The 71,796-nt window shown below is 51.8% G+C and overlaps 1 protein-coding gene across 1 annotated transcript; it reads right to left on the bottom strand.

Annotated features, from left to right (window-relative positions):
• Positions 1-6,205: 6,205 nt before the first annotated feature.
• cdh2 (cadherin 2, type 1, N-cadherin (neuronal)) lies at positions 6,206-35,896 on the bottom strand. The gene is made up of 15 exons (XM_084693012.1): positions 35,725-35,896; positions 33,409-33,547; positions 17,710-17,942; positions 16,045-16,221; positions 15,265-15,420; positions 14,434-14,751; positions 14,088-14,225; positions 13,684-13,869; positions 13,259-13,512; positions 12,372-12,514; positions 11,378-11,611; positions 10,890-11,123; positions 10,405-10,544; positions 7,674-7,835; positions 6,206-6,412 (listed from the first exon to the last, which is right to left on the bottom strand). The coding sequence occupies exons 1-15, from the start codon at positions 35,770-35,772 to the stop codon at positions 6,206-6,208; spliced, it is 2,769 nt and encodes a 922-aa protein (XP_084549138.1). The 5' UTR covers positions 35,773-35,896.
• Between the last annotated feature and the right edge of the window lie 35,900 nt (positions 35,897-71,796).

Below are 71,796 nucleotides of genomic sequence, written 5' to 3' on the forward strand. Positions count from 1 at the left end.
AAAAAAAACACGTCCTTAGTTCTTTAAAGACTGCTGAGAGCATTTGCCCGGTTGTGTGCCTTGCTCTCATATATATGCTAATGAGGTGCGTTGGCGTGGTGACAGGGCTCCGCGGCCGAGCGTTGCGTGTTGAGAGATAACAGCCCTAATGCTGGCAGCGCTATCGCGCATGTTCCCCAATGAGAGGGCGTCATGGGCCTCTATGGCGTTACCAAAACATTGAACAAGTTGGTGATTCGCTGATCCTTTTTGGGAGAAGACTTCCTCGTTTAATTCCCGGCGTTCCTTGTTAGCTGAAATGCTGTCTGAGGACAGAGGGATACTCGAAAGAGAGAAGGAAGATGGCGTGGGCCTGGAAGAGGGAGAGGAGCAAAGACAAGCAGGGAGAGGAAACATGGTCGGAATACCAAATTGGTGGACCGGCTTAGTGACTTGAGAGATAGAAGACAGGTTCCAGTACGTGGTGACAACCCTCTGTAGGTTCCACGTTATTCACAGACTCACTCAACCGTAAGCCTGCATATAGAGCTACCGTGAGTGAAAGCAGTGTGTGTGTGTGTGTGAGTGAGAGAGAGAGAGCGCTGCGAAACTGTACATGCACAGATATGCAGCATGCACTGGGAATTTTCCAGAAGTGTATTTGTTTGTGTGTGTGTGTGTCTACGTGTGTATATATAAAAGTGTGTTTGTGGAAGTGTGTGCTCGCTCTGCGGGGCGTCTTGTTACATCACCCTCCCTGGCTGAGCCAGATGCATCAAAAAGGGCCTGACTCCAGGGGGGCGTCTGGGAGTGTTCTCCGGAATCTCTAATCCTATTTGGGCAAGACAGCGGGCTTGAAAACATCAGCTGACCAACCCCGCTGCGGAGGAACAGCCCAGAGAGCTGTGTGGAGGTATGCGGACGGTGTGCGTGATGTGACGCGTGACGAAGAACACCGCCCCCCCCCTCCCCCACCCGACGTCCTCCCCCCCCCCGAAAGAGGAAAGTGGAGATAATATGCAGTGATTGGACCACTGAGTGACTACGTACCTGCAATTAGTGTCAGAGCGTTAGCCACCCTCGACACCGCAACCACCCTCCGCCACCCGGGCCCCCCCTCCGCTCTCAAGTCCACAGGAGCAGCGGCAGACCTGTCACTGGGCTTCATTAGGGTTGAGAATACCTTCACCCCCAACCCCCTCCCCCCCCTTTCCCAGTACCGTCTGCATGCCAGGGTTCAGGGCTGTGGAGACAGGCTGGGCCCGGCGGGGCTAGCCGACTCTGTCAGAAGGGGCGAGAGGTGAGAGGCGGGGGAGGGAGGGAGAGAGGGAGGCAGGGTGTTGGAGGTAGAGTTGTTTTTTTTCCCCCTCGTAATTGCAGTGACAGCTTAATGACCTCCTCTTGCACAGTTCAAGGAACAAGGCACCGCGCTGGGGTGAAATGTGTGTGCGTGACAGTGTGTATGCGCGCGCGCACACGAAAGCGTTTGCGGTGGATGCGAAATCCAAGGATCATAGTATGCAAAACATCAGCGGTTTAAGAGGGGTTTCGTTTTTTCACGCCAAACACCTATTTTTCCAGTTTTCTGTGCAAGCGTGTATGTGTGTTTCTTGGGCTTATCTCATACAACGTCTGTTTCAGTCAACACTTTATCCATAAATCTATCTGCTTTTGAAACACAGCCCTTTTCAAACCTTTCACAACACCAAGAACAATTCGGAATCATAGGAGGCATTTTCAAAAGATCCGGTAGTGTAACAGTGTGCGTGTGTGTGTGTGTCTGTGTGGGGGGGTGCATGCTTGTGTGAGTCAGGGGCTTGTATTGTGCGTGCGCCTCCCGGGTCTCCAGTATGAAGGCTTTATGTGTGTCAGCCTGTTATTGTGAGTGTGTGATTGTGTGATTGTGGGACGTTCTGCCTGGTTAGTTGTTTGTGTGCGTTGGCCGTGTCCAATCCAGTGACCTCACCGTGCTGGAATCTTGGGGGAGGGAGGGGCACCTCTTTCTTCCACTTCCACATGCTACAGTAGCCCCGCCCCCACCCTGACTCCCTGTCCCCCCCTGCTGCCCCCCTGTCCCCCCCCACTCCCCTCAGCCCACTGCCTGTGAATGGAACGATCATGTGAGGGCCCGTAAAGGGCCACAGAAGTGGACCAGGGCTTTGATAAGGACAGGAAGTAGGCTAAGATAAATGAGACGAGTCGAGATGATGTCATCATAGTGAGACCGTGCCGCGAGGAGCACGGTGGGCGCTGAGGGATGGGCTGCGGCGGCGCTAGCGAGGGAGAAAGGAAGAGGACCTGGGGACCGACCATCCGTGCACACACACACACACGCGCGCGCGGGGTCAACGTCACAGCCGGTCGTCAAAGTTTCTGGGAAGGCTAACTTTGAGAGTGGGAAGAAAAGCGAGGAAGTCTTGGCAACTCTTTAAATAGCGTCAATGCTATACCCCTTCATTAGCAGGCTAAGTCACAGGGAAACTCTTTTTTTCTTAATTAGCCACACAGATGGACTTGGTGTAATGCTAATGAGATGTTAAGCCCCACCGTTGCAAATTTCCTCACTAGTTGGCGCACGGCGGTGATTAGCAATGCTAGGAGCAGGTTCCGTGTTAGCGCCGGGCTTGGAGAAAGTCAAGCTCTCAGCACACATCTCTGAGGTCAGCAGATTTCACCGTTTGATCCTGTTTCCACGCAACTGGCTCAGGGAAGACAGTGGCTTTTTATCTCCTGACACACATGCAAACACACGTGCACATGGAACCGCAAAGACGGAAAGGGAAACGAGCACTTACACTCGCGTCACACACAAGAAAACACAACGAACAAGCATTTAAACACACAGCTCCGGAACGAATGGGATGGATGGGCATTTGGAGGCCATTTTGAATATAACTCTCCTTCAGAAACTCTTATGGCTTAAACAATTGGGGAGGGGCGGGGCACAGCAGTGCCCCGTCATGTGTCTCAATGTAAAAGCATGAGCCACAGCCAGCCACAGTTCCTATAGTGTATTCTACACAGATATCTCCCTTCCTCATATACATGTCTCTGTAGTGGCAAGTATCAGATCTACACGGGTGTTATTCCTCCTCCCAGGGTCCCTGTCTCCAGGCCGTCAACAGGCTCCGAGAGATTAGCATGCTAATTAGCCCCTCCCTAAGCACACACGGGGCTGTCATTTCCGAAACACCCCCCCCCCACCCCCCCATTGCCATTTGTGAGGCTTCGAGAGATTAGCATGCTAATTAGCCCCTCCCTAAGCACACACGGGGCTGTCATTTCCGAAACACCCCCCCCCCCCACCCCCCCCCCCCCCGCCGCCGCCCCCACCCAGTCCCGGTGAAGGAGGGCCCAAATAAACCAGCCGTCCCGTGTCCGTTTATCTATTTGCGGTGTTCAGACGCAGCTGAGGCACATCAAAGCCCTCTCCCTCTGCCTTTTCATCTGACACAGAAGAAGTGTGTCTCCCCCCCCCCCCCCCCCCCCCCCCCGAGTCTGAATAAAGCATGCAGCCGCTCTTCCGGGAACCAAACACACCATGGGAGCAGGGCAGCTCTGTGGCAAGGGGTCAAATAGTCATTTGGAGGTCGTGTGCACACGCACACATGCGCAGACACACACAGAGAAAAGGCATCAGGTGGCGGTTCTGAAGCAAGGCCAGATGGTCAGGTACATTGCTACTCTGCTGGGAAGAGGAGAAAGGCATGTTGGGTGACATGAGCTATAATCGCACGCCCACACGCCGCGTACACCTTTCCTTAACGCTCATCTCTCTCTCTCTCTCTCTCTCTCTCTCTCTCTCTCTCTCTCTCTCTCTCTCTCTCTGTTTGGATTCAATGAAAACCTCCTTTTTCTTTGCCTTCCATCCCCCCCCCCCTCCCTCCTCCCTCTCTCCTCCCCTCTTTTTTCCCAGGCTGGGGAGTAAAGATATAGCTGACATGCCCTTGGGTGTGCGAATGCTTGCCAGACTGCAGGGCGAGATGGGAGAGACTGTGTGCTTCATGAAGGATTTAAGATAAAGCAGGGGGAAAGAAAGAAGATTTAAACCTTCCACAGAGTGGAACAGCTCAACCCCCATCGAGGGAACCACAGGACAAACACCCTCGGAATAAGAAACGAGAGAGAGAGAGATGGAGAAAGAGTGTGGGGGGGCGGAGAGAGAAGAGAGAGCAATGAAAACGGGAGGGAGAGTGAGAGAGAGACGGAGAAAAACAGTAGACTGAGAGCAGTCTTGGCAGTCAAGATGCTGATTATTTTCCAGGATGGTAGCTCGCTACAGAAACACATTTATTTGCTCGCTCTGCAAAAAGCAAGGTTCTATTAATTAGATCTAGATCAATAACACGCATGAGTGAAAATATAAATGGAGCCAACCTCAATTCTCCCTGAACAATATCTTTTTTTAGTCCCATCAAGAACTTGGTTACTCTTTTTGATTGAATAGGGGCACGGGTGTATATTAAGTTCAGCCATTAGCAAAACATTCAGAGATGTGTGTTTGTGTGTGTGTGTCAGGGTGGGTCTGGTCATGTGAAATGAGAATGAAAAAGGGAGCAGGGAATAAGGTGCTGAGAGAGGAAAAGAGTGAGGAAAGAGTCTAAAAATAGGATTTGTGCATACCTAGCTCGAATATGACATTGATCAACGGATACTGGACTTGGAAAACTCTAGGTTTACGAATTCACGCACCCTTTCACACACTCTGTCTCCCCCCCACGTGCACTCACTGTTCACACACACAAGAGAATGGGATACAGGCCAGCACCACGACCAGTCAGTGGGCATTTTCCATGCCTAATAAACGCAAATTGAAAAGGCCATTCATACTTTACAGCACACGGGGTTCAATCCTTTTTAAACTCATCAAACATGGGCCAGTCCCATTGTTTAGGTGAGCTTAGGGATAGGGAGGGAGAGGGTTTTGAAGTGAATTTGTTTATACTCAGGGAGCGGACGCAATTGTTCTGCTTAGAGTTTGGAAAATACCTTTTTTGTTCATCATGAAATGATTGAGAAAACATGCAAAAAATGTTTAATCTGTAATCCAAATTATACATATACAAGGTCTGGATATTAGCATTTCTCAGAGACCACACCCAAAAGAACAACAACAGAAAAAAATACAATCTGTACAAATTGATGTTTACAGTGAGTAGCCAATCAGAGAGTACCAGAGGACACTAAGGCAGATACATGGACAGAATAAACCTTGTCTTGCTTGTATTATTTTGTTCTTTTTTCTTTTCTTTTCGCGTAATCCACTTTAGAGGAGTAACAAAACATATCTCTGCTACAAAATAAGAACTGATGACTCTCCCTTTATATGCAACCGGCTGCTGCATAAGTTGCAGTGCGAAAAAAAAAAGCGAGGACGAAAGAGATTGAGTTGTCGAGGAACTATCTAGAACATCTTCTGTACGTATCTGCTCTTGCTGGTCTGTGCCGGCGGAGGCTCCGCCCACTGTTTCTCCAAGGAAATGACATCACACTCCAGTGATGAGGTGGGAACCTGAACTCACACACGTGGCGAAGCAACTCGTCCGCTTTACAGTCCGAAACCACTGCAAAAGTCAGGAGTTTTAAAGCCGGGAACAGTAAAAACAAAAACAAAAAAAACAATGTACAAAAAGGCACATTTTACCCCAGTGCTTCTGTACTGTGAGATTCAAGTGTAAAAGAGCGTCTTTAGCATCGCTACTATCCGAGCTAGCGCTCGAGTTGTTATCGTCACCAACCGCTTTACCCCATGATGAAGCCATCACCTTCAAAGAGCCAAACCGGTTTAGGCTGTTGTCTTCACTTAGCATGCAGGCTAACGCTCTCTGCTAGAGGGCCCCTAGCCTTAGAATGATTGCTACTGGGCAGCTAGCCTCAGTCAGTAGGAATGCTAGAGGGCCCGCTAGGCCCAGTTAGCCTGTACGCTAGTGGGATGCTAGGCTCGGTTGGCCCGCAGCAGCAGCCCCAGCTAGCGGTCACCGCGCTCAGGCTCTCAACGTGCTCGTAGTCCCTCGGGTTCCAGTCCTCCAGAGTACGCCTCTTTGCAAGCTATCCCACGCTTTCGAAAAAAGTGCCACTCATTCCCTCTCGCGTCGCCTCCCGCGTCCCCCTGTACATCCCTGGCCGTCCCCCACCGCCCCTCGCCCTCCCCCCCCCCCCCTCGCCCCGTGCCGTCTGCGCTTGTGTGTGCGGAGGTGGGGAGGGGGGGTGGGGTAAGGGGGAGGGGCTAGTCTTCCCCTCCCCCGTAGAGGTCGGCCAGCTTGCGGAAGCGGGGGCCCCAGTCGCTGAGGTAGTCGTAATCTTGATCGCCCCCGCTGGAGGAGGAGTGCAGGGAGCTGAGGGAGCCGGCCGTGGAGCCGCTGCCCTCGTAGTCGAACACCAGCAGGGAGTCGTAGGGGGGCGCCGTTGGGTCGTTATCAGCCGCCTTCAGCCCCTGGGGGGAGGGAGGGAGGGTGGGGTGGGGTGGACAAGAGAGAGACCAAGTGAGCGAGGAGGATGAACGTTGTTCCGTATGTAGGTGGGGGCCAAGAGGAAGGGAGAGAGAGAAACGAGGGAAGGGAGGGAGCGAGGACGGGCGAGCGACATCGAGACATGAGGGTGGCGTGAGGGAGAGGGGAGAAAAGGAGAGGGATTAGAGCCGGGGAGGAGAGCTGAGGATTTAGGTCAGCCTGGACAGATGCTGGGTCTGTCTCTCTGAAGAGATTCAGCAGATTACCGAGCGGAGCCCAGATATTTATAACCAGCACACGCTCACACACAATCGCACGCCCCAAACACACATGCAAACGGCTGCACGCTGAACTCTTAACAGCTTTGGGAACAAGAACTTCCCTCCCAAAATGTCCTTATTGACTGACATATTGATTCAGTGCTCAAATGAATACTCAAAATCTGATAGGCTCTGGGAATGATTCGGTGGGGCGTGTCTGTCTCTTTAGACTCGAGACTGCCGAACGTCAACCTCCCCACTGTCTCAGTCACTTGATAGACTTAGGGAAGAGGCAGAGGCATCGGCTTGTCATGTCCGCTAGATTAAGCTGTCTCGATCGGCTCGCCGTGTCTGACAGCTCCCCCTCATTATTCAAGGCTCTGCTTGGCAGATATCTCCAGCCAGCCCGTCCCAGGCCCGCACAGGCACACCCACGTGCACAATCATACAAGCCAAAACACACAAACACATTCCAAAACGCTCCCCCACGCACACACACACACACATGCACTCTCCCACAAACAACACACACACAAACGACCCCTACCCCCCCCCCCCTCACACACACACACACGCCCACACAATAGACAACCACAAAAGAACAAAGCAAAGAAAGTACAACTCCCTCAAATAAATGACGCAAGGCCTCTCTAGAAATGTTCAAACCGGCACAAACCGCATACATATGTAACTGAACCAATACCCGCTGAGCCTCGAATGAGTCCAGATTCCAGCCGCCCCTTGTTGAGGCAGCCACTAGTCCTCAAAGCCAGTCTTTGGGATTAATAAAACTCAATGGATTTACCTCCAATTAGCTAGTCGGGCCTGCCCATGTCTGCACCAGACTAATCCTCCCTGTTAGCCAAGCTAATTAAGAATTACAGGGCTAGCCCTCTCCCTGTGTCTGTCTGTGTTTCTCTCTCACACACACACACACACACACACACACACACACACACACACACACACACACTGGGTGGCATACCTCGTGGATGAAGTCACCGATGTCTCCGGGGTGGGGTGCGGCGGAGCGGATGGGGTACTGGTGGTCGTGGTGCAGGGGTCTCTCATCCAGACGCCGGATGCCCACCTTCACACACTCGGGCTCCAGTGAGTCAGGCTGCTGGAGCTGACTCAGGTCGTAGTCCTGGACACACACACACACACACACACACACACACATGCAAAGAGGTTCAGTCACCATACATATACAATATGTAACCACTTGAAGCTTATGGTCTATCCAAACCAAAGAGGTTCAGTCGCCATACATATACAATATGTAACCACTTGAAGCTTATGGTCTATCCAAACCAAAGAGGTTCAGTCGCCAAGTGGTTACACAATGTGTAACCACTTGAAGCTTAACGTCGTGTTGTACACAACGTACACGTTTCTCCAAACCAAAGAGGCAGAGCGGAGCGCGGGCTCAGGTAGACACAAGGCTAACCTGGTGTTGCCTGTTGTTGCGAATCGTCACAAACGCAATTCATCGCAAAAGAAAAAAAAAGCCATCTCCATGGAGATGGACAAAAGCGGGGCCATTTTTCGCGGCGATACAGGCGAGGCGAGCCAGCGACCTTGGGCTTTTGTTCGGTGTAAAAGCTAACCAATGGAACACTTTCAGGGCAGCGTCACCAGAGCCACAATGACAGAGAGACAGAGAGACAGAGAGACAGAGAGACAGAGAGACAGAGAGACAGAGAGACAGAGGCAGAAGCAGGGAGACAAACAGACGAAGAGAGCAAAAGAGAAAGACGGGGAGAGAAAAGAAAGGAGAAGCGGGGGAGGATAAATAGAAGGGGGCTTTTGTCACTGGGGCATATTGTTAGTGAGAGACAGAAGCCAGTGGCATCTTTGCTGTGGCTGAGTCAAAGCTAAATAGGATCCTGCCATTGTCACGGAGAGAGAAGAATGGGCCTGTTCTTTGTCACCGACTCAGCCCTTGACATCATCGCGGATCATACACACACACACACACACACACAAAAAGCAAAGGAAAATTCCATTGTGTTCACTAAAAGCCTGCGTGTGTGTTTGGATAGAGAACCGGTGTGTGCATTTCCTGGAACCATGTCTGTTTTTTTTCTGTATCGGGGTGTGTGTACTTCAGTAGGGAGAGATGGAATGAGGTAAGGGCCACGATGGCACACAGACACACCAACCCTGATCCAATCAGGGCTTGTCTTGGGGCGCTAGCGCCGTTTAGCACAGCGACTGCCACCGTGGCTGCTTACTCGCTAGCTCTGACACCTGCCCTGCCCCCCCCCCCTCCCCTCCTCTCTTACCGTCGCCCAGGCCGGAAGCACCAGACAGCCAGACATCACTAATCTACCGTCGCTGCAGGGAGTCTCTTGGGGTGGTGGTGGTGGGGGGGGGTGATCGAGGGAGAACCTACTGTCACGAGCGACCATGTTTCCCGGCACTGCAATTCCCAGACGCCCCTGCCATTTCCAACAGCGGGGAGTAAGTGTGCGTGCGGGGGGGGGGGCTTCAAACATCATCCCCGCTACAGACCACCTCCTTCACCCTGAACCTCCCGTCCACGAGCCAATCGCGATGGCGATAAATGTTTTTTTTTTTTTATCACCTCATTTGGAGCCCACCCCCCCCCCCAGCCCATACAGTTGTCCTCACAGCTCTGCTGCTCCCTCGCCACAGTCAGCCACCTTAACCCCCCCCCCCCCCCCCGAGTCAGACTCACAACGAGCCACCTTGTAACCTCAACCTCCTGGGTCTTGACCACAGATCCCGCCTGTCTGTAGCTAGCGGCTAACATGCTCTCTTTAGCTCGGCATGTGTGAGTTCAGCCCCAGTGTGGGGTGGTGGGGGGCTAGGGTTAGCAGGGTCTTGCCTTTCCCTTCCTGCTTTGCTCCAAACAAATGAGTTTATTGCCATTGGCGAGGGAACGGCCGCTAAACATTGTTAACTCGGCAGATCCTGGGGGCCGTGCGTATTTATCTTCACTAAGGAAGCATTATTGCCCTGTCATGGTGCGTCTGCGCATTCGCGTGCCTGGGAGATTCATATCTGTGCGTACTTAAGAGTGTATTCTAAGTGTGCGTGTGTGGGGAGAAGGAGAGGGGGGCGGGAGGGATCTGCTGAGGGCGACCGAGGGAGGGGAGGCTGTGCATCTGCTCTGCCCTCAGAAGCTGAGCTCATCCTCTCTCCTCCATCATCCTCTGACCCCCAGCTGTCGCCACAAGACACACGCATGCACGCGCACACACGCACACACACGCACACACACACACACAACCTCAGTCCCATAAGTCAAGATCTGCAGGTGATCAATACATTTTACACACTACACGCACACACGCACGCACCTACACACACACACAGACATGCACGCACGTACACACCTGCACACACACAGACACACACACAGACACACACACAGACACACACAGGCTGTGTGGCCCAAGCTCCACAGGATGTGGTTGGATAGAAGGACACAGGAAATTGTTCTCCAAGATTTAACAGTGAGCAATTAATCCTGTTGGGGCTCAGTTTTTGTTTTGGTCTTAATCGTTGCTCGAGGACAAACGATTAACATCGCCAAGGAAGAGCGCGTGTGTGTTTTCAAGTGTGTTTGTTTGTACGAGTAAACGTGTGTGCTTGTTTGCTTGCATAGTGCGAGCGAGCACGAGGGCGTGTGCGTGTGTGTGTGTTAGTGTGTGTGCTGGTGTGTGTGTGTGCGTTGGTGTGTGTACCTGGTCCTCCTCTCCGCCTCCCTCCTCGTCGTATTTCAGGATGTTGTCTCGGACGTCGTCCTCAGGGTCGATCAGAAGCTGCTTGGCTTGCCTCTCCTTGTCCCGCCTCTTCATCCACATCACAAAGAACAGGACCATCACTGCACACACACACACACACGCACGCAGTGAGAGGGAGCGAGCAACATGGGGCTGGAATACCTAATATCTAAGCTCAGTAAACAAACGCAAAGCTCAACAACAAACCACACAAAGCTTCGCAAGTGCGGGTTTTTCCAACCCACTTAAGGGAGCGTTCAGAGTTGGAAAGCTCGAGGGGAATTTCAATATGTTCATCCCCGTAATGGGAGTGGGATTTCCGAAATGGGGTTGTGACTTGACTCAGGAGGAGGACTGAGAGTGTGCGAGAGGCTATGGAGTGGGCTGGATGCTTCTGGATAAGTCTGTGTGTGTGTGTGTGTGTGTGTGTGTGGAGCCAAGCCCACCGAGGAGGATGATGATGCAGAGGAGGATGGCGATGATGGCCCCGGTGCCGAGCCCGGCGGCGATGATGCGCTCCATGTCCACGCAGTCGCCGTGGTGATCGCACGGGCACACCTTGACCCTCAGATAGGAGGTGTTGGACATGGGCAGGTTGCCCGAGTCGGTGATGATGATGGGCACCTCGTAGATGCCGCTCTTCAGGAAGCCGATTCGCAGGCGCACCTGGGCGTACTCCCCTAATGCCCCGCCGGAGAGAAGGAACGACAGTTAGAGGGAGGGGAGACAGAGAGAGGGAGGGGAGAGAGAAAGAGAGAGACTGAGACAGAGAGAGAGATAGACAGAGAGAGACAGAAAAAGGGAGAGAGAGAGACAGAGAGAGACAAAAAGACAGAGAGACATAGAGAGGGAGAGAGAGAGAGAGAGACAGAGAGAGACAGAGAAACACAAAGAGACAGAGAGAGACAGAGAGACAGAGGAGGCGGAGGCTCACCGTTGATGCGCGTGAGGGTCCAGTTCTTGCGGATGTCCGGGGGCCGGCTGGCCAGCTCGAAGGCGAAGGGCCCGGCGTTGGGGGTCAGGTCCGGGTCGCTGGCCGTGATGTTGATGGCGTTGGGCTCGGGCTTCTCGCACATCTCCACCTCGGGGGGGAAGACTCGCGGGGCGTTGTCGTTGATGTCCAGCAGGTACATCTGCAGAGTCCCAGTGCCGCTGGCAGAGGGCAGGCCTGGACACACACACACACACGCCGTCCGTGACAGTCAGAGTCAACTCAATCCGACCCTGTACGCGCACACTGTTCGCTTGTTCACTGAATCCTTCAAGATCCACGTTTGACCTCCGAACACAAAATGTACCCTCTGAATAAGAGATCGACACGAGAAGAGGGAGTCATGGAGAGAGAGAAACAGAGATTAGTGTGTTAGGGAGGCTGTGTGAGTCCCACAGCTGATCTCTGTGTGTGTGTGTGTGTGTGTGTGTGTGTGTGTGCATGTTTGGCGGAAGCTGAGTGAATACTAAGAGCTCAGTCAGAACTGAATGAAGACACAGCAGGGTCTCTGTGTATGCGGAGGGGTGTGTGCGCTGTGTGTGTGTGTGTTTGTGTGTGTGGAGGAGGATAGCGGCGCTGCCACAGCCGTCTGCGATTCCCTGGAACATTTTTGTCGGATTTGGGGAACAAAAGGTCGTCTTTTTCGTGGCAATTCACTGCAATCCATACATCTTAATGAAATGTAATGGATCTTAATATGAGAGACCGGAGACAGCCTGTCTGTTCATGGGGAATCTTCCGGCCCGCCATCCACACACACACACACACTTCACACACAACACCCCCTGTGAGATGCATCTGTTCGGTCAGCAAGAACACAACCAATTACACACACACACACACACACACACACACACTAACAGATGGAACAGAAACACCCGAGAGTGTTTTCCGTCCTTCTGGAGAAGGTTCTAGAAAAGCCTGCTCTGGGAACTACCGTTGTCTGTAGCCATGAAGGTGACGTTGTAGAGATTGTGCTTCACGTACTGTGACTCTCTGTCCAGCACGGCGATGGTGGAGATGCGCCCGTTCACAGGATCGATTTCCAGCCAATTGGCAGGGTCGTGCAGCTTGGAGTACCTGCCCGTCGACCAATTGGGGAGGACATAGTGAGCTCGTGCAGTGCGAGGAAGTGTGATTAGTGGGTGATTTTCTCACACACAATGTCTGATATACGCACACAGTCTGGTGCGCACATACACTCCCTGTCAGGAAATACAAACGCACACAAATATAGTATCTGGTACACACACACACAGTGTTGTTGTACATCATTTTCTGGCTGGTACACACACACACACACACACACACACACAGTGATGTCATACATAATGTTCTGGCTGGTACACACACACACACACACACAGTGATGTCATACATCATGTTCTGGCTCCTACACACACACACACACACACACAGTGATGTCATACATCATGTTCTGGCTCCTACACACACACACACACACACACACACACACTGCTGTTATACATCATGTTCTGGCTGGTACACACACACACACACACACACACACACACACACACACACACTGCTGTTATACATCATGTTCTGTCTGGTACACACACACACACACACCCACACACACACACACACACACACACACACAGTACTGTTATACATCATGTTCTGGCTGATACACACACACACACACACACACACAGTACTGTCATACATCATGTTCTGGCTCCTACACACACACACACACACACACACACACACCCACACACACACACACAGTACTGTCATACATCATGTTCTGGCTGATACACACACACACACACACACACACCCACAGCGTCGTCTTACCGCACGTTCTGTCTCATGTAGCGGTCGGGGTCCTGGGCAGTAAAGGTGGAGAGCAGAGATCCGGAGGGTAGGCCCTCGTCCAGCTTGATGACCTTGGGGTTTGGGGAGAACTCCGGGGGCTCGTTGACGTCGACCACGCGCACCGACACGGTGGCGGTGGACTGGCGGGGCAGGTGGATGCCGCGCGCCAGGGGGATCTCGTTCTCCGCCATCACCGTCAACACGAAGGAGCGGGTCAGCTCGTAGTCTATGGGCTGGAAACACACACACGCACACACACTGACGTTTATATAATACTGAGTGATGGGTATCCATTTACGGAGCAGGCCAACGTCCAACAAGCTATAGCGTCTGTGTGTGTCTGTGTGTGTCTGTGTGTGTCTGTGTGCCTCTGTGTGTGTCTGTGTGTGTCTGTGTGTGTGTACCTTGACCACCGTGACCAGGCCCTCGTTGGTGGTGGGGTCGGTGGGGATGGAGAACCTTCCGCTGGGGTCTCCGGAGGTGATGCGGTACACCGTGTTCCAGGCTGCCGTGTGGGGCTGGTCCTTGTCGGTCACCGTCAGGTTGGTCACGATCACGTTCACGTGGTTCTCCTTGACGTCCCCGTAGAACTGGCACAGGAGGGGGGGGAAATGTAGTCGTAGAGGTGAGGACATGCATCACTGCCTCAACGTGCCTCGTCTCTGCGGACTTCTCCTGCGCGAGTCAGTGCGTGTGTGTGTGCGTTCAATGTCAGAGCGAGTCTCCGTAGGATACTCACGTGGGCTTGCGTGTGCATTTTGTTTGGTGTGGGTGTGTGTGTGTGTGTGTGAGTGAGAGTGAGGCTCACTGTGTCGGTGGTGAACTCTGCAGGGTTGTCGTTGACGTCCGTGATCCGGATGACAGCGGTGGCCGTGTTGGAGAGGCCGTAGGTGGGGTTGCCCTCCATGTCTGTGGCCTGGATGATCAGAGTGTACCGCGGAACTTTCTAGAAGGCAATGAAAAAGCGCGAGAGAGACAACCGGTCCATATTACACTGAAAATAACTCCCTCTCTGATACTGTATGCATGAGAAGCCTTCTGAAACCTTGTCAGAGTCACTTCTATCTACAGGGAGACATACACACACACACAAACACCTCTCTCTCTCTCTCTCTCTCTCTCTCTCTCTCTTTCTCTCACACACACACACACACCTCTCGGTCCAGGCCCGCGGCCACAGTGATGATGTCGCCGGTCTTGTTGTTGATGGTGAACATGTTGGAGGAGGGGCTCTCGGGATTCTGGGACAGAATCCTGTAGCGCAGCATCCCATTGGCCGTCTTGGGGTCGTCCTTGTCGACCGACGTCACGGTCATGACAAAGGAGCCGGGCTTGGAGCCCTCAGGCACCGAGCCGTTGTAGGTGGAGTGGGTGAACTCGGGCCGGTTGTCGTTCATGTCGATGACGTTGATGACGATGTCGATGGGGTTCTCCACCTGGTTACCGTTCAGGTCCACGGCGTGCGCTCGGAGCTGCGGGGGCAACACACACACACACACACACACACACACACACAGTCATATGGCTGTTTACACTATGTGTCAGAGGGCTATTGTCCTTTCAGAGGGCAGCTAAGGACACTTAGGTGTCCCCTCGGCCATCAAAGCAACAAGAACAACAATAACAAACGTGTCGCTCCATCCGTCGTGCCTCGACTCCGTGCTGCTGCCTCACAGTTAGCTACCTCTCTGTTAAGCTGTCTCCGACTGGCGGCCTAACCCTTCATGAATATACATCGACCAGCCGCGGAGAGGATGACAACTAAATCCGCCCGCGTAAATATTCAAAGCCTGGCCCCGCCCCCTCATGCAAATAACCCCCCCCCCCCCGCAGGCAGCCTCCCGAGGCTGAGGGAGCGTGTTTACCGGAGATCAAAGGCGCGGGCCGTACGCGTTCCGGTTTGGATGTCGCGCGGCGGTTCGCCGGTGTTTTGTGTGCGTGCGATGGGGTGGTGGTGGGGTGGGGGGGGGGGGTGGGCTCCTTACGTGGAAGTTGGAGATGTGCTCGCGGTCGAGCGGCTTGGTGACGGACAGCTGGCCGGAGATGGGGTTGATGATGAAGATGCCGGTGGGCGGCTGGTCGGCGCCGGGCCCAGTGACGCTGTACCGGAGCAGGCGCTCCTTGTCCCGGTCCGACCGGATCTGAACCCGGGAGGGGGGAGGAAGACGGGAAGGAAGGAGGTCAACGACGTGAAGGAGATAAGGAGAGGGAGCGAGAAAGAGACACGGAACGAGAGAGCGACGGACGGGGAAAGAGGACGACGAGAGAGAGAGCGGACGAAAGAGAGGGAGGGTGCGGGACAGAGAAGGGGAATGGCACGGACAAATCTTTCCAGTTTGAACACGGCTTACTGAACACTTCAGAGGGCTTTACAGTAGCTACGCTCAACACCGCGCCCACGGAAGCATAGCATCGGCGTAGCAGATGTATCAGTGACTGCGTAAAGCAGTAGTATAAATCACTGTAACCCTCTCATTAACCCCCTGCCTTTGCCGTATGCATTCAGATTAGTACATGCACCGACAGATGGTGCAGGGATAAAATATTAAATACTTCAATGCAATGCAAACACGCATACAAACTGTATACACACAGACACACACACACACACACAAGCAAGCAAGCACAGAGAGCCATTGTCCCGGTGCAGAAATACTGTGTCCTGTGTTAACCTACTGACCAAATACCATTAATGTGTTTGTCTTCCTGCTCTGGGTCTAGTCTGTGTGTGAGTGTGTGTGTGTGTGTGTGTGTGCGTGTCTCACCCTGACTAGCTCCTCAGGGAACTGTCCTCGAGAGTTTTCAGGGACGTTTATGGGAGGGATGACCCAGTCTCTCTTCATGCGCCTCAGAGATCCGTCGCCCCTGACGACCACACTGCGCCATGGAAACGCTATCTCCCGCACCTGCGAACTCGGTGCAGCTGCGACGCTGGAGTTCACCTGCGGTGTGACAAAAGCACAATCACGGGTTAGACGCACACACACACACACACACACACATACGTACCTGTGAAGGTTTATCCCAGACAGGGGTTCTAGAAACACAAGCTTAAGAGACTCGCATGCACTGCCAGAGCAAATGCCTACGCGTGCAGGTAATCACACACGCTCTCCCTCTCTCTTCCAAACACACACACACACACACACACACCCACACACAGACAGGCCTAGAGGTCTGAGGTTTATTTCCCAGAAGTCTCGAGAGGAGTATCTATGGTGACTCAGCATATTTACGACCCCGTTCCAACAGCAGGATTAATGCTCTCATTACAGCAGTCCTGATGAAGGGCCCAGACTGTGTGTGTGTGTATGTGTGTAAGAGAGAGAGAGATATACTGTATACATATATTTATATATATATACCACTTTTATATTTATATACAATACATATATATTTATATATATATATATTGTGTATCTCTTGTCCTTTCAAATTGAAACGATTTCTACCTAATCTTCTTTGTTCACCTCCATCTATTTCTTTCAATCCCTCCTCAACTCCCTCTTTACTATGCGCATCTGTCCTATCTCTGTTTGTCGGTAAATCATCTCCCTTTATGACAGATATGTACCAGTCACCAGGATTTCATTATTTCCCAGCTTCATCTCCCCCTCCCTCCCGTTTTGAAAGCGACTGAGCGCTCTGTGTGGAGAAAATCCTGATAGCTGGCTCACACATGCACCGCAAACCCGCCTGGCTTCTGTTTGCAGCTCTCTCTGTTCACGAGGGGTTTTCAACAGTTTTTCTGTACACGCACACACACACACCTCCCTCCCCGCATTCACACAACTGGCCCAGACTTGCCGGTTTTCCGATCCCGGTTTTCCGATCCCGGTAGTGGGGGAAGGGAAGGGGTGTCGGACCTGTCTCTGTTCCGTCTAGGACTCTACGTTGGGGGCTGGGGGCTGGGGGCTGGGGGCTGGGAGGGGTTGGGGGTGTGGGCGCTGGGCGCTGGGGGGGCGTCTGCTAAACGCTCTGAGACCCAGATGCTGCCGCCTCCCCGGCTGGGCGGCGGGGCGTGACCGACCGGCTGCTCTGCCGGCTGTGGTTCCCCGTCAGCCCCCACTGAGGGTCGTTTCCAGAGCTGTCGGTCTTCAAAGATATCCTTCTAAAATGTCTTATCCATTTCATACCAAGCCAATGGGAATTTCCAAACACATATGATATATAGTGTTTGGAAATACTATATAGTGTTTGTATATACTTGAAATACATTCACATTTAGTCATTTAGCAGACGCTCTTATCCAGAGCGACTTACACTAAGTACAGGGACATTTCCCCCGAGGCAAGTAGGGTGATCTGGCATGGACGGGAATCGATCCGGCAACCTTCCGTTTACTAGCCCGATTCCCTAACCGCTCAGCCACCTGACTCCCTACAAAGTACACAGGAGGTGTACATATGTTTGTGTGTGAAGCGCTGTACCTGTGTGTGTTCCGTCCCGCCACCACCTGGCCGGAGGAGGAAGTGGACGCGCATCCTCCACTCCTTTTTGGCCTGGCGGTCGCGAGCGTAGACCAGGAGGTGGGCCCTCTTCCTGTCTGCCAGCCGGAGGGGACGACGCGTGTACACCACGCCATCGGCGCCCACCCTGAAGTCTGCTGCGTCGCCCACCTCGAACAGCACCTGGCCGCCGCGGCCACAGTCCACAAAACTCACTGCGGGGGGAGAGAGAGAGCGGGAGGGAGAGAGAGGGAGGGAGAGAGGGGGAGGGAGAGAGGGGGAGGGAGGGAGAGAGAGAGAGGGGGAGGGAGGGAGAGGGGAGGGAGAGAGAGGGAGGGAGAGAGGGGGAGGGAGGGACAGAGAGGGGGAGGGAGAGAGAGGGGAGGGAGAGAGAGGGAGGGAGAGAGGGGGAGGGAGAGAGAGAGAGGGAGGGAGAGAGAGGGGAGGGAGAGAGAGGGAGGGAGAGAGGGGGAGGGAGGGACAGAGAGGGGGAGGGAGAGAGAGGGGAGGGAGAGAGAGGGAGGGAGAGAGGGGGAGGGAGAGAGGGGGAGGGAGGGAGAGAGAGAGGGGGAGGGAGAGAGGGGGAGGGAGAGAGAGGGGGAGGGAGAGAGAGGGGGAGGGAGAGAGAGGGAGGGAGAGGGGGAGGGAGAGAAGGGGAGGGAGAGAGAGGGGGAGGGAGAGAGAGGGGGAGGGAGAGAGAGGGAGGGAGAGGGGGAGGGAGAGAAGGGGAGGGAGAGAGGGGGAGGGAGAGAGGGGGAGGGAGAGAGGGGGAGGGAGGGACAGAGAGGGGGAGGGAGAGAGGGGGAGGGAGGGACAGAGAGGGGGAGGGAGAGAGGGGGAGGGAGAGAGAGGGGGAGGGAGAGAGAGGGGGAGGGAGAGAGAGGGAGGGAGAGAGAGGCGAGGGAGAGAGGGGGAGGGAGAGAGGGGGAGGGAGGGACAGAGAGGGGGAGGGAGAGAGGGGGAGGGAGAGAGAGGGGGAGGGAGAGAGAGGGGGAGGGAGAGAGAGGGAGGGAGAGGGGGAGGGAGAGAAGGGGAGGGAGAGAGAGGGGGAGGGAGAGAGAGGGGGAGGGAGAGAGAGGGAGGGAGAGGGGGAGGGAGAGAAGGGGAGGGAGAGAGGGGGAGGGAGAGAGGGGGAGGGAGAGAGAGGGGGAGGGAGAGAGAGGGAGGGAGAGGGGGGAGGGAGAGAAGGGGAGGGAGAGAGGGGGAGGGAGAGAGGGGGAGGGAGAGAGGGGGAGGGAGAGAGAGGGAGAGAGAGGGGAGGGAGAGAGGGGGAGGAAGAGAGAGAGGGAGAGAGAGGGGGAGGGAGAGAGGGGGAGGGAGAGAAGGGGAGGGAGAGAGGGGGAGGGAGAGAGAGGGGGAGGGAGAGAGAGGGGAGGGAGAGAGAGGGGAGGGAGAGAGAGGGGGAGGGAGAGAGAGGGGAGGGAGAGAGAGGGAGGGAGAGAGGGGGAGGGAGGGACAGAGAGGGGGAGGGAGAGAGAGGGGAGGGAGAGAGAGGGAGGGAGAGAGGGGGAGGGAGAGAGGGGGAGGGAGGGAGAGAGAGAGAGGGGGAGGGAGAGAGGGGGAGGGAGAGAGAGGGGGAGGGAGAGAGGGGGAGGGAGAGAGAGGGAGGGAGAGGGGGAGGGAGAGAAGGGGAGGGAGAGAGAGGGGGAGGGAGAGAGAGGGGGAGGGAGAGAGAGGGAGGGAGAGGGGGAGGGAGAGAAGGGGAGGGAGAGAGGGGGAGGGAGAGAGGGGGAGGGAGAGAGGGGGAGGGAGGGACAGAGAGGGGGAGGGAGAGAGGGGGAGGGAGGGACAGAGAGGGGGAGGGAGAGAGGGGGAGGGAGAGAGGGGGAGGGAGAGAGAGGGGGAGGGAGAGAGAGGGAGGGAGAGAGAGGCGAGGGAGAGAGGGGGAGGGAGAGAGGGGGAGGGAGGGACAGAGAGGGGGAGGGAGAGAGGGGGAGGGAGAGAGAGGGGGAGGGAGAGAGAGGGGGAGGGAGAGAGAGGGAGGGAGAGGGGGAGGGAGAGAAGGGGAGGGAGAGAGAGGGGGAGGGAGAGAGAGGGGGAGGGAGAGAGAGGGAGGGAGAGGGGGAGGGAGAGAAGGGGAGGGAGAGAGGGGGAGGGAGAGAGGGGGAGGGAGAGAGAGGGGGAGGGAGAGAGAGGGAGGGAGAGGGGGAGGGAGGAGAAGGGGAGGGAGAGAGGGGGAGGGAGAGAGGGGGAGGGAGAGAGGGGGAGGGAGAGAGAGGGAGAGAGAGGGGAGGGAGAGAGGGGGAGGAAGAGAGAGGGAGAGAGAGGGGGAGGGAGAGAGGGGGAGGGAGAGAAGGGGAGGGAGAGAGGGGGAGGGAGAGAGAGGGGGAGGGAGAGAGAGGGGAGGGAGAGAGAGGGGAGGGAGAGAGAGGGGGAGGGAGAGAGAGAGATAGGGTAGGGGAGAGAGAGGGAAAGATAGAAACAGAAGGAGGGAGAGATGGGAGAAAGAGGGAGCGAGAGCGAGAGAGGGAGCGAGAGAGATGGGAGAAGGAGGTCAACAAGAGTGTCAGACTGGAAAGGGAAACGGCAAAATCGGTTTCTCCACAGACCATTTCCCAAAAAGAGAATTTGCACAATAGCGATTTGCTTTCTGAAATGAGACTGAGCTAGATTCCTGTGTGTGTGTGTGCTTTTGACGCATGCATCTGTCCATGTGTGTCTGTGTGTGTGTGTATGTGTTTCTTTGAGTGCTCGTTGGAGTGTGTATTTGCGAATCAAAGTGTCCGAATGCTCGTTGAAGCTGAACTGCCAACAGACCTTTAAAAGAATCCCATAGTGACCCCACAGCCAATTAAAGCATCTTTCCCATTAGAAGACCATTAGAAGTGAGATCAATGCCTCTCCATCTCTCGCCAGGGGAGAGAGTGTGCCTCTGTAGGGGTGTGGGTGGTTCCATTGTAGCTTCGCCCCCCCACACCCCCACCCATCGCTTAACTGGTGACTGGGCGCCCTAATCATCGGTTAACAACATCCAATTAAACGCTGCACTCAGAGCACTGCATTTCCCACCATGCATCTCTCTGGCGTTGGCCCGAACCGGAGATCAGACACAGCAACTCCACTGCTTTTCAGGTCGGGTTTCCAAAAAGCGGGGTTTTGTCAATCCAACGAGGTGGATGTCTGCTCTCGTAGACGGCGGTGCCTGAGCTTGATCCTGGGTTAGACACGGCGGTGCTGTCTTCTTTAAAGACACCCACCGCCCGGGCACAAACAGGCTGTTTGGCGGGAGAGCGTCAGCGCAAACAGCCAAACATTACGACATCACTCCCAACTCGGTGAACACACCATGTTCATTCAACTCGAGCTGGGGGGCACGAGAGCGAGAGAGGGAGGGAGAGAGACAGCGAGAGAGCGAGAGAGGGAGGGAGAGAGACAGCGAGAGAGAGAGCGAGAGAGGGAGGGAGAGAGAGAGAGAGAGAGGGAGAGAGACAGCGAGAGAGAGAGCGAGAGAGGGAGGGAGAGAGGGAGGGAGAGAGACAGCGAGAGAGAGAGCGAGAGAGAGGGAGGGAGAGAGACAGCGAGAGAGAGAGCGAGAGAGGGAGGGAGAGAGAGAGAGAGAGAGGGAGAGAGACAGCGAGAGAGAGAGCGAGAGAGGGAGGGAGAGAGACAGCGAGAGAGAGAGCGAGACAGTGAGGGAGAGAGGGAGGGAGAGAGGGAGAGAGACAGCGAGAGAGAGCGAGAGAGAGGGGGACAAGGAAGAGAGAGAGAGAGAGAGAGAGAGAGAGAGAGAGAGAGAGAGAGCAAGAGCGAGACGGGGAACAGGGATGCGTTGGTGAAGTCTTTGGGAAGAATGGCCCTGATTCATCGGCCGTGTTGCGGTAGAACGTGTTGGGGTAGATCGCGTGTCCCTCAAAATGTATTTCCACTGCGCGTCTAGGCTCAGTCACGTGGGTGTCGCCTTTTGCCCACACAAAGGAGTGCGAGGAACTTAACGAAAAAAACGTATTTTCTCTTTCAAACCCTCGCCCGGGCATTAGCGTGACCTAAAAATGACACATCGCATATCAGAGCTGTCCCTCTACACGTAGACATGGCTATGGCCACGGGAATGGTGCACAAACACACACACACACACACACACACACACAAGCGCACGTGCCCACACACATATACACATCGAAACACACACCTACACGCACGCACACCCAAGCTCTCTCACACACACACACATCCAAGCACACACAAGCCCCGACACACACACACACACACACACACGCTCTCTGTGTGTCTCTCAGCCGGCCTCTGTCTCTTAGTGCCGTGTAAATGCTCATCAAACATACATGCGGATGCGCTGAGAGGTACATGGCTCTGGAGCAAAGCGCTGCCATCTTACCCTCGCTTCTCCTCCAATATTCATCCGGCCCGTGGAGGGGAACTGGGGCAGAACTGCGCAGGGAGGACATGGCGACAGGAGCCATAAACAACAGCCCCATACCCAAGTCGATACCCCCATGCCGTCGAGGGCGAAAAAAAAGTCAATGTTCCACAATGATACAATCGATACGACACCTCAGAGTCTGGAACTAATAGCCAACATTACCCCAGAACACCAACCCCAAACTCTCCTGAAATGTACACTCGGGGGGGTTTATGACACGCGGAAGGGTTGAGTGTCTGGTAAATACGTCACGGGGGAAAGACGTAGCGTGGAGTGAGTGAAGGGTATATTAGAGCGTGCGCATGGGTGATGCGTGCGCGTGCGGGGGTCGATAACACACACACACATCTTTATTTTTACCCCACCTTTGGTCTGTGCCGGTGTTCTCGAGTCTCTGTGTTTGTGGCGGGCTCTCGTCTCCCCCCCTCCCTCCCCACTCCCTCCCTCCTCCACCAGGCTGAGATCAGTGGGTGTCTGGCTCAGTTATCCCTGCTGGCGTTGGCGCCGTTTCTCCTTCATTTGCTGCCTTTCTGCCTGTGAGTGATATCCCTTCATCTCAATCCACCCATCTCCCCGTCTCCACCCCCCCACCCCCCTCCTTACACGAAACACACAGACAGAGAGAGAGGGAGAGAGAGAGAGTCAGTTCTCCAGTTTGCTGGATTACATTATCATTGGATCAGGAGCAAGGGGCCCTGCCGCAGAGATAGCCGGGAAAAGCGAAGAGCTTAGCCACAGAAACAGCAGAGCGCTAAGCACTTTCGCGCAGGAAAAAGTGGTTCGCTAAGCAGCTACACGAGCTCATGTCGATCCATGAATATATATACGGTAGCTTGTAGGGTTAGGGTAAAAAAAACACACCAAAAAAACACGGTTTACACACAGATAAGAGATACGTCGTGGACCACCGGTCTGTTTTTCTAGAGGTGGGTCAGGAGGCTTGTGTGACAAATACAGCGCGCTTGAACATAGACCGACAGTCGGCGTGAGTGGCCACAGCGAGGATGTAGCTACCAGACCGTGCTTTTAGCATGTCTGTGTTCAACAGCCCTGAGCTTTCATGTGGCACAGCGAAGCAGATCTGTCACCTCAACGAACACAGACGCAGACACTGCACTTATGTGCGCTTTTTAATTTTTTTCTTCTTCTTCTTTTCACCAGCGAACATTTTAGCGCCGCTGCTCAGTCGCATCCATTAAAGCGAGTAGTGCCGCTCCAGTTTGCACGACGGTTTTGGATTTAACGTAGGCTATACGCATCCAGGGAGATGTTTCACGTGTCATGGATTGAATGCACTGTGGTGCACCTGGCGGTGTGGGGGGGGGGGGGCGGGGGGGCGGATGAGCATGGTGTGTGTGTGTGGGGGGGGGGGGGGTGGATAAGCATGGTGCGTGACAATACACTTAAATTAAGTTCAAATGATGACCTCACTGATGTGTTGGGAGAGGAAGAACAGACACTCATGCAGACAGAAGCAGTAAGTGAGAGAGAAAGAGAGAAAGACAGAGATAGATCGAGAGAGAGAGAGAGAGAATGTCAGAGATAGAATGAGAGAGAGAGACTGAGAGAGAAAGACAGACATAAAATGAGAGAGAGAGAGAATGACAGAGATAGAATGAGAGAGAGAGAGAGAGAGAGAGAGAGAGAGAGAGAGAGAGAGAGAGAGAGAGAGAGAGAGAGAGAGAGAGAGAGAGAGAGAGAGAGAGAGAGAGAGAGAATAAACTCGTGAATCTAGTGGGTGGAGGGTGCAAAAATAGTACAAGTACACAAATACACACACACACAAATTTATTGCAATTTGAACAGCAGGTGAAATCTTAGTGAAGATTAGACTGGGGCTTACAGTCATTGTTCCTCTTGGCTTGATCTACTAGAGAGACAAAAAGAGAGACCGAAAAACACAGAGACAGATGGAGAGAGACAGAAAGAAAGAGAGAGAGATCCGGTCCACTTTCCCCAATGTGTGTTGCGTGTAATCCTGTGCATGTTTGTATAAAGGTTAATGTTATGCTAATTGTTGTTGCTAACAAAGTTTACAGGCGGGCTGTAATAGGCATTGCACAGCAACAGATTCCCACTGTGACTTTGGGCAGCGCAGCAGAATAATCCCTCTATTAGGATACGAAACAGCACAAACCTTTCACGCACACACACACACACGCATTTCATCAAGATCCAAAACCTCTTCAACCGACAACATCGCATACATAAGGAGCCAAACCGCATTCAGCGCTCGCTCGACGCCGAGAACGAACCCCCCGTGTCCTTCTGCGCAACTTGCGGATTGAGGAGAGGACCTCCGAGTCCTGCAGACGGCTTCCGGATCCCAAGGGTGTCCACACACACACACCACTAACCATGTCCTCTCAACTTCTCCCCCGCTCACACACACACCACGTGTTAGCCTCACTTGCTCCCAGGGCTGGCTTAGTCTCCTCCTCCCCCCACTTCGCCCGTGCGATGACTCGGTGTTTGTGTGAGCACTCCTTCCTGCTCTCGTTAAAACAATTACACCCGGCCGGAGAAAGGAAGAAAAAAACCACTCAACCACTCAAGCCGTAGCGAGCTGGTTGCTTAGCACTGCTTTGGTCACCATTGACAACTCCTTTCCCCCTCCCCCCCCATTCCAAGCACCTACGAACGCAACGCCTTCTGCTGGCTCCAGGAGTGGGGTTTTTTCGTCAGAGGTGAGGGGCGGCGGGGGGGGGGGGGAGGTCAGCCTTTCAGGAGGAGGATTATTAACTCCATCAATCACCACCCGCTCCCCCGGACACTGAATAACCATGGGACCATGGTGGAATCAATCGGCCACGCCCTGCAAAGCCAATATGGTGCCGATAAAGCACACCCCCCCCTCCCCCGGGGACATTCCCCAACCTTGCGCGTGCACACACACACCCCCGCGCACACACACACACACAAGGGCTGCTGCACTGTCGTGGCTGGCCTGGACAGATGGGTCAGCTGCTGGGACAGGGGAGAGTCTTGTCAGCCACAGTACACCTGAATGGCAGCGCCCGAGAGCCATTAGCACGTGAAGAGACTGCCTCGCCGACACACGAATGCCGCCTCATACTTGAACGGGGAAATAAATCACCGCCAATGAGGACCTGCACCAACCCTGTCAGGCCCATTAGCACTGCCTGCCATATCCACACTCATCCTCGAACACACACACACACACACACACACACACACACTCGGCCTCGGAGTGTCTAAACGGACAACACACACGTTGTGGATTATGTCGGGGTTTCGAGAGATGCACACTGCACAGCTCGATCAGCCACGTTTGGACTCATCCAGTAATATATTCAGAGATAATGGTTGTTTTCGGGAACGCAGATAAGATGGCGTGCTTTGGCGACCAGCCGTCGTCCCTGGCCGAGGTAGAGGAGGGCATTAGAACGCAGAGGGGAGAAAATGGGCCGCTCCCAAAGGCCATTTTCCCTCCATTTTGTCCGCGCACAAAGCAAATCATCATTTGTGCAAACATATACAATCTCGATGGGCTTCTGTCGAAGAGATATCGAATCCTGTCGTCGTGCAGCGTCCTATCCGGCGCTTTCCCCAGCCTGTTGGAAAGCCCTCGGGGGCTGTCAGGTTGAGAGCTGGAGCAGACTCGGTCTGGACATGCACCCCTGACTCACACAAACACATTAGGGAAATCTTTGACTGGGCCTCGAGGAAAAAGGAAAAGGATGCGCTCAGCTCTGAAGATGTACCAGTCAGTGAAGGCACTGAACCTGTGACCGCTGCCAATTATCACCTCCATCTTTTCCATCCCTCGTGCTTCACACACACACGCGCGCGCACACACACACACGCGCGCAGCACGCGCAGCACAAGCAGAAACGGTTTGTTCCCTTTCTGGGCTGCCTCTTGGGGGCTTCCCGCGGACCGGACTGCTGTGGTGCTAATGAACTCATTCTTCCCGTGTTAATGAAGCCATTCACAGGTCCTCTCTTCCTGATCACAACTGCTGTTCCATCCCATTAGCGAGCCCGGGCAGCGCACAGCTATTCGCCATTGACCTGAGCCCACCCCCTCACCGAGTAGACTTACAGTCCTCCATCACAACCGATACCCCCTCATCTGACTTCGGACGAAAAACAAAAACCAGTAAGAGGACAATCCTCGACTCGTCAACCGTGCAGAAAAATACTGAGGAACGGAGCGATGATGGGGGTTTTTCAAATGAAAGCTCAACAAGACCATTTCATTCGCCATCTCGTCTTCTAGCCTCAACCAATAGGAGGATGGCGTTTCATGTGCAGTGTGGGTGGTACTAATGAGAAGTTTGAGCCAGATTCCATACAGCTATCAAAACGTCTCTGACAAAGATCCAGTGGCTTCCTGTGGCTGAAGATAACACTGACCGAGATGGAAGACCCGGCGACGCGGCTGTTAAGCCAACCGATGGCGTAAAGAAACCATCCTAACGAACGAGCCCGTGTGATTTACGGTGGTGTTTTCACAAGCCAGGCTTTAAGGTTGATGTTATGGAGGTTCCGATCTTGTTTTATGGCAACGCGAGGGTTGTTTTATGGGTTACAGTTAGACCCATGTCGTAGTTGTATTTTTGACTGCATTACGAGGAGGGGTTAGGCTACTGTAGGGTATGTGATGCTGCGTGGATGGGGGGGTGGCACAGGGGGTGGCACAGGGGGGTCACAGACCAAACACACGCACAGACAGACGTCCCACCCGTCATCCTAATCCTCAAAGGACAGCTGACACAACACGCCGGCGCGATCCTGACACAGTCTAAGGCACACGCACACATAGAAATACATACAGAACACACACACACACACTTAACACACCCCACACACAGGCCTGCCTCCGTCATGTAGCCAGATGGTTAGCGGGACGTACGACATCCACGCACACAAGGGAAGAGGCTGTTCGTCACAGGGGGTTAGGATTACGAGAGACATGGACGCTGGCTCTCGACAACGACTCGGCCAAAAATGTGACACTCTTTTTGTAAAAACAACCTCCCTGACCCCCCCCCCCCCCCTCCTGCAACAACACCCAGAAGGAAAACATTAGGCCTGGCTCGAGAACTCCCACACGGCTATATCACTCACTCACAGTTTTTTTTTTTACTCTCACACACACGACACACACACACACAAAACAACCCACACGCAGCAATGTCTTCTCACACACACACACACACAGCGCCCCAGAAGCCAGGAGCAACATGATGACAATAACAAAGATCGACCACTAACGGTCACTTGCTACTGGTGGGAGGGAGGGAGAGAGGGAGGAGCGGGGGCAGTTGTTAGATAGCGAGGCGTAAAATGTCATTACGGGATGTCTGTGTATACCCCTGTCCCCATGCCACGCAAACACGCACACGCACAGAAGCCGCGCGCAGCGCAGGTCACTGGCCCGGTGTATGTGTGTATGTGAGTGTGTGTAGGGGCGTGTGTGTGTGTGTGTTAGTGCCTGAAGAGTCTGTCGCCTCCGATTAAAAGAGGAACTACTGAAGTATGTTGTGCTTTGACCTCCCGTGCTCTCTCTCTCCCTCTCCCTCTCCCTCTCCCTCCCTCTCTCCCTCCCCCTCTCCCTCTCTCTCTCCCTGTCCCTCTCCATCTCTCCCTCTCTCCCTCTCTCCCTCTCTCCCTCTCTCTCTCTCTCTCTCTCTCTCCCTCTCCTGTCGCATGCTCACTGGTGTGTGTCGGCGTGCCACTGCGTACGCCGTAGCGTGCGAGCCTCCCCGCGCATGTGCACGCGAGTGCAAATGTTTGCTCTGGGGAACATCGTTCGCCGGCGCGCGCGCGTAGGAATGCGGCTTGCGTGGTTCGACAACGTGTTGCACTCCTACGGGGTATGTGGGCGGTTGCTCGTCTCTGCCACTCGGAAAGTGTATGTGTGTGTGTGTGTGTGGAGGGGGGGGAACTCGATGAGGCCCGGGCAGCGCGCGGCGTCCGAGGGGAGGATGATGCCGACGGAGGTCTAATAGGCCGTGACAGGGCTTAAACGCCACTGACATGCCTAACTGATTACATTTCCCCTCCATTAAGTCAAGACCCAGCCGCCTCCCAGACTCCTCCGCGCTGGGCTCCTCGGCGGACGGCCGGGGCGGCGACAGCGAGCGTCGCTCCCACGCCCGCCGGCAAATCCCATTACCGCCCTGCCCGTCGCCTCACCGGGGCCCGTCCGGCCCGTCCGGCTTCTCGCCCGCCAGTCGGGGGACCTGATGGGTTGCATCGGTCCCTCTGAAAGCCATTTCCACCACGGCGTCTCCAGAAAACCCCTCCGGCCGCCCACGTCCGCTGGAACTGTGAGCGGCCAACCGAAAGGGGAGGGACGAGGCCGTCTTTGATTTAGTACTTTTCGGTGACCTCGACTCCCTCTTTTCCTCCCCCCCCTCTCTTTCACACTCCTTCTCTCGCTCTCTCTCTCTCGCTCTCGCTCTACTTCTTGCTCTCTCCCTCTGTCTTTCTTCTTCTCTCTCTCTCTCTCTCTCTCTCTCTCTCTCTCTCTCTCTCTCTCTCTCTCTCTCTCTCTCTCCCTCGCTCTCTCCCCCCGTCATCCATGTTGGGGTAAGGACAGCCTGACAGCTTACATGAAACTCAGAAGCCCTGTACTGCAGCTCCCCAAACAGCTGCGGCCCGCATCTTAAAGGAGCCAGGGGGAGGCAGGTGGAGTGAGGGCCAGGGCTTTAAAAACACTGATATCCTCTGACGTTAATCACACGTACACACACACACACACAGGAACGCAACCCGCACGCGCACTAGGCGACAGATGTGAAATTCGACATCCACCAATCCTCTATCTCTCTGCCCGGGCCGAGGAGGAGGGGGAGGTGGAGGAGGGCGGAGACAACAGGAATGATGTGAACAAAAAAGAGGGGGGTGGAATTTGGACAACATGAACTGGAAGTTGGGCTTGGAGGTGTGGGGGCGTACACACACACACAAACCTCCTGACCCACACTCCCCTGCTGTCTGACATTCCTAAAATAGCAGGAGAGGGGTGAGTGGCACAGCCTGGTGTATTTCAGTTGGACGCACAGACGTATAATCAAAGCCAGACCCAGTCAGAAGACTAAAACCCTCCTACACCCCCCCCCCCCCCCCCACACACACACACACACACGTAGAGAATCACACAATCTCAAGCAGCACGGCCTCTCTCTGCCTGATTGTGAGGGAAAGCTTCGCTTGAACCCTGATCCGTGTCTGTCTCCAGCCTGTGGTCATTCTGCGGTCGTTCACCGTCTAAGGCTCTCCCCTCGCTCATTCCCCCCCCCCACCCCCCCGACCGTGGAGAGCCCGGGGTGACCTCCCTGTCACTCCACTGTGGTTTGACCGCAAACCAACCGCTGTGGTTACACCACCCCCCAGGAAACAGCAACAGCCCCAGGGTGAAAACAGAAAAACAGAGGAGGGAGGGAGAAAGAGAGAGAGAGAGATGGTGAGGTAAGAGAGGAGAGAGGACTTGGTTTTTAGGAAACAGGGGCAGGAGGTTTACTAATTCTCCGGGCGGAGTGATTGTATCTGACAGGAGGACAGGATTCCCCACCCGCTCCTCCCTCACCACTGCCCTCCCCTCCCTCAAACTCCCCAGACCTGTGTTCTACACCCAGACGGACCCGCGACCTTGTGTTGCACACTCCCCGGGAAACGCACAGAGAGAGAGAGAGAGAGAGAGAGAGAGAGAGAGAGAGAGAGAGAGAGAGAGAGAGAGAGAGAGAGAGAGAGAGAGAGAAAGAGACAGAGAGAGACAGTGAGACAGAGAGACAGAGAGACAGAGAGACAGAGACAGAGGGAGAGAGAAAGGGAGAGAGAGAATATAAGATAGAGACCTCTCATTGTCTTGTCTCCGAATATGCTGAACCGACAGTTAGTGTGTGTGTGTGTGTGTGTGTGTGAGGGTATAATGGGACAACTCCCAATCCACCCAACAACAACAAAAAAGAGTGTGAACAAAGACAGACAAGGCAGAAAAGAAGGACTAGCGAGAGGGGGGGTTTCGGAGAGGACAGAGTTGAATCCAGTCGGCCCAGCCTCTTCCCCAAACCGTCAGCCGAGTGGGGAATTCTGGGGCGTGGGCGGGAGTGAATGAAGCTGCTGTTGCACAACTTGCTGACCACAGGCTACAGAGAAAACATTCTCTCTCTTCCAGAGGTCAGGCCAGGCCGGGGATGAGAAGCTCAAGTCTCTTCCAGCTCACCTCCCACAAACCCTGTCAGCAAGATGGTCAGGTGGAACACTGACCTCTGACTGACACACACACACACACACATATAGAGAGCTGCTGAACCACACACACACACACACAGACAAACTGTACACGCAGTTGCTGCACAAACACACACACACACACAACTCCCCACCAGCATTGAATCAGAAGAAGACATTCACATGTTCCACAATATGGTTCTAAATGTAGCCCCAAAAAGCCCCCAAAACGTCTATTTCTGAAGACAGAGCAACATTCATCTTCACGCGCAACCCATTCGACTTCCTCCTTTGCAACCACACCAAACCGCACTGAGCTGGCCTGTCTGCCGCCGTTGAGTCAACCAGAGAGTCAATCCTCCAATCCCAAGCTCCAGAACCGGAACAGACAGCTCAATCAACCAATCACCTGCTTCAGGCCGTGTCAGTTAAGAACGGCAAGGGACACAGGATCATTAATGGGAAGCGAGCCAGAGAAGAGAATGGAGGGTGTCCTCATATTGCAGCGTAATGCTGTCGTCAGCACATTGCTTTTCCATACAATGTACAAACATGTGGTACGTTCATCCCTTATCTCCATAAAAGGACATTTAACAATGTTAGGATGTGGCCTGTGTGTGGAACGTCCACCAGCCTTCAACCCTTTACATGACCACACACACACACCCTTCTTGTCTGTCTTCTCTTCGTCCGTCCTCCTCACCCATCTCTCCACCCCTAACCCCCTTTTCTTCGTACCCGCCCTCATCATTTGAATGATGGCTCTCCCCTTCATCCCTTCATAAATAATTAACTCCCTTCCTCCTGCTCCAATTAAATAATTAACGACGCCTGGAGCGGTCTGCACCCCAGGGCAGTCAGTCAGTCTGTCCCCGCGTCTTCGTCACTGTTGGTCTGTCCATCTGTCGACGCGTCGATGGCTTCGCTTCCACGGACCCCACTTTGTTTTTTCTCAGTCTTCACAGTTGCATTAATTACACACACACACACACACACACACACTGAGGCCCACACATAGGAAAACATGGTTGACTGTTCTCTGGCCCAGCTCGCCTCAGTCCATCGAGTCCTGTGAGTGTTCACTATTCTGGTTCACTGAGCGCCTTCAGAGCTGATGAACCACACACACACACACACACACGTGCACACACACACACACACACACACGCACACACACACACGCACACACACACGTGCACACACACACACACACACACACACACACACACACGTGCACACAACCTCAGGACTGAATTGTTTCAGGCTTTTTCCTTAACAGAAACTGACACGAAGTACACCCCTATTCTCTTTGGTTTGTCAGCACTATTTCAGGGACTTTTTGCTGCAAAATAACTCGAGGTCCTGTGTCAGGACCTGACACAGGACGTGATTTAGGCAAAATCACAGAGCGATGACTTTCACCCCGGTCATTAAAGTTAAGATGGACGATTTTTAAAAATGCAGTGTTTGCAGCTATTGCAGCAAACTGTTCAGTAAACAACAAAAAAACATCACTTGGAAGACACGTGAGGTCACCCGGTCGTTCACCGCAGGAAACACTCGATCGTAAACAACAGCAAAAACACCATATTCACCCTGAAGGCACTGACTGACATCTGGCCTCCTCAGAGATTGAAACCAGAGGCCAGAAACATGTTTTCATCCACCACAAGAACTGACTGGGGCATCAAGCCGCAGTCTTAATTAAACCTAAAACTTGACAGAAGTAATTAGCCGACCCAGTGTCTTTGAGTGTGTGAGCAAGGGTGGGCAGAAAGGCCAGACTTGACACTTAATCCGCTATCACAACTCACCCTGGAAGTGAATCACTGGAACTGACAGGAGGTCAGAGACAAAGGTGACAAACACACACACACAATCACTCTCTCTCTCACACGGACAATCGCGCATCCACACACACTATTTCAAATGAATCCTCTCAGACCATGAAATATCCCAAAGCACCCCCCCCCCACACACACACCTAATTCAGATATTCTATTCCAATGAGGGTTTATAAGTAAATGAGAGGGGTATGCTCCCTTCATGTGCTTGTGAGAAAGAAAGAGAGAGAGAGAAAGAAAGAGAAAAAGAGAGAGAAATAGAGAGAAAAGAGAGAAAGAGATAAAAAAGAGAGAGAAATAGAGAGAGAAAGAGAGAAATAAAGAGAGAAAGAGAGAAATCGAGAGCGAAAGAGTGAGAGAAATAGTGAGAGAAAGAGAGAGAGAGAGAGAGAGAGAGAGAGAGAGAGAGAGAGAGAGAGAGAGAGAGAGAGAGAGAGAGAGAGAGAGAGAGAGAGAGAGAGAGAGAGAGAGAGAGAGAGAGAGCAGCAGCAGGAGAGCCTCACCGTTCAGCAGGCCGTCGACAGGAGCCGAGCTTCAGCTGGAGGTGATGAGACCCACGGAGCTGCCAGTCCGTCCTGAACCTGCCTGGCCACCCCGGCAGCCAAGACCAAGAGCCAACATCTGCTCACGCTGCGCGTGGCGTCATCCACAGCACACAGTCCAGCCTTTCCCTCTCTGTGTTCACATCAAAACGCCGGTACATGCACCGCATCCACACACACACACACACACAACCTGCCCTCTACAGCCTACAGATCAGGGCAGAGCTAACGCCGGCTGTATTGATTGATCGGTGTTTCATCAGCATGTGTGTGTGTATACTGAAGAATCACCCACTGAATGGGATTTCACCGCCCCCCCCCCCCCCCCCCAGAGACAGAGACCTCCTCTGTGTGGTTGCCACCCCCAGCCTGCTGATTGCAGCCCTCGGCCAACCCCCCTGGTCCCCATCCTCCAGACATCGTTACACATCAGTCGAACCTTCCTCCCTCCTTGAACGCAGCCCCCCCCCCCCCCAGCCACTTTCAACCCTCCCCAGGCACCCACAAGCGTGTCCGCTTGTGTTCGCTCTTTGAATGAAAATATGTCTGTGTTGAATGTCTGTTTTTTGCTTGAGTCGTCAGGGGCTTGTGTCCTTTTGCGCGTGCGCGACTGCGAGCTAGGGTTTGTGTTGGCGAGTGCCTGCGTCGCTGCGCGTGGGGGCGCACGCACGGACGCGCGCGCGTGGTTGGCCGTGGGACGGCGTGGCACTGACCATTGATGAGTGGCTGTCCGTCGCCGAGTTCCTCGTCCACGGCAACGCTGTACTCCTCCTCCGAGAAGCCCCGCGTGCATGGCAACGACCCCGGCCTGCCTGGCAACAACCCCACAGCTCCACTAGCTTGGACAGTGACCTGAAGAGCAGGGGAGAGAAATATTAGCTGAAGATAGGAGTTCAAAAAAGATCATTACATCCGCCTTAATTGCAATTCAAAGCAATGCAGCGTCCATTAACGCCATAATACACACTTGATAAGCTGGGCTGTCATCGTTCGGGCACTTAAAAACGCAATAAATAAACCTATAATACAAATAACGGGGTCGATTAAGAGCGGTAGTTATTAGTGTCTAGACACCCTCCCGCCCCATGTCGCCCCCCCTCCTCGTCCCCCTTTCACCCCCACCCCTCACCCGCAAGCACAGCAGCACAATGGCATCTGTTGTTGTTAGCAGCCCAGTGATTAGAGTAATGAGGCCAAGGGTTAGCATGATTAGACCGCCCCTCCCACCAGACCCCCCCTTCACCACTCCAGAAAACCTTTTCCGACCCACAGGTAATCATTGTTCCAAAACTTCCAGATTAGAGAAAGCAGGCGCCATATGGCATTTCTGGTTTCAACCATCCAGATTTTTTTTTTTTTAAGGATTATGATTTTTAAAGGCTGAAGTACAACAGAATGTACATTTATTTTATGTTTTTTTCTATTGGAAAGGTTGAAATTAAGGCTTTGTATATTATAAGAATTTCTAGTGTTTTTACTGCAACCAACCCCAGTAAGTTAACAGTAACCTACTCACTGGGCCTAGTCACTGCTGACACGACCTAAGGGCCTGTGGTCTAATATCACAACCCAACAATGCTCATTAAAGACGTCTCTGTGTGTTAACTGTAATGAGATTATCTACAGGTACTACCATTAGGTCACTTCATTCCTTTATTAATCTATGACCCAGCCAAAAGGTACAGACGTATTCACTCTGCTAATCTCTTTCCTATCACTCTCGTCATAGGAATCAGATGCAGGTCATCATGATTTTATCATATCTTGTTCATCCCTTATAGACCCAATATGGGTCTATCTCTGCTCCTCTTTGTTCATCGTGGTTACGTGTCGGTCTACTTGAAGGATATGGGAATGCTGCACCGTTATAGACCGAAAGGTGATGTTCAGTATGAAAGTGGGGATTTAGAGACACATTGCTTCTGGTCTCCGAGCATTTCGGTACTGACATCATCGAGCCGAAAAGATATCAACCATTCTGTAAAAAGCATGCAAAATCCCGTCAAATAAATGTTCTCACTTCTCAACGCGTTATCATCACAAACCAGCAGGCGAACAGCACACATCGCCGACTGCTCTGATGATGTGTTTGAGTGTCAGATCAAAAGTAGACCACATCCTTGCTTTGGGCTGACCCGAGCCACTGCAACTCGGGTCACCTAGGCAAAACAGACCGGGCTATATAAAATTTGGCTATATATGGTACAGCCGATGGACAAAAAAAATCTGCTCTCTTTCTGCGTCTGTGTATGTGCGCGTGCGTGAAACTAGATAAATTGTGCGTGCACCTGCTTGAGGGTGTCTCGTGTCTACAGTGTGTCCTCCTGTGTGTTGTTGGGCCATTAAAGACAATTTCCTATGAGCTGATTCTACACAACGGAAATAGCCAATTTTCCTCCAGCTACTTCAATATCCGTGGATTGTCGGAGAAGCCGATTGTCTGCATCTCTGAATACACATCCGATTCACTGCACAATTGCAACTTCATTTGCAAGGTAGAGCCGACACAGTTGTAGCCCTATATTATCTCACGTTGGCTATGCTGTTTTTAAAATGCCACTGGGTCCCATAGTGTAGGTTTTTGTCAAAACACAGTAGTAGCCTACTGAGAACATGCGACACAAAGAATAAAGCCGCACACAATATCTAGATAAATAAACAAAATCAGACATGTCTACGAGTCACTAGGAATACGTCGATATGTCACAGTGTAGCTACACTACAGTGGACAACGGAGCCAGTTTATTACCTTGGGAGTGCGTGCTCGCCATGAAGGCTATTCATTTGTTTTAATTGTGTTTAACAAGCGAATTCAGCACAGTAGAAGTCTAGCCATTCAATGCCTACACAAATACAACAAGAACTATATGTATATAAATAGAGCTTAAATCAATACGCCAGTGGCCTATTAACACCGGAGTTCAACATCGTCACGAGCCAAGAAGGCTGTAAGATACCCCATAGACCCCCGTCCCAGAGCAAACCCCACCACCCGCTTCAACACGGCGGTCCGCGGACAATATTTTTACCTGCAAGGCTGCCAACAGAATCAGCAGGGGAAACCCAGCGAGCTTCATTGTTAATCCTTCCTTGGAAATCTTTGTAAAACAAAATTACAAACCAACGCTTTCTATGCCCGCGAGTTAACGGGCGGCAGCGGCATATGGCAACCTCCACTCTTTTCTCCGTCCCCGCTCCGTATCGCCGCTGACTGAGTGAGTAAAGAGCGCTGTGTCTGGTACTGAAGCTGCCGAATGACGGACCAGCCCAGTGCATGCATGCCGTGTCTCCCTCTTGTGGACAGTATCAGTAAATCGTTTCATACTCTCGTCGTCTCATGTCTCCTCTCGGCGGATATTGACAAACTCCGACCATGTTACAACAAAACACACATCAGTTCTCCCGTACAGTGATTACTGCAATGCATTTTTGTTCATAGTGTAGACTATTGGCTTTATGTTGAAAGAACTGTATTTATCAGTGCAACTTCAACGGTATTGATCATTGTATGTTTTTTTTTTATATCCCAAGTAATACATAAGTAATACAGTCGGTTAGATGTCAACACACTGCAAAACTGAGCACGCAGAGTGCAATGGCTCTCTGGTGACCAGAAAGGGAGTGAGAGACTTACTGGAGGCTCTCGAGCGCACTAGGCTAATCCACGAGGCTGGGAGATGCGCGAGGACGAGCAGAACAGATGTCGGAAACACTCCACCCAAGCTGACGTTCGTCCTTGCCTCGTGCCCATCTGTCCGTGATTAACGGCCCTTAATGACGGGAGAGGGGGCGCCAGCCACGAAGAAGCAGAGCTGGGGCCACTATAGCCTGGCTGGATTGGTGCCTTAATGCTACCAGGAAGGAAGCACGTGTCCATATGGCAGTAACTTGAGTTCAACTTGGACATAAGACCTTAGGTAGGCTAACACACGCACACACACACGCGCTACAAAGTTACTGGCAGATGGTTGCAATAGGGCCCTTTGTATGCACTTTGACTGTAAGTAGCTTTCCATGCAGGTGTGCAAAATGATGCCAATTTTGTGTGTACGGTACGTGTGTGTGTGTGTGTGTGTGTGTGTGAGAGAGAGAGAGACAGATAGAGTGAGCATTCTGTAGGTCGACCAGGAGCACACGCTGTTTTCAACCTGGTGGTCCCAGCGAAGCGGAAAGCTTTCAGCATCTCCACTAAGTGGGGTCACAGCCCAACACAGATCCCCACACTCTTTCAGAATACCTTGCCGTGTCCCTCCCTCCCTTCCATTCTCTTCCCCGTCTTTGGTGTCTCCCTATACCTGCCGCCTCTTTCCCTCGCGGTCTCATTCCCCCTCCCTCCCTCCCTCCCTCCCCAACCATCCCCCGGTCTTTTCATTCATCTCTCCCTGTTCTTCGCTCTCCTTTAATGTCTCTCTCTCTCTCTTCATTATTCTCATCAGCTCCCTCCCTCCCTCCCTCCCTCCCTCCCTCCCTCCCTCCCTCCCTCCCTCCCTCCCTCCCTCCCTCCCTCCCTCCCTCCCTCCCTCCCTCCCTCCCTCCCTCCCTCCCTCCCTCCCTCCCTCCCTCCCTCCCTCCCTCTCTCGCTTCATCTCTTTCTTCTCCTCCCTCTCCCGATCTCGTGGTCTCTCACTCACTCCTCAACCGCCTCCCTCTGAATATCCTGCCTACCTATCTCTCTGTCTAACTCTCTCTCTCTCTCTCTCTCTGTCTCTCTCTCTCTCTCTGTCTAACTCTCTCTCTCTCTCTCTCTCTCTCAAGGTTACTCAGTCGCTCTCTGTCTTGTGGAATTTCTTTTTCCCCTCCTGCTTTCTTGTTTACCCCCCCCCCCATCCCAGCACTCACCTCCCACTCTCCCTTTTCTTATCCAGCCACTCTGTCTCTCGATTCCGTGCCCCTCCCTCTTTCGTTCCCGCTCTCTTCCCCGATCCCTCATCTGTCTGCTTGATTACTCATCTGTCTCAGCCTGATTACTATCTGTCTCCTTGAATTATACCGGGGCTCCTGGCTCCCGCGCTGTGTTGGCTTTGTATGTGTGTGCTCCCCCCTGCTCGGTGCACTGTGCTGAGGGTGCACTGTGCTGAGGGTGCGCGTGCAGGGGAGAGAGCCTGGGGGGCGACGCTGGGGTTCGAAAGCGGTGCTACCTTTCGATCTCCCAGACTACGCTGACTAGACATGGTTTTCCAGGGGATTGTGCCTGGTTTTGTTGCACTGAGCCCCAACCGAACGTGTCCTCAATTTGCCCTCTGGGAGAAATAATAGTACATTATAATTCCAGAAAGGCTTTCTACTCAATACACAAACTCAAGAGACAAAACACTATTATTTCACAGCCTGTCGCATTGCTACTTTTGTTCAAGATGGTTGGCCGACTGGCGGAAACACAAACGCTATTAACTTGAGCAACGTGGGACAATGGCCTTGCTTTTCTCCCCATTGTTTGGAATGAGTCATCTTAGACTTTATGTTCTTTCGGTGCGCCCCCCCCCCCCCAAAAAAAAATAAACGCAAAAAATAACCCTTTGAGAAGGAACAGTTTGTGTGAGGAGCTGTTTCTCACTCAAAACATTCCAACGATTTTGAATTATGGATTCTCTGAATTATTTCCAGAGCTGTAATATCAAAAGAATGGCGTGTGTCCAGAACGCTGACATTTTGTCCAGACACAGTATCAAATGAATGGCCGTGTCCAGAAGGCTGACACAATTTCATAACTTTATACGTTACTGGTCTGAGGGTTGCCATAGACTCCCATAGAACTAGAATATCCATCCATCGTCCATCATCCAACCGCTTATCCGGGAGCAGCTCCAGCAGGAGGCCCCACACTTCTACAGCTAGAAGAATAATAATAATAATACTAATAATAACAATAAGTTTCCTAGTACTGGAGGAACCGTAATAATACAAACAGTAAGAATACCAACAAGCACAATTGGTTTGCTCCTGATGGAGGAATCCTAAATACAATAAAAATGCTCAAAACGCAGTCAACCGTTGCAGTTTCTGCCACTGGTTCCTGCATGGTGACTGGGGCTCAGCTTACAACAGACATAACTGGCCTAATTCAGCGTAGGGGGCGGGAGGGTCTAGTGTGCTAAATGGCTAACCCCTTCTGATGAGTGGGACCTGACATATAGCCTGAGGCCTAGTAAGTTATCTGGGATAATGAGCAGCAGTTGCTACCATGGTACTGCTGTTAGCATTAGCATCTGCGCCAGGAATGCTAATGGGTACCTCATACTAACTGTAGCCTTACCCTGGGAGATGCTATGCCTAGCATTACAGCATGCTCACTGTATTTGCCGTGAGCACTTAGGCTAGGCTTGACACTGACTACTTTGGAATGGGCTGCAGGGCATGGCTGTGCCATTCAACCCTCATCCATACCCTCGCTCTCGCAGCACTAAACCCTTAAGTGCTTGCGAATGAACATTTGTCCTACTGAACATTAGCAGAACTACCTCTCCCCTGGACACAAAAATAAAGAGTGGTAGGTCAACGGACGACATCGTTACTCGGAGGGCTCCTCTACCCACATTGCACCGGGGCAGTTTTTACATGTTTCCACTAATGGATGGTTCAGATACCCAGAGAGACTTGTGTTGAACTGACGCTCTGAGTCGTACCAGCCAGCCTCGTCTAACCTCTATCTTGTCCTCCATACCCCTCTCCTACTCCTTCCTCATCCCTTTTCCCCCCACCGGCAGTACCGTACCACACATGTAAGAGCAACAGACAACACGACACACACACACACACATGTAGACATGTGAACCGAAGCGCACATACATGCAAAACACGCAGACAGACACACACACAACCGCACAGAGGCACACACGCACGCTTTGCAACCTCGTTTTGGCTGCCTGGGGCCCTTAAAGGATGTACTCGGTGATGTAGGAACTTCAACTCCATATCAGACGCATGGGCAGCTGGCCAGGCCCTCCCGAGGGAGTCGAAGGCAGATCATCATCAGTCTCTGCCGTTCCTTCTGCTGACTACCGTCCTTTACTGGTCTAGACCTTAACTCAATAACGGCATCATACTCAATAAAGCTCATATTTACCTCCAAGAGGAAAACTTTTCCACAGTGGGCTCAGAGTACGGCCGTCAACTTTGAGTTTGAAAACCGTCGCGGCAATTCTCCGCGTACGTAGGTCGTCATTCATCCGAGTTCATTGTGAATGAGGAGAATGCAGAGTCTTGGGATTTTTCCCGCCCTGTTTTAGCATTGCGATGGAGAAAGCCGCGAAGCAAGACAAACACGCAAGGCCGAGACCATTTCAATAGAAGGTGTGCTAGAGACCCGATGAGAAATACTGCCGCAAATGCTTTGGACCACCGTTGTCAGATAGAAACCTCTGCGCTTTTGTTGTGCTGGAACAAGAGAGAACAAGTGGACCTTTTCAACTGAATTCTCTATTGAGAACATGGTCAACACCTATCAACGCATGCCCACACACTATCAAGCTTTTAAAATAATCAATGAAGCCTGTGAAATGCTATCCTTCTAGGGTTTTGGGGTAATAATCAGGCTTGAGTACAATCCATACTCTGCACCGGCTCGTCATTGATCCTGCCACAACCGTCACTGCACAACAGCAGCGTTTGTTTTCACCAACGCGGCAATCAACTCAATATTATTGAATACGTCAACGAGATTCTGTTTATCGGCCTAACGGCAGTGGTGATGACGCTTTCTGCATTCAATGGCACTTGTTTGGGATGAGCATAGACCTTTCCCACCGACAACATGGATGAAGTGGGGGTCTGAGGGAGAGTTTGAGTGCTAATTCATGGCCTGATGGGAGGGGATCTGGCCCCTCACAGTAGCTCTCAACAAACGCTGCGTGTCTACATGTGTGTGGAAGAGAGAGAGAGAGAGAGAGGCAGTCAGAGAGAATGAGAGCGGAAGAGAGAGAGACAGTGACAGACGGAGGAATAGAAAGAAGGCTCTCATTGAAAGTTCTACAGCGAGATCTCGGTGTGCTCCCAGACAACCAATCCAGCAGGGCCCCTTGTATGTTTGTGCTGAGACTAAGACGCGGAGGTGCAGGCGGGTCACGGTGAACGCTTGAGCGGAGAGTATTATTCGCTGGCTTGCCGCAAAATCTAATTTTCTCCATGATTACTTCCCTGTTAAATCAGACAAACAGCAAACTCACAGCCATTACACTCTTATCTGTTTACTTGGGTGTCGTGACCTCTGCTACATTAGCACGGCACTGGGAACTGCATGTCTCGGTTTTACTCACAAGGTGCTCACAAGTGCTCTCAAACCCCTAGCAAGTTGCTATGAGCAGAAACTGTCTGTGAAGAAATGGGAGAGAAGACGAGGACGAGGAACAGAGAGGGCAAGATCTTCCATACAAAGAAAATGTAAGCAAGAATCCAGAATTATTTTATGCTGTTTCATCCTGTTCAATATTGAGACGCACTCAATGAAAATGCTGTAATTTACGCTGTACAGTGTTGTACAGCCCATTGCCCTCAACCCTCCAACCACCCCCCCTCACACACACACACACACACCCAATAGAGGCCTCCAAACAAACACAAATACTGCCAGCTCATCGATGACCTGTTACAGACAACGGGGGGGGAAATTATTTATCTTTTAAGTGCACAAAACAATCTGATAGAGCCCGATGCATTTGCCCTCCGTGGCGCCGCTAATGTCTTTAATTTTCTCAAGCTGTCACATCCATTACGGCGTGAAAACGGAATCAGGAAGCAGACGCCGCGCTATTGTTGGCCCCGCCGCCACCTGTGACGATTGACTGAGACGGGGGCATGAGAGACGGGAAATTGTCACGGAATAGAAGCTGCAATTTCTCCTTTTTACGCACAGAGAGAGACACAGAAGGAGGTCACAATGCGCGCAGCGGCACCGCACACTCTCACACACAGAAGGCAGTGGGGAAAAAAAGAAATCCTTGTTAGGGAGGAAGACGATGCATTCAGGTGGTTCGCATCACACGTGTTAAGAGTTTAAGCGTATACGTAAACATACAGTTTAATCACACACAACACCCTTCCTGCCTCAGACTGTGTGTGAACAGGAATCCCAGTTCTTTCTCTTTGATACGCAAAACCCCAACCACCACCACCACCCCATTTCCCCCCCATCTCTTCCAGTCTGAAGGCATCTGTCTCTCTGTGTGTTATCCAATCAGTGGCTGGAGCTTGCAGTGCTCTATCAGTCAGCTTCCGTGTCACACGCCCCTCCACTCGTTTAAAAGAGATTAGCGGATAGCTTAAGCATTAGCATGCGTCGCTATTATTTGCGCTTACCGCGAGCATGTCAGTGTGCTAACCACACAAGGCTACTGTTTGTATTTCCTACTCAGAAAATGCTTCTGTGACCATTTTGGCAGAAGAGACGCATGTTAATGAGGCTGGGTCCTCGTAACCGAGCCAGATTCCCATGCCGTCTCCATGTCACCTGGCTTGTCTCACTTTACTGTCACGCGGAGTGACAGTGGAAGTCCCTTGGCCCCACAACTCTTACAATAACATCCTTTATGCAATCAACACCACATCCTGGCCTTGCCTGGTTCCATGAGAGTGAATACAACAGGATCTGGTGTTATTTTGCCCAGACATTTTCTTAGGCTGTTGGGAGGGGGGGGGGGGGGAGGGGGTGTGTGGTTGAAACCCAGATGCTCTCAGCGGTTCCTACAACTCTCTGAACAGAATGTGCCCTTAAATGGGTGATAATTCTGCCAACCACGCATCTCCAAGTTTAGCTGTATTATGCCTCAACAACTTCAGCTCTCTTAAAAGTCAACGGCGGCGCTACCCTCCGGGCCTATTCCACCAACTGTTCCTCCATATTTATGAGGTGTAGAACAAGAAGAACAGGCCCAGATTACACCCCTGAGCCATGGAGAGAAGTTATAAAACAAACCACAAGCAGCGCCGTTTCCTCAACTGTTTTTCTGAGGAGGGTCTCAAGCCCCAGGGTCGGTTTTGGGGTAATGGGATGTGAATGTGGGATACCCATCTTTCTGTGTGTGTGTGTGTGTGTGTGAGAGAGAGAGAGAGAGAGAGAGAGAGTGTGTGGGTGTGTGCTGGGGCAGAGGGCAGAGGTCTCATGCCGTGGTGTGAAGGTCTCATGCCGTGGGAGTCAAAGTGAGACAAGCTCGCAACCCTCCGCAGTTGGAGTCGAGAAACTCTCCGACGCAGTCTTGAAGACACGAGCGCACACACACGCACACACCTCTCCATCTCATCCTCCTCACCAGTACCATGTGTATTCATAGAGACATTTCCATTCAGCCGAAACAGCGTTGCCCAGAGCCATATGGGCTGGACATCTGCAGGTGCCATTCCCCAGGAGAAGAGGCTGTCACGCGGGCAGAGCAGCCTCACACACTGCAGAGAGGCTGTGTGTGAAGCCGGTCAGAGGCGGCAGGCAGAGAGGATGTGTGGAAAACACACGCAGGTGAATTATTCAGTGCACGACGCATCACAGAAGACTGTAGCCGCAGCCTGAAATGCATCGGCAAACAGCAGCTAAAAAAGGGGGATAATATTTGTCGAGATCAAAGTTATGCTCGCAAAATTGTAATTTATGACACTGTAGGCGGTGTCATCGCTCGGCTTAATGATCAAAGACAGACTAACAAGCAGCACAATCAGTCAGGGCATGTTGTCACACTTAGCTAGGCTAACTAGCACATAGAGGCAACCAGGGTTAGGAGCTAGGCTAACTAGCACAGGGAGACACCCAGGGTTAGGAGCAAGGCTAACTAGCGCAGGGAGGCAACCAGGGTTTGGAGCTAGGCTAACTAGCACAGGGAGACACCCAGGGTTAGGAGCTACACTAGCTTGGTTGAGACTGTATCTAGCATCAGTGCTAGTGTGAAGCTAACCTTGTCAAAAAATGAACTTTGAGGCTGCCATTGTAGTTTTTTTAATTTAGCAAATTAAAAAATATATTTTGTCAGATTCCGAGATAAATCAATATCACAAAGAAAGAGAGAACTGTGATGTAAAATCTCAGACGTATTGATTGACTGTGTACAATCATTATCCATGTTCGAATAGTGGAAAGTCAAGAAGAATACAGACTTCACTTTTCTCATCTACTGTCTCTCGGCAGGCTCTCCACACTCCTTGCATCTTTGAGAGGGGTAGGATTCCTCATGCATGAAAAACAACGCACCGAATCCAATGTTTTATTCAGCGCCATTCCTATGCATGCCTGTGGTCGGAAAGCCGAATCACATTTTTGAAAAAGCGAAATGCACCTTTATGGCAACAGAGGCCACAACTGAACTTTGACCTTTTGTTGATTTTCACTCCATTCGGTCTAGCATGGCCTGTTGCCAGGGTGTTTATATGCAGCACCGATGAGACGATACCATTTGCATTTGGTGTTAATGCTGAGAGGGCCTGCTAGCACTCTGACCAGAGGTCAGATTTCCCTCTAGCCAAGGGTCAGGACGTCACATAGAAAGACAGGCATGGAGATTAAGCCTCCACAACTCAGTGCTAAATCAAGCCATGAAGAAGGATGGCCACAGGCTAAATGTAACACAGGTGACAAGAAATAAAAAAACGGCGTCAAATTTGAAACCGGGTACTGTAAATCCCTATTTAATCTATTTTGATGGATTTACTTCCACACGATTGACATTTTATAGCACCTTCTGGTTTATCATTATAGAATTTATAGAACACGTAATTCCCCATTTTAGAGGAGAATTAGTTGGTCAGCGAACCAAGGACGGTTACTTTTTAAAGCTACTGCCATCCGCTTAGGGCTGGAGAATCAGAACACGGAGAAGGATATAGCTTCATATGTGACAGATGTCCCTGTCAATGACACTCAGTTACATAACAGCTATAACGCCGTATGGCCCTTCCAATGCTTCCGAGCCCATTGTACGATTGAAGTGCTCATTTTGAGTTTTGATCGGATCCAAGTTCAGAGGTTTTAGGGTCATTCGCTCCGGTTGTGAGGAGGAAGCAATCAAGGCGCCTGGACGAAGATAAGATTGATCTCGAGGCTCAGTAATATCAGAGATATTTATTACTGTAAACATTCAATATGTCACAATAAAATGAGACTGCATTGGAATTTGGGCTGGGAGAAGCTTAAGATGAATTGGAAAGGTTCCGACATCACTTGAGAAAATGGAAGACTGCTTCATGACTGGTAATAGACAAAGATAGAGGACTTTGCGCCCCCCCCCCCCGCCCCGCTCGCGCCGCCGCCCCCTGTTCTTTCCCCACCTACAAGCAGCGATGCAGAGTGTGTGATTCTCCTGTAATTGGCCAGTTCCATGATCATCTGTTTAAGAGCCCCAGCGGGAGTTCTCTCTCTCTCTCTCTCTCTCTCTCTCTCTCTCTCTCTCTCTCTCTCTCTTTCTCTCTCTCTCTCTCTCTCTCTCTCTCTCTCTCTCTCTCTCTCTCTCTCTCTCCCACTTTAATTCCCCCCTTCTCGCTCTTATTTCTACCCCTTTCTTCCTCCCCCCTCTTGTTTCTTTTCATCCTCCACCTACCCTCCCTTTTTACATCTCTCCTCTCCCCTTCCTACCCTCCACTCCTCTCCTCCCCTCTCTTTCCCTCTCCTTTCCTCTCCTAGCCTCCATTCCTCTTTTCTTCTCCTCTCTCCTAGCCTCCACGCCTCCTCGCTCCTCTCCTTTCCTCCTCCCCTCTCCAAGCCTCTCCACCCCTCCTTCCCTCCCTCCCTCTCCTTTTGCCCCATTGCTCAGTGTAATTACTTGCCATGCAAGTACCGTAGTGTATTGTCCCCAGAGGGAGGGTTTGCTCTTTCCCCTCGCATGCAGCCTTTGACAGGAAGAGTAAAGGGGGCTGTGTCACATGCCCTGTGTACAGTGCCCTCGTGGGCTTGCTCGCATGTACAATACCTTGATGTATTATGTACAATACGCGTACAAAACTGGGCAGTATGTGCACATGTTTGTGCGAGTTTGTTTGTTTGCGCGTATTGAACGTCATGTCCTTTGCGTGAGTGTGTGTTTGTATTTGTGTGTACGCGTGTAAGCTTGACATGGCTTTGGCATGACATTGCTGTTGACCACAAGGGGATGGAGAGTTCCGGGAGTCCATCTCAACCATCTATTATTATTCACCAGTGACGTGATACAGCCTTATTATATGCTACCTCACATACATAATCCACCCCATGAGACCAGTATAATGCATGTCAATCTAACCCCTCCCAAAACTCCCAGTTCTTGAGGGAAACCATATATGAACTGCTTCCTATATATAGACCCATCATCTCCATATCACACATTCTAACACACATCCATGTAAGTCCATGTACTCTATCCCCCCTATTTTGACGATCTGAAACGTAAGTGTTAAAACGCAAAGCGCAAGTAACTTTGTGGGCGTGACTTCAGCTTGGTGGTTATTTTGCCGGCGGGATAAATGACTTTGCGCCTGGCGCAAATCTAAAAAGGGTTGGTCTGAAGTAGCTACATTACTAATGGGTGTGGTTTGGGCGTAACGTGCAATAAACCAATCAGAGCATCATCTCACATTCCCTTTAAGAGCAGCGCTTGTTCCATAGCGAATTGCTATTATAACGGCGGATTTGCCAGGCGCACGCCAGCGGTTCACAGCCGAGGAGATCGACGTTGCCGTCGGGCCGTAAAAGATAGAGAAGTGACATTGTATGAGAAAGGCAGAGCAGTTTTCTCATTGCACTAAATTGCCCACTCATGCTACTCATTGAAATTATTATTCTTATTTGTGCATATATATATATATATTTTAAATTGTTATATTTTTAAATGGTTTAGTTCTTAGAATTAATTTAAGTAATGTAGGCCTCCTTAATTTATACCAGCATATGTTTATTGTTTGCACCTTCCTACCACAGCAAATCGCGTGTTTGTGTAAAATAAGCTTCATGGCGAATAAACCGAATTCTGATTCTGATGGGCATGGGAGAAGAAACCTAACCAAATTAGCTTCGGTTAAACAGTCGTGGGAGGAAATTGCCATCATTGTTAATGAAGTTCACATACATAGACATTTCTTATGAAAATCTTTTTATAATCATTGAAGAAATGTAACACGCCATAAATCAAAACGATGTAGCGTAGCTTCGCAGAAAGAAGACCCTGGCCTCGCCAGCAGTGCGCACGGACCAAGCTTGCGCCCTTAAAATAGTATCTGAATATTACGCCATTGACTTTAGACCACGTTTTTGCCGGTCAGTGGCGGAATTGTTTTTCGGAAACTGCAAAATAGCACCAGGGAACGTTTGCGCCGGAACACGCCTCCTTTTTCGCTCAACCGCCCACGGGAGCGCAAAGTCATTTCGACCTGCGTCTGTGGAGGGAAAAGTCGGCTTTGCGTCGAGTGCAAACTAGGAATGACACTTGCGTCGTTGACTAAGTCAATTGCGCTGGGTGCAAGATAGGGCCCTACAAGTGGCTATGTTCTTGACAGAGAGAGAGCACACACACACACACCACTCACACAGCCACATATACTTACTTTCTTCTTCTAATGAATCCTTTGAGTTAAAACAATTAAAGTGGTTTGTCCCAATTATGTCCGATAATTGTTTTTATTAAAGCACATTTATGACTCAATTAGAAAGCATTACTATAACGTGTCTCCAAATTTAACAACCCCAAACCATCTGCTTCCACTCATAGTCGGAAAATTGAAATTGATTTAATAAACGTAAGTAGGTAGGTAGTAAAGGAGGAGGGGGAGGGTGACTGGTGGGTGAATGTGTTGGTGGGCAGGAAGCTAGGCCACTAGGCAGGCAATAAGGTATTATATTCGGTCATCAGCATGCCAATGCTTCAACTTTAGGAAAAACATTTTGCTCAAGGATATCATATATTATGTATACATACTGCCACACTCCCAAAAATATAGCTTGTTATTTACCTCCCAATATTAATGTCTGTCTACTGGGCCCCTCTTTCTCTCTCTCTCTCTCTCTCTCTCTCTCTCTCTCTCTCTCTCTCTCTCTCTCTCTCTCTCTCTCTCTCTCTCTCTCTCTCTCTCTCTCTCTCTCTCTCTCTCTCTCTCTCTCTGGCCCTCGGGCTCTCTCTCTCTGTCTCTGTCTCTCGCTCTCTCAGGTTGCCTTCTGCTCTGCTTGGGGAATGGCTGGTGTGGTGTGGAATCTGCTAGCAGCAACAGAGATGTTAATTAGAGTTTTGCATCCCGAACCACACGCGCACCCCCCCCCCCCCCCCACACACACACACACACCAATTTCACACGCACTGATCTGACATGTGGAGGGATCCATGCAGACTCGCAGGGCCTGTACCCACACAGGGGTTGCTGGCACCAAAGGGGTCTCCCGTCAGCACTCCATAAATTATCCAGGAATTTCATTATCCAATCATGGCTCTGCTGGAGTAATTAACGTACGGGGCTAAACTCTCTGCCTCGGCTCCCACTGAACCTGAACACAGCAGATCCATTAACAGTCGTCCACAAGCTGTCAGGTCAAATACAGTGTGCCTCCGAGGACACGCGTGAATCCAAAGTGTGCGTGTGTGTGTCCAGTGTGTGTCCCGTGTGTGTGGGGGGGGGGGGGGGGGATTCAGAGGAACGTTGGCCGGAGTAATATGTAGTCTGACACACACACACACACATAGACAAAAATCTATATGAAATCTCCATCCGAACATGAGCACAGGAAATTACAGCCACTTCGCTTGAACGAACTGCCCAATATAGCCCTGCCCAGCATATAGCATCAAAACCCACCGCCAGTCAACAGCAAAAACTTCTCTCTACTCGCTCTTTGTTGCTCTCTCTCTCGCTCTCGCTCTCTCTCTCTCTCTGTCTCGCTCTCGCTCTCTCCCTCTCTACCCCTTTCTATCACTCTCCCGCTCACACACACACACACCCACACACTGAGCCAATATGTGAGAAAGTTGCTTGTTAAAAAAGAACTGTTTTATCTTCTGATGCCAATCAAACTGCCAGAGAAAGTGTTTCCCGGACACCGCTGTCACATTGTGAGATGGCTCTAACTCCATCTCTCTCTCTCGCTCTCTTTCTAGCTCTCTTTCTCTCCTGCACTCACTTTGTCTATTCCTCCCTCTGTCTTCCTCTATCTCCATCTTACTCCCCATTCCTCTCCCCTCCTCTCTCTCTTCCTCTCTCTCTCTTCCTCTCTCTTCCTCGCCCTACCTCTGTCTTCCTCTCTCTCCCTTCCTCTCTCATCCTCTCCCTTCCTCTCCCTTCCTTTCTCTTCCTCCCTCCCTCTCTCTCTCTTCCTCTCCCTTTTTCTCTCTTCCTCTCTCTCTCTTCCTCTCTCTTCCTCTCTCACTCTCCTCTCTCTTCCTCTCTCTCTTCCTCTCTCTCTCTTCCTCTCTCTTCCTCTCTCACTCTCCTCTCTCTTCCTCTCTCTCTCTCCTCTCTCTTTCTCTCTTCCTCTTTCTTCCTCTCTCACTCTCCTCTCTCTTCCTCTCTCTCTTCCTCTCTATCTCTTCCTCTCTCTCTCTTCCTCTCTCTCTCTCCTCTCTCTTCCTCTCTCTTCCTCTCTCTCTCTTCCTCTCTCTCTCTCTCTCCTCTCTCTCTCTTCCTCTCTCTCTTCCTCTCTCTCTCTTCCTCTCTCTCTCTTCCTCTCTCTCTCTTCCTCTCTCTTTCTCTCTCACTCTCCTCTCTCTCTCTCTCTCTCTCTCTCTCTCTCTCTCTCTCTCTCTCCTCTCTCTTCCTCTCTCTTCCTCTCTCTCTCTCCTCTCTCTTCCTCTCTCTCTCCTCTCTCGTCCTGTCTCTCATTCACATGCGCACACACCAGCAGGGGCGGCGTCTGCAGTATCTCGCCGACGCCAGGCTCACCGTCTCCGTGAAGGCCCTCCCCCGGCACAAGCCTCATCTCGTCTGCCTGTCACCTGTCACCTGTCCCTCTGCCCCCCCGCCCCTCCCCGTCAGGCACACTGTCCAACTCCCCCTCGTCCCCGTTTTACCCCTCTGACACCCCCATCCCCCCCACTCCTGCGAAGTCTGACACCCTGCCATCCATCTCCCCTCATCCCCGGAAGCCTTCTCTTCCCCCGTCTCCACCCTCAGGTCTCCCTGGCCGGAGGCGCGTCGGGAATCCACCTGCGCTTTCGGCGCCGTTGTCAACGGGGCGGGGGGTATTTTTTTTGGGGGGGGGGGTGGGCGACGCGGCAGATTAGCCGGCAAGCGTGCGTTCGTCGCGTCGTGTTTGTCACTTCTTGCCTCCTTGGCGCGGAACAGACACACACACACACACACTTGGAGTGGGAGAGGTGTCCCCGGGCCGAGCGTGACACCTCATGCGGTGACAGCTGTGTCATCTTTACCCTGGGCAGATGCAGACAACTAATTAACGCTAACCGAGCTATTCTGGAGCAGGTGCTGCGTCTGTGTTTGAGTGTGTTAGTGAGTCAGGAAGAGAGATGGTTTATCCGGCGCAATGCTTACAAGGGTAATGGCTGAGCCAATATACATGACTAAAGAGGACATAATGCTGATGTTTTGTTCTGGCCTCTGGCACTGTACTTAAATGGGCCATTTCTTTTCGAGATAATTCCCAACCACCACAAAGTCTCCCAAAGGGACATCTGCAATGTAACTGTCCCGTTAACCAGACCGCATGTGCACACCACACACGCACAAGCATGTGCACACACGCACGCACCTGCGCACACACAAACACACACAGACATATTGGTATGGTTCTGAGGTACTCTCAGAAAGTGTACCTCACCAACCTAGTTTATGAATTGACTTTGAATTCCCTTTGGGAACTCGACGAACTTGATGAAGATATCGAAATTCATCCGACACCGAACAGAGGAACCTTTTCCCCCATCTTAGCACTCCTCATTGCCTCTCCACAAACTCATAAATTCTTATTGAATGACGACAATTTTGTAGCTGTACTGCAGCGAGAAATTGATAGCTTGGCGGTTTTAATGTTGTTGCCATCTGGGAGTTCTAATGTTCTACACATTTTTGTTTTGGAAAGTAATATGTACAGAGGCATTAACAGACACACACATATGCACGCACACACACACGTGTGAAAGTGCTGAGGGATGAGATTGCTTGTATTTCATGTTTTATGTCAAAGCTATCAGGGCGGGAATCAAACAATACACACTCCCACTCTCCTGAGCTTTCACACCAGGGCCGGCCCAAGCCTTTATGGGGCCTTAAGCAGAATTTATTTGGGGGCCCCTCAGCGTCGCCAATTCTTTTTCTTTCTTAATTATTGTAATTCTTCGATTACATTTATTACACATCATTTTTTCCATCGTTTTTGGTGCGCCGTTTATTTGAGGGCAACGTTTAATCGAAGAAATACGGTATTCTAGGCTAGCTGAGTGTGTTTGTTCCCTACATGAAATGTTCTTAGATAGTTTGAACAGTACGGTTTTCTAAATCACCCATCAAGCAACGAGCAAATGTCATTGTTCGTTAGACTAGCTAGCTCTATCTCATCTGCTTTTGATTAATGCTGATTTGCAAGGAATGCAAGAACAGCTAGATAACAACAACACCTAGACTACCTAAGCTACTGTACAGCCTGCTAACGCAAGAGCTACTGTACAGCCCGCTAACGCAAAAGCACTGCTTCTCCAGTTCTTTCAAAAAATCTAGACAGGCATTAGCAATAGGCTAGACTGCTATTCGTTTTCTGGCTATTTTTCGTAAGCTTCCCTTCTAATGCAGCCTAACAGCTAGCCTTTAGCTAGCTAGAGTAGTTTGCTTAGTAAGGTACGTTTATGTGATATTATAAACGTACTTAAGCCAACTGTGGACCCCTAGTGCAAGAAAAGAGAATGTTCATTAATGACATGCTGCTACTAAGCTAGGTATTTCAGGCATTTCTGTATTTTTGGGGCGGCGTTTATTTAACAATGTTCATTTTTGGTGCGGCTTTTAATCGAGAGCATCATTTAATTGTAGAAACAAGGTACATTAAACTGTAATTTCATGTATATTGGGGGCCCTCTGGCAGCTACGGGGGCCCTAAGCAGCCGCTTAGTTCGCTTATGCCTTGGGCCGGCCCTGTTTCACACCAAGGTAAATACTCTGGATGAGCGCAAACTTGAGAGGCTCTCTCTCACACACACACACACACACACACACACACACACACACACACACACGCACACACACACACATTACAGTCAAACCCAAGAGTGAGAGTTAGATGTCAAGAGGATTGCTCAATGAAAAAAAAAAAAAGAAAACCTCTTTGTTTGAGGATGCGAGTCCTTGACCTCAGGAAAGGGGAAGAATGAATGGTGGAGGGGAAGGGGGGGGGATGGAGGGAGGGAGGGTGGGAGGGAGGGAGGGAGGGAGGGAGGGAGGGAGGGTGGGAGGGAGGGAGGGAGGGAGGGAGGGAGGGAGGGAGGGAGGGAGGGAGGGAGGGTGGGTGGGTGGGTGGGTGGGAGGGTGGGAGGGTGGGCGGCAGGTAAAGATGGAATCCAGATAGGTGGGCTAACTGCCTCTCCACTGCTTGATGAAGCACTTGGTTACAGCATGTCATAGTGTGTCAGATGGCAAGCCATATTGGCTGGGATTCAAGTACGGGGGCGAGTGCACACATTTGGAGCGGGGCTTGATACTGGCAGTGGTACCTTTGGAACCTGGAAACTTCAACCCTGGAACATTGGACCTGGCGTAGGGGTGCTGGGGGTTTGGGTTGTATGACTGTGTGTGTGTGTGTGTGTGTGTGTAGGGGGGGGGGGGGGTTGCCGGCAGAAGGCGGACTCTCAAGCAGGCTTCAACACTCCAACTCTGAGCTGATATGCTGCGCTTTGCCTTTAAAGATTTGTTCACCCAGCTTTATGCAAATGAGCTTCCATCTCTCAAGCAAGCTCTGTAATCATGTTGCCGCGCTGTTGCACGCATACGCACGCACGCGCCTCCTGGTAATTTGTGTCTGTTTGCGCTTAAACGCAATGTGTACCCTCCGAAGGAGTGCATGTTACGCGTGCGTGAGTAGGTACGCGTGTGTGCGCGCGCGTGCGTGTGCGTTCGAAATTGTCTTTGAACCTCCACTCGGTGTGTATCTTCCGTCCTCTCCCTAAGTGCTCCCAAACGAGATCAACTGCGCTGGAATTCCAGCGCTCCTGGAGACAGAAAAAAAAAGAAAAAAAAGAAAAAAGAAAGAAACAAAAAAAACACATCAATTACACGCACCCCCCCCCCCCCCCCCCCCTTCCCCTCCTCCTCTACCTCTTCTTCTCTCATCCCCTCATCCCCTCGTCCTCTCTCCCTCTCCGGCGTTCCCCCCCCCTCCCTCTCATCTCGGCGTCCTCCCTTCCTTCCTGTCCTCAAGAGAAACCTGAAGCAATTAACCAAACATATGCTTCGCAAAATATTCAAATGCATGCATTTTGTAGCCTATGAACAGCCTTAAATATGCAAATTTGAGAGGGGGGGGGGGGGGGGGCTTCTCAGATCAGAAAAGAGCCTTAGGAGGAAGTCCTTACTCCTGGACCCTGAATTCAGCTCACACGCAATCGGTAACAAGTGCGTGTGTGTGTGTGTGTGTGTACGTGAGCCAGTACACTCGTTTTTTGCAACACTGCGGGTGTGTGAGTGTGTGTGAGGTCCGTGTGAGTACATTACAGCTTGATTAGGAATTATCAATTAGCGGCAAGGCGCAACATTAGCATTTTCACGAGTGTCACTGAACAGCTTTTGGCCTCGGCTCGGCGTTGGCGGACACGTGAGTTCCTGTTCGAAAACATGATGACTGGCATTTCAAAATGTTAGCATGCCCTTCATAACGCCTAACCTAATATATCCAGGCCGCGTGATTGAGAAATGACACTTATGGCCAATTACAGTGACACATATTTCCACTCGTCCAATCTGAATCATAGCTAATAAACGCCCCGACCGATGAGAGCTCAATCTCATTTATATTGAGAGGCCACTCTGTGTCCGCACACACACACACGCACACACACACACACACACACACACAGCACAGACCTGAGTGTGAATTCTCCTGGTCCTCTGGCGACATGCTAGGCAGGGAAAGAGCCACGTCTACGGTACGACGACCGTTGATTAAAAGGATGGAGGGATCGAGGAAAAACAGGAAGGGACAGGAGGAAAGGGAGAGGGAGAGAAGGGTTGGAGGAGCGACGGATGAACAGAACAGAGCACCGCACAGGTGGCCTGGTTGGCGGCGGAGGGGATGAGTGGATGGGTCACCTCAGCAGCGGAGGAGAGGGAGTGCGAAAGTAACGAGGAGAGCGTGTTTTTTTTCAAATGAGGACGGAAGAGAGGATGGAGCGAGGTGTAGAGGGGGCGAGAGAGGGCTTTTAAATGGTCGAGGCGGAGGGGGGGGGGGGGGGGGGGAGAGCTGCGGTGATGCGAAGAGCTCGTTTGTTTAGGCGAGAGAGAGTGCAGAGATCGAGGCGCAGAGGGCAAAAGAGAGCTTTTAAATAGAGAGGTAGAACGCAAGAAAGAAAGAGAAGAAAAACGAACAAGAGTGATCAGTTTACCATGGTAACGGTGTCACAGGGAGGGTTTTCGTGCAAACGGCTTGTTCGCGAGCCTCTTTGCCCTGACGTTGGGAAACGGCTCGCATTCACAGGCCACTTCGCGGAATCCAGGAATCCTCCCGGAGAGGATAGTGCCCTCCACAGGCCATTCTGGCAAGCCTGGAATAAATTAAAGAAGGCAAATTGCTGGAACACACTCTAATTGAATTTCACATTGAAGTGGGGGAGCCAATTTCGCCCTGAATCCCCAAGTTGCACGAACGAGCTCGTACATCAAACCCAGCCTTCATACTGAGGAGAATGCGGGGAGACAGTGTGTGTGTGTGTGTGTGTGTGCCACCAGGTCTCCACTTGAGTGCTGTGCAGAAGGGGCCGGCTCTGCAGCGTAGGTAACTGGAAACCCTGTCGGATGAACGAGGGACGAGGGAGGAGGACGAGGACAAGAGGACAGGATGAGCGCTTGGGAGGGGGGGAGAAGGAACGTCAATAAACGACAGGGTGAGATTACGCAAACATGCACTTTTTGGCTTCTGTCCCCGGGACCCAAAACCTCAGGGTCGAGTGTCGGCGTGACAACAGAGCGCAACATCGATATGGATGGTTTACATGGGTGGGCGGGTGGGTGGGCTGGGGGGGGGGGGGGGTGGATGGCGGCTGCTATGACACACACCACGGCGAAAACGTCTTCTGAAACTCATCACCAAACATCTTGACCACCGACAGTAGCTGAAACAAGATCTGTGCTCTCATGCCCACGTGTTCTTTGCACACGTGAAAAACAGGCTTGAACAAAAACACCAACTGAGTTTAGAAGATGCCTGAAAGAGAATACATGTTCTGTTTGTTAGAGGAATATGTATTCTCTTTCAGTGTGTCTATCTTGCTTTCTCTACACTGGTAGTCATTTCCATTCAAGGAGCGCTCGCTTTTTCTCTCTCTCTCTCTCTCTCTCTCTCTCTCTCTCTCTCTCTCTCTCTCTCTCTCTCTCTCTCTCTCTCTCTCTCTCTCTCTCTCTCTCTCTCTCTCTCTCTCTCTCTCTCTCTCTCTCTCTCTCTCTCTCTCTCTCTCTCTCTCTCTCTCTCTCTCTCTCTCTCTCTCTCTCTCTCTCTCTCTCTCTCTCTCTCTCTCTCTCTCTCTCTCTCTCTCTCTCTCTCTCTCTCTCTCTCTGTGCTTCTCTTTCTTTTCTCCATGCTGTTTGTAGTGTTTCTTTGAAGTCCCAGAAGGCAGCTGGAACCTTCCATGCACAGCTCTCATGCCCTTTCACTTATTCATGGCTGGTGCCTATTGAGGCAAAACACTGCCCTTGTTCCGACTGACCCTCGCGGTCACCAGCCGCTTTGTCCTGCTTTGCAGCAGTTGTGTGCGGGTGTGTGTGCAGGTGTGTGTGTCCGCGCTCGTGGGTGTGCGAAAGAAGACCTGAACCTGCCGTTGTTCCACCTCAGAGGCTGAAACGTCTCACACTCGCTGTACCTGTCACGACCATAGGCAACGCACACACACACACACACGCCTTGTGAAATGTAGAACACGCACTCTGAAGAAAAGAAAAGCGCTCCAGAAGAATGGTATGGGCCGTTGCCCTCACCCTGTTGCCGATTGGTTTTCTCATTGTACTTCCGGGTCAACATACTGTGTGAACGGGCTCGCCGAATCGTTTGACTGACAGCCACCAGGAGGAGGGTCCTTCGTTGGCTCCCCCCGGTGACCGGACTTCACCTGTTGAAACGGGACTCGAGACCCGCGTGAACGAGAGAGCGAGCAGTTCACATTTTACATTTCGTCATTTTAGCCGACGCTCTGATCCAGAGCGACGGACAGTAAGTACAGGGACTCGCTTTGTTCTACGTGGGCCGGAGAAAAGACGGCTTTCTTCTCAGGCAGACGGAGCGTCTGGGCGGGAGCGACAGGTAGGAATGGCCGTCTGGGTCGCAAATTGCCTCGACCCAGAGCCGTTCCCCCTGGTGTTACTTCCCTTAATACCCTTGATCCCTCTTCTCCTCCGCTCGCGCCTTCTGCCCCTGCGCTCATCCCTTTATCAAAATTGCGCCCGAGGGAGAGGGAGAGGGAGAGAGAGAGAGAGAGAGAGAGAGAGAGAGAGAGAGAGAGAGAAAGAGAGAGATAGGGAGACAGAGAGAGGGATATAGGAGCCAATCGCACAGCCCAGGGGCACAAAGCTACTTTATGCAAATGACCTCCTCATGTCCGACCGAAACAAAAGGTGAGGAGTGGGAGCACCTTGTCATTTATTTGACGGGTGGTGTGGCTCTCATGCAAAGGGAAAACGCACACACACACACACGCACGCACACATGCGGAGACACACACACGACTGATCTCAAAGGAACTTGACAGTGCGTGCGCGTCGCTAAGGATGACTGGCACATAACCCCCACCACACCCAAGCGCACACTTGGCCCCGAACACACACACACACACACACACACGCACACAGCTGTGGGTGTCACTTAGCTGGAGCATTTGAGACTGTCTCTGCTGTTGCTGTCTTGTTTTCTCTGGCAGAAAGATGACAACAGTAGCTGTGACACTAAGCCTCTGTCAGCCTGACTGAGCAGATCAAAGCCCGGAGAGACACATGCGCACACACAGACAGAAGAAACACACAACAGACACACGCATGCAGACCCCCGCACACACACACACACACACACACACACTATCTCTGCACACACATGCTCGGAAAGAAATGCAGTGCAGCTCATAGCATCGCACACGCACAGACGCAACCCTGGAGCCTGAGGGCCCACATCCTAATTGATGAAGCTCAAACTCAACGGAACGTTCAACTAGGTCCTACCGCTACGGATTCCTACATCGTATGTTCATATAGGTTCACGCGAGTCATGAAATGGTATGCGGTCAACAGATCCACTCGAATCACAAAGTGGGGAGACGAGGAATTCACAGAGTCTTCCCGGAGTTTGATTGGGCGAACAGTACAAGTTTCATGAGTGCAGGCAGCAAGGTTAAGAGAGCTCAAAGTTGACAGATGAAGAAGACAAACCAGGAAGTATAAACCACAGAAGAAGAAGAAGGCAAGAGTTCTGACACGGCTGCCTTGTTTTCATATAAAAAACAAGGGAAGAGATTCAAGTCAAAGCAAACAAACAAAAGTCATCTGGATAGGAGGAGATCTATTAATCTCTTATTAATAAATCTCCGCCACGACAATTAAAAGCTCATTATCATCCAGCTTGCTCATACAGTGTGCTGGAGCATGCTGGGATGTCAAACTCTGACTGTGTTTGGTTTAATATGAGATGAGTGCAGTTGATCTGAAGTGTAATGTCAACCCCCCCTCACACACACACACACACACACACACAGTAGTGGCTGCTTTATGGATAGAGTCATCTGATTGATATGCGATAAGACATGTGTTCCCAGAGTGGTAGTGTCATATCAGGGTCTGGGTTCTGCTCTGTGAGGTTTGTCGTGTTCAGACTGTAAGTAACGCTCCAGCAGAATGCAAGTTACATGTCTCTCTACCATACATTATGCATTACCATGCGAGGGGCATGTATGTGTGTGCGTTTGTGTGTGTGTGTGTGTAAATTCATCACATGGTACAGTGGGTTGTGGCACGTACAGCCAGTGTGACACAGACTGTAAGTATATATATTGGTTCTCTTCTTTCCAGTGCACAATATATATACGAGCGATGGCAAAGTGTGGGAAAGGATCAGGTGCTCTGACTCACACGCTCTGAAAACTTTTCAATTTCGACACTCCGCATCTCACTTGGTTCGACAAAACCTCCCTCCCTCCCTCCCTCCCTCCCTCCCTCCCTCCCTCCCTCCCTCCCTCCCTCCCTCCCTCCCTCCCTCCCTCCCTCCCTCCCTCCCTCCCTCCCTCCCTCCCTCCCTCCCTCCCTCCCTCCCTCCCTCCCCCCTTGCCGATCCTGACCTCTCGGCTCTCTACTCAGACTGGAGCCTAAGCACCTTAGTTTAAGCACTCAGTCCCACTCGGCACTGACACGTAGCCATCAACTCACCACACCCCGTCAATCTGGACTATTCACACACACAAACACGTACACTCACCTACATTCACACACATGCGCAAACAGACACACACATAGACACGCACAGAGCCAGATAGATTGATTGATCGCTAGATCTCTAGATACATAGATAGATAGATAGTGTGACAGAGAGATAGAGAAAGAGAGAGATGAAGAGAGACAAAGAAGGATAGCGAGAGAGAGAGAGAGAGAGAGAGAGAGAGAGAGAGAGAGAGAGAGAGAGAGAGAGAGACAGAGAGAGAGACAGAGAGAGAGAGAGAGAGAGAGAGAGAGAGAGAGAGAGAGAGAGAGAGAGAGAGAGAGAGAGAGAGAGAGACAGAGAGAGAGAGAGAGAGAGAGAGAGAGAGAGAGACAGAGAGAGAGAGAGAGAGAGAGAGAGAGAGACAGAGAGAGAGAGAGAGAGAGAGAGAGAGAGAGAGAGAGAGAGAGAGAGAGAGAGAGACTCGTTGTTAAATTATGCATGAGAACCCCAGGAGTATGCGGGGACAGATCAGTGGCATACCCTGCTAGCGCGGATGGAGGATGTCTGTTTTTCTTTCTGTCAGGGAGAATAACATCTGCTTAGTGAAATCCCTCTCTCTCAGATGGGGGGGGGGGGGGCTCTCTCCCCACCTCCTCCTCTCCTGCTGTTTCAGATACCTTCACCAGAGCCGAACACACACTCACACACACAATTGGTGTCTCTCTCCTTACCAGTTCCCATGTGTCTATGTCTCTCTCTCTTTCCTTCTGACACACACACACGGCACAACCACTCACTCACTCACTCACTCACTCAACTTCCAAAGTTTGTGGTTTTGCTGAATAACGAGTGGAGGAACTTTACAGAGCCTAAAACCACAGCGATAACAGAACCTATGCACAGCTTATGAGCACTGCCAGAGATAATGGATTAGTGTGTCCCAAGTAAAAATCTTATTTGCCTCATGGTAAAAGACATGGATTGTATTAACGGAGCTGAAAGAAAACGACTTCATCAACTTGGGTGGCTGCAACCTGGCAGAATGAGTGTACGCACGCACACATACAGACACAGACACACACACACCCACTTACACACAGACGTCGCTCCTCCCTCCTTGGCTGGCCCTCGGGCATGCACGTGGTTGAGGATGACATCACTCAGGATTTCAGATGCCGTGAGAAGGTGACTGAGAAACGAGGGTTGGAAGTTGTGCCGCAGTGAGGGCTCACAAGGATGGGAGGAGGGGGGAGGGAGGGGGGAGGGAGGGAGGGGGGAGGGAGGAGGGAGGGGGGGGGGGGTTGAAGTGTAAGGGGGAAGGGGGGGGTTGGGCGGGGTTGTGCGTCTCTCCTTCTGACGTGGGCGGCGAACGCATACACACACTCTGCCCTCGGAGACGCGAAGGCCGTTACATCCTTTAACATTGACAGGAACCCGCTGTTTAATGCATGGTGCTGATCTTTCTCCGGAGGGTGAGTGTGCGCGCACGCGTGTGTGTGTGTGTATCCATTTGTGTGTGTGCGTGTACTGGCCATCCTCCCACCTTTACCTCAATGACTCATTGTTTCTCATAAACACCGTATATAAACATGTGAGTGTGACGAGGATTGACGGGCGCTCTCAAAACAGTATCTTTTCTCCCCCAGCTCTGCTCTCCACCTCTCCGGCAAACGTTGTTCCGAAGCAACGCAGCACTGAAACCATGGTTACCATATTACGAAAGGTTTTTTTCGAGCGAGCACACTGGAGGAAAAGAAAACAACAACCTGCGAGTGTGAAAGTTCTTTGCACTGTGTCTGTGTGGGGAAGGGAATGGAGCTGTCGTCTGGCTCTCTGTCTGTCTGTCTGTCTGTCTGTCTGTCTGTCTGTCTGTCTGTCTGTCTGTCTGGCTCTCTGTATGTATGTCTGTGTGTCTGTCTGTCTGTCTGGCTCTCTGTCTGTGTGTCTGTCTGTCTGTCTGGCTGGCTCTCTGTCTGTCTGGCTCTCTGTCTGTCTGTCTGTCTGTCTGTCTGTCTGGCTGTCTGGCTGGCTCTCTGTATGTGTGTCTGTGTATCTGTCTGTCTGTCTGGCTCTCTGTCTGTCTGTCTGTCTGTCTGTCTGGCTCTCTGTCTGTCTGTCTGTCTGTCTGTCTGTCTGTCTGGCTCTCTGTCTGTGTGTCTGTCTGGCTGGCTGGCTCTCTGTCTGTCTGTCTGTCTGTCTGTCTGTATGTCTGGCTCTCTGTCTGTGTGTCTGTCTGTCTGGCTGGCTCTCTGTATGTGTGTCTGTGTGTCTGGCTGTCTGGCTGTCTGGCTCTCTGTCTGTCTGTCTGTCTGTCTGTCTGTCTGTCTGTCTGGCTCTCTGTCTGTCTGTCTGTCCCTGAGGCTAGCCTACCGTTCTTCAGTCGTGTGTAGATAACGCTAAGCGGTGGATCATGACCGTCGCTGGTCTCACCAGCCCAGCACACCCACACAGCTGTGGGAAAGAGGGTTCTAACAAACTCATTTATTTGGACAAAAAGGGGCCCATGTGTGTGTTTGTGTGTGTCTGTGTGTGTCTGTGTGTGTCTGTGTGTGTCTGTGTGTGTCTGTGTGTGTCTGTGTGTGTCTGTGTGTGTCTGTATCTGATAGAATTCTTGAGATGTGATTGCGATGATGATTATTTCAGGGTGATGAGCAGAACGCCTCACCCAGCGATAGATTTATTTTCTCTGGTTATGAAACACAAACCTTGCTGGGATGTCTAAGCAGAATATATAATATCCAAAGTCTTGAAATTAACTTTGAGAAGCTGACGTTTTTGTTCAATTTTTGAAGCTGTTTCAGAGCACTGTATTGCACATGGTCACACACACAAACACACACACACACACACAGTACACACAAGCACATGCTGTACACACACACGTGTATGCACAAACACACACCCGCTCAACGTGCTGATCTGTTGATTTAAAGATGAGGCCTCATCCATCAAAAGCTCATGAAAAACCAGAAGCTCATCGTTTATGCAGCATGCCCTAGAGGAGGAGTGATAAGCTACTCACTGACAGACACTGAAGCGAGCCCGACACACCCAGAAACTCTCTCTAAACCGTACGGCACTTCTTACAACGAGCGTCAGCGTCTGAGAAAACTCGCCTGCCTTCTGGAAACTTCTATCGAGCCTCGGAGAAACGCGTCGAAGGTTCGGAAAGCGCCACGACCCCAGTGGGGGAAACCAACGGCCTTGGAAGCATTGTGTTCCACGGTAGGGAGAGCTACTTAGGCAGCATCTCCGCACATCACTCGCTCATCGCATCACTTAGAGCACCGACTGCCAAGGACGTATTTCCTTAAGGGGGAAAGATTCGCAGGAGATCCCAATGCAATCACATCACCGCATGACGACACAATGTCCATCCATGGGCTACGTTTGTGCGATTCGACAGAGAGAAAGCCCCATGCAGCTTAGTGACAGCTGCTTTCACCCGGGCTCTGGAACACACACGCACGCATGCTAGCCAAAGCTGACATATGGCCATTATGCAGAGACATGGATTTGGAATTTCTATTTCCTGTCGGCATCGAGTGGCAAACTGGAGGGGAGCGCGAGGGTCGTCTCGGCCACGCCCGTCTACCCGTGACCACCGGGGCGTGTGCCGCTCCGCCATGGGGTTATCGTAACAAGCAAGCTGTTAGCCAGCCCCACACACACACACACACACACACAAAAACACACCGCCGGCTTGAGGGTAATACACAGCAGTAAACCTCCTGCACTTGCCACACAATTACACTCCAGTTTGGGCGCCTGCCTACCCTCCTAACCCCCCCCCCCCCCTCCTCCCCTGACTGTCGCTCTGCCTCACCATCTTCTGTCTCCTACTCGAGTGTCGAGGAAATCCCCTCCCTCCCTCCCTCCCTCCCTCCCTCCCTCCCTCCCTCCCTCCCTCCCTCCCTCCCTCCCTCCCTCCCTCCCTCCCTCCCTCCCTCCCTCCCTCCCTCCCTCCCTCCCTCCCTCCCTCCCTCCCTCTCTCTCTCTCTCTCTCTCTCTCTCTTGGTCTCTCTCTCTCTCCGCCTCGGCAGCTGCCACCCCCGCCGCCTCCGCCGCCCCCATCACACCCTCTCTTGACCCCTGTCTCAAGGGGCCACTCTCCACCCCTCCCCCCCCCCTCCCCCCCCCCCAGCCCTCTCCCTCCCCACCTCACCCTCCGCCAAAGTAACAGGGAATCGGTCTGTGCCGGCTTGTCGATACCCGAGGAGCATGGGGTAGGGCTTGGGGGGGACGCGGGAGGCTTGGGAAGGGGTGTGTGTGTGTGTGTGTGTGTGCACGTGTGTGGGTATATCCTCTGATCTCCCCCCCCCGCCTCTGATCCAGGGAGCGCCGCGCGTAACCTCGCAGATTACGAGACGCGTTCCGCTCCGCCCCCCTCCCGTGCTGTCGGCTAATCTGATGAATATTTCAGAGTTTTGATGTCGACGCGGGAGAGCTGATATCCGGTGAAGTTTAATGGGAACACCGCCCTCGGCGAGTCAGCACTAACAGAGTTTGAACCCCCGAGCCACTTCACCCTCATTACCGCCCCGGGTCAGGCTGTTCCTGAAACAGTCAGTCCAGACACTGTCTAGAAACACACACACACACACACACATACAGAATATGTGCCGCGATGACAGTACAATAGGAATGATGCTGTGTAAAAGGAACAGGATGTCATAGGAATGTGAGTGTGTGTGAAGCAGAGAAGAGAGTGTTGGTGAGCCCGCGTGAGTGTTGAGGGGAATTGATACATGCGCGCATGTGTGAGAGAAATGAGTTTGTGTGAGCGGGTGCGTGTGAGCGTGTGTGTGTGCGTGTGTGTGTGACGTCTCTCAGAACAAGGAGCCTCTCAGAGTCATTAGAGGAACACCAGGCTGGCCAGACAGGAGTGGCCTCTCTGATCCTGACACACTCCCATTTCATTAAAGGACTTCACGCTTCAAACTGATCAAAGACAGGCCCCTGGCCGGCACCTTGTGTCGGGCTCGCACACACACACACACACACACACACACACACAAGTGCAAGACGTGCACATGCATCCCTCCCACCTGTTTGTCCAGGTGACTGTCCCAGCTGGTGGTGTGTCAGTATAAATTACTGCTTCCTTTGATTGGGCAGTGAAAGACCCCCCCCCCCCCACCTCTCCCCACCCCTCCTTGCCTCCCCCAATCCCTGGCCGTCGGCCGCGCCCCCCAGTGTATTAACCCTGCAGCTTTCCAGGCAGCTGATCTGTCATTGGCTAATCGCACTCCCTATTTGTTTATTACCGTGTGTAGTCTATTTTTCTTGTCTTTTTCTTTTTTTTTGCCCCTTTGGTTTTTAAAAGGTTGTCCTAATTAAAAGTTGGAATCCGTGGGGGGAGTTTACAGACGTTGTTTATCCCGTCCCGTCCTGTCCTTGTCATAAACCTCGCGTCTCGTTAAGTGAAGGGTAACATCGGGGAATGATAAGGACGTCCTTCGCCAGCTCGGCACTAATCGACGGGCGAAGGTCACGGCGAGTGAGGCTGTGACAATAGAGAGGCTTCTCCTCTCTCTTCCTCTCTCTCTCTCTCTCTCTGTCTCTCTCTCTCTCTCCCCTCTCTCTCCCCTCTCTCTCTCTCTCTAATGATAATCCGATCTCTCTCTCTCACGCTCACTCTCTAATGATAATCCAATCTCTGTGTCTAATATATCTATCCCACCCCATCCACACCAATAAAACATGTAAACATTGGTTGTACACTGGTGGGCTGTCACACAACACAAACCACCTGGCAGACACAAGCCTATGATTGGGCATGTTTACCGAATGGGTCTTTGGTATGGAGGCACACCCATTTCAACAGGCTGAAACCCGACGCTAGCTCTTCCCTGGTTTTCGACAACTCAAAGTTGAACTTCATTGAGCCAACTGCACAGCAGCCTCCGGTTCCCTTAGAAACCTACTTTTGGAAAGTAGCTGGAACGAACATGACGTCTCTCTGCGAGGTGAGACGTTCAGATGGTAAAGAGTGACCCTCTCCAGTCCCCTCAGTTCAATCTGGAGGGGGGGGGGGGGAGAAGAGTGTATCCTCTAATGCAGAGCTGCTCTTTGAGAAGGGTACAGAGAGAGCGAGAGAGCGAGCGAGAGAGAGTTGAACCAGACGGGGAAATAGATACAGGGGGAGCGCGTGTCAGAGTGAGTAAATGTAGGGTTTTGAATTATTCCTCTCCTTGATGGAAATGCATTAGCTTCAAGTGTGGTGATGGGGAGCGACAGAGAGGGCGCGCGAGCGAGAGAGAGAGATAGAGAGCGAGAGAGGGAAAAAAGAGCGTGAGGGAGGGAGAGAGAGAGAAAGAGAGAGAGAGCGCGAGCGAGAGAGAGAGAGAGAGAGAGAGAGAGAGAGAGAGAGAGAGAGAGAGAGAGAGAGAGAGAGAGAGAGAGAGAGAGAGAGAGAGAGAGAGGTGATGGGGGGTGGATAATAATTCACATTCAGAGCATTTTTTCATCTGCAGAGGAAATGATCCGGGCCGCTCATACTCCCCCAGGCACTAACACAGCCCCAGAGAAGTAAGTTCAGAACAGGCGGAGAAGGTTTCTTTCATCACAGTCATGTCAAACTTCTCTCTTTTTCTCTCTCGCGCTCTCTCTCTCTCTCTCTCTCTCTCTCTCTCTCTCTCTCTCTCTCTCTCTCTCTCTGCCAGATAAACCCCTGTTGTCATGGAGCTGGGTCTATAATCGGTCTGCATTGTTGCTTGTTTTCATCAAAGTCGTTTCCGAGGGCACAACGAGTGGACCGCGGCACAAAGCGAAACAACAAGGGCCAACAAATCTTGAAACGTGCTGGTTCGAAATCGCTCCCTTTCTAAGAAATACCATCGGCCTTTGAACGATCCCGGCGATGCAGAAGAGAGATAATGAAAAGGAAATCAGAGGCAGGAAAAGGCGAACGCAGATGAACTTCTTGGGAGCTTGTCGCTCGGCGTCTGGAGAGATGCTATCTCCTGGCTCTGACAGCTAGCAGAGCCTCATATTGTTCCTGACACGGCATTTGGAGGAAGGTGACAGAGATACGAGAAGTCAGAGACGGATCTGAATGATACGCTTCCTGTTGTTTTCCGCAAGAACCACATTGGTGCCTTTAAAAAAATAAAATAAAAAATAAATTCAAAATAAAACATTGCTGCCTTGAGCCATTTCTTCCCCGTTGGATTAAAAACAAGAACAATTCTACCTCGCGAGGGGAAAAAACGACACCACCAACTGGAAACAAGAACGTGCGAGAGAGAGAGATGGAGAGAGAGCGAGGGAGAGAGAGAGAGAGACAGGGCCTACACTCCATTTGAGAGCCAGGGAGGTCTAATTGATAGACTGTGTCTGTCGAAGGTTGTAAGAGTCCACACCGTAACAACGCGAGGGTTTTATATTAACACCTAAATCACGAGCTGGCTTCCATAACCACCTCCCTCGCTGAATACATAAACAACACTTTATTAAACCGCCATCCCTCTCAGCTCCATCACTCCTTTCCCATCACCCTCTACCCTTCTGCCATGTGTATAAATAACACGGCGTTAAAGGTCCATCCACTCCCCCCCCCCCGACCCCCCACCACCCACCCACCTTCCTGCATAAGCACACACCCAACCACACACACACTCACAAACCCCACACACATAACCCCTCCTCCCAACCACACACAGTGCATCCGCTGTAAGTGGGGAAGGAATCATATCTTCGCATGCCTTCAGCCCCAGCCGCCTGCGACCAATGAGAAACGCGTCCAATGAGAGTTATTTATCTACGATTGCATACAACATTTATGCAAGAGAGGGGAGCGGACGATGTCTTTATATCTGCGGGAGAGCTGACTGTGTCGATGTGAGAATGTTATAACTGTGAGCCCGGTCCAAACTTGACCGCACTGCAAACACTGGAACATGCGAAACACTGACACAACATCAATACAAGACAAACGCCGAATGAATCCCCGGAAAAGAACATTCGGGACATGGAACGACCGTGTCGTCGCCGTCGGGCGACCAATTTCGAACCAAGCGGCTCCACAATTCTTCCCTCCGTCGGAAAATGTGTCACGCAGTCCAAATCTGTCCGTCTCGTTCGGAGCATGGTCGCCATGGTTATTCGCTGATCGGCGCTGCGCCGAGGCTCGACTCCGCCGGTGGATAATGAGGTGCAGCAGGCCGTCGCGTCGCGGCCTCCGTCGAGTGACGAGACCCGGGCGAGGATGAAAGAGCAGCCGGGCGGTGACACCCTGCTTGACGCCACACGCCTCCGCCACAGCCGGAGCGCCGAGGGGAACCGCGGTCCGCCCGGAAGCGAGAAAGGTAATTGTGCTCATCATGACCCCCGTGACAGAAGCACGCTTCATAAGCGCACGCGCGTGTGTGTGTGTGTGTGGGGGGTGTATGTTTCCGTGCCTGTGTGTCCTGGTGTGTGCGTGTCTGTGTGTGTGTGTGGGGACTGTCGCGTCACCGGGGCGGCGAGGTGTCGTGTGTCCGCCACGTGTCGGCAGACTTTGACGCTCTCCTCGTTGGATCGAGCCCGGGGTGCGTTTACACCTAGGCCACAGGAGTACACTGCAGCTCCTCACCACCTATAGAGGACTGAACTCTGTGTGTGTGTGTGTTTTAGTGCTCAGGTTAAATGCTAAATGAAGTGAAAGAGCCAGACAAGATAAGAAGGATAACTTTCGCACCTTGGCGGGCGATGACAGCTTGCAACTCGTAGTCGGAACGCCAGCGAACCCTGAGAGGACCCCCGCTGAACGTGTCTCGGTAACACCCACACCCACCCAGTCGTCCCCCCCCCCCCCCACACACACACACACCCCCAACTCCGCCCCCTCCCCCCTCTTCCTCCTTCAGCTCAAATTAAGAAGGCTGAACGTCAAAGCAGAAGGACGGAGAAAAAACAATCAGAGGTTGGGAGTGATTTTCCGCAACGCTAGTCAAGGACAAATGTGGCTTTTCTTATTTTCTTTACTCTCCGACTTCACTTCCCGAGTCTGGTCTGGACATTTGGTCTGACTGCACAGAGAATGAGAAGAAGTAAGCCAAATAGAATGGAGCCAACCTCAATGTTTCACCGACATGTCCCCGACTCCATTACCGAGCCATTTTTTCCTTCCAATTTCTATTCCGCAACTGATAGTTAATTGTTTTCCTGACAGATTTGGCATTGGAACATGTTTTTATGTCCTGGGGCTTAACAATGTATTGAAGAATAGAGACCTGACATAACAATCCCTTCGGTCGAAAAGCCTATTTGTGTAATTGTAAGTAAACAACAAATCTTTTGCATTTGTGTGTGTGTGTGTGTGTGTCCGTGTAGATACCATACAAAGGAGACAAAGGAGTTTCAGAGCTTTCAAAAATCTTCCCAAAACTGACATAGGATCAGTTACAGCAGTGTGTGTGTGTGTGCTCACACGCTGATTAGAATGACAGACAAAGGTGGAACAGGCAGATGTGATACCTGCCTAATCTCTCCATAGCAACAGCGCGCGTACCCACACATGTAAACAAGTCTAAGAATAACTTATCAGATATTACTAATCAGTCCAATCGTCTTCACCTGTCACAATCAACCTTAATGAGCAATTAAAGCACCTCATTTGCATGCGCAGGAAGTCACAGAGATCCGAAAAGGTGACACCTTTGATTTGACTGTGAGGTCCCCTTTATTTAGACAGTCACTTTCCTGGTACGGAGTATAATTTCTCAGTTCATTCGGCACCTCTGGTGCCATCTTCATTTGGTGCCTGTGGCATGTGCGGGTATTAGTGACGCACCACAGAGAACACAGGGGGCACAGATGACAGCAAAGCCTGTGTGCTGAAAAGACCATTACACCCTTACGTGAAACGTTGCTTCATTGTCTTTCCGATTTAAATTGCTAATACCCCGATTACGGTCGATTTGCATTGCTAATATCGCTGTTTATTGGCAGTGGTAGATTGATTGAGGTTGCTCTACTCTCGCTGAGAGAAGGTATGTTGCTTTAACTTAAGGATGTGTGTGTGTGTGTGTGTGTGTGTATGTCGAAAAAAAAATGTGTACCTGTTTATTTCTCTGTGTGTGTGTGCACGTGCAAGGATTCCAGTAACAGTCTATGATAAGGTTTTGTCTGTGCATTGGTTAAGGTTTGTCATAGGTCGGTTATGAGAGACACTGGAGGGTGGGACAATCTCTGAGCACATTGTTTCAATCCTCGCTCCTGGCACACACACACACACACGCCCTCCTCACGTATGCGTGTCTGATGCTTGGTGACGGCAGACGTACCAACCCTGTCATGCAGGGTGACACCCTGAAGACCAAGCCTATTAATGACCGTTTCAAGAGAGCTGGGTCGGCCGTCGAAGCCCCCCCCCCCCACCCACACCCGCTCCCCCCCTCCACCTCCAATGAGCAGTGCCACAGCCATCTTGAACAATTAGCCTTTCCATCCATCCTCTCTCTCTCTCTCTCTCTCTCTCTCTTGTTCACTTTCTGTCTCTCTCTGTCTCTCTCTGTCTGTCTGTCTCTCTGTCTGTCTGTCTCTCTGTCTCTCTGTCTCTCTGTCTCTCTGTCTCTGTCAATGTCTCTGTCTCTGTCTCTGTCTCTCTCCTGCAGCTTGTCAACACACTGTATTTAAAAGGAGCATCGTCCTCACTCTTTCTTTCAGTCTTTCATCCTCTCTCTAACCTTTCTCCACGTTACATTTCCACCCTGAACGAATGACACCAGTTACAGCAGCCAGAGTGGGCAATTGGCAGAGGAAGTCTTCGACCACGCAAGAGATTTTCTCCAGAGAACCCAAAGAACGGAATCACTTTAGCCACCGGCTAAAGAGAACCAAAGGTGAGAGGTGGACAGCTTGTCAAGGTGTGCGCGGAGACCCCCGGGAGACGTTTGAGAGGGGCGCGAACACTGCCGAGCAGGTGTTTAAGAAGCTCTTAGCCGCTAGCCCAGCTAGCGTTCATAATTGAGGATGATTGCTTTTAGCGGGAGTAATGACGTGCACTTTTCTCTCAAGCAAGACGACGCAATTAGTATTAGAGCAAGGGAAGGGCCTCGGGCACATCTCGGGTGGTCGCCTCCTTCTCTCCTTTTTATTCCTTCTCTTTTCGCTTTCCTTCCCTGTCCACTCCCCCCCACTCAACTCCCCAAGATATTAAAAAGATGGATTCGCAGCTCCCGAAATGGGTTGAGGGTTTGCAGTTGACAATAGGATGAGGGAGAAGATGTCTTTTTTTGCATGAAATGTGTGTGTGTGTGTGTGTCTGTGTTCCCGTCTCTATGTGTGTGTGTGTCCGTGTGCAGGTCTCTATGTGTGTGTTTGTGTGTGTGTGTTGCATGGAAGGAAAGGCTGCTGTGTCCATGTCTGGTGTGTTTTTCTGCAGTGGCTGCAGTCTTCAGTCAGTTTGCCGTCAAAGCCCGAGGCTAGCCACCGTTCTCCGTCAAAAGCAAAGACGCGTGTCGCAAACCCTCTGATTGGCTGTCCCAGCACAGGACTGGCGGGACGCTAATCTCGCACTCCACCGGGATTGGCCGCATCCTGACTGTTTGAGCTCAGATGAATGAGGTGACATAATCTGAGATTTCCAGCTGTTGGAGTGTATTCTGTGTGCACCCTTCCTGCTTAAGGAACAACAACAAGCGCACGCACACACACACACGCACACACACACCCCTGCATCATCCTCATCATCCTTAAGCAGTGAGCTGGCTGTGAATCAAATTATAGGCATACTTCAGAAGACAGCTCCGAAAAAGCTGGTGATGGAAAAGAACAAGCAAGAGAGAGAGAGACAGATCAAGAGAGAGGGAAAGAGAGAGAGAGAGAGACAGGTCAAGAGAGAGAGAGAGAGAGAGAGAGAGAGAGAGGGAGAGAGAGAGAGGTCAAAAGAGAGAGAGGGAGAGAGGGAGAGAGAGAGAGACAGGTCAAGAGAGAGAGGGAAAGAGGGAGAGAGAGAGACAGGTCAAGAGAGAGAGGGAGAGAGGGAGAGAAGGGAGGGAATGGATTGAAAGAGGGAAAGCAGAGGCGGCATCAAGAGACAAAGAGAGGAGAAGAGGAGGGCATAGCAGTCAAGAAAGAAAGGAGAGAGAGAGAGAGAGAGAGAGAGAGAGAGAGAGAGAGAGAGAGAGAGAGAGAGAGAGAGAGAAAGAGAGTGAAAGAGAGTGAAAAAAACAGCACTCAGGGGTGCCAGTGAGGGATACAAGGCATGCTGAGGCAGAAAGACAGCAGCATCGTTTTCAACTGGCACAAAAGCAGCCAAAACTCCACGATGCCACACAGACGAGCCATTGGCTCGTGCCGGATTCCTCCAATTAGCATGAGCCACCGCGAACGGCCCTTTTCACGTCTGAAGCTCCTCGATTCCGAAAAAATGAGCGGGGGGGGTTAGATTGAAGGGCTGGAAAGGGTGGAGAGGGGAGAGAAAGAAAGGCCCGGAGCACACAAGGGTTCCAGAGTCGTTCCACAGTCACTGCTGCGACGCGCCCCGCTGGAAAAAACAGACGGAAAGAAAACCATTGCGAGGCCCACCGGTTACCATGGTTACAGCTCTTGCCAGCGTGTCGAAGGAAGCACTTTACAACGCGTACAGACTGCAGAGATCACGCGCGTGCGGTTTTGGGGGCAATCGACACGCCAAGCGACGGCAAACACTGTGGGGCAGTCCAATTCAAGGTCCACCTGACTGTTGCTGTTTACTGCCGTGAACGACTGAACAGTCCCAGTTAGGCAGCGACTTTAACCACGTTCAATAACCCTCGTCCTCGCTGACAAAGGATTCCAAACCAGTGAATCATATTCACCCTCCATCCTTCCAATGGAGGGGAACAGGGAGAGGCGGAGGGTGAGACAACGGCTGAGGTTGAAGAAAGTAACCGAGTCAGGAAACAGAGGAATATCAAGTGGTGTGTGGACCGCTGCAGTTTGAGAGTCTGAGAAATCTCACTTTATTTATTATGTTTGGGACGCGTCAGTCTGGGAGCCCGAGATGACGTTTCTCCACTGATTCAATCTCATTATTTAGAGCGAGGCCATCCATCTCCCCGCTCGGTCACAGACTGTGTGTGTGTGTGTGTGTGTGTGTGCCCTCCGACTCCGTGGCACACAAAGTCGGCGGGGATGAAGGAAGGAGAGGGAGCACACACCAACACACACACACACACACGTAGGCAGGCACACACACACACCATTTAAACAACAACCCCCACACACACACCCACACACCCACACGCAATTGCAGTTTTACAGAGGCCGACTCTGCCTGTCCAGGTGTATGCTGTAGATTTCAGTCGGAGTCAGTGAAGCAGAAATGTAGCTTTCGGACTCGAGGAAGGAGTCGTGACTATGTTGGATATTTACTGTGAAGTTGCTGTCTGCCGAAACCTCCAGCCTCGAGCCAGAAGGTGTGTTTGTGTGGGCTGTTCTAACTGATACCGTGTCAGTTGTTGGCAGGTTTTGGCAGCGCTGATGGTCAGATTTCAGATGGAAATCACCCAGTGCCCCTCAAAGAAGTATGCATGCGCACACACACACACACTCTCTGCTGATACAGCTGGGGCCTCAACCTGACATTTTCATCAGACTTTTGACATCCATTTTTTTTTCCTTTTCTCCTCTCAGCGTTTTCCCGCCCGCTGAAGCACGACGGTAA

Source organism: Hypomesus nipponensis, chromosome 26 (genome assembly GCF_054491055.1).
Source record: "Hypomesus nipponensis isolate SF chromosome 26, ASM5449105v1, whole genome shotgun sequence".
NCBI classification, from domain to species: Eukaryota; Metazoa; Chordata; class Actinopteri; order Osmeriformes; family Osmeridae; genus Hypomesus; species Hypomesus nipponensis.

What these genes read in the sequence shown, in the direction of transcription:
- cdh2 (XM_084693012.1), bottom strand. Translation starts at nt 35,772, where the DNA reads ATGAAGCTCGCTGGGTTTCCCCTGCTGATTCTGTTGGCAGCCTTGCAG. An exon ending in AGCACATCTCCAACTTCCAC is followed by an intron (nt 14,752 to 15,264) that starts GTAAGGAGCCCA and finishes TTGCCCCCGCAG; the next exon opens with CTCCGAGCGCACGCCGTGGA. An exon ending in TCGGTGACTTCATCCACGAG is followed by an intron (nt 6,413 to 7,673) that starts GTATGCCACCCA and finishes CCCTCCCCCCAG; the next exon opens with GGGCTGAAGGCGGCTGATAA.